The 63,129-nt window shown below is 40.3% G+C and overlaps 2 protein-coding genes across 2 annotated transcripts in view; both read left to right on the top strand.

Annotated features, from left to right (window-relative positions):
- The window catches only part of LOC133121132 (uncharacterized), an 8,900-nt gene extending 3,471 nt beyond the window's left edge, over positions 1 to 5,429 (top strand). Inside the window, exon 5 of the mRNA XM_061230391.1 lies at positions 1,177 to 5,429. Coding sequence (XP_061086375.1) covers positions 1,177 to 1,260 — 84 coding nt within the window. The 3' untranslated portion in view covers positions 1,261 to 5,429. The remainder of the gene's footprint in view (positions 1 to 1,176) is intronic.
- Positions 5,430 to 44,766: 39,337 nt separating this feature from the next.
- On the top strand, positions 44,767 to 61,250 carry LOC133121116 (melanopsin-A-like). The gene is made up of 9 exons (XM_061230390.1): positions 44,767 to 44,900; positions 46,297 to 46,430; positions 52,721 to 52,924; positions 53,546 to 53,717; positions 54,098 to 54,259; positions 56,389 to 56,496; positions 57,304 to 57,484; positions 57,947 to 58,111; positions 61,026 to 61,250. The coding sequence occupies exons 1-9, from the start codon at positions 44,767 to 44,769 to the stop codon at positions 61,248 to 61,250; spliced, it is 1,485 nt and encodes a 494-aa protein (XP_061086374.1).
- The last annotated feature ends 1,879 nt before the right edge of the window (positions 61,251 to 63,129 follow it).

The raw sequence follows: 63,129 nt of genomic DNA, 5'->3' as shown, positions 1-63,129 counted from the left end.
CTCATCATCTGTCTGTCACTCACTGCCCTTTCTCAATGAATCATATCGCCATCTAATGTCCTCTTGATACGACTAACGCACCCGGTTTGGTCTTTGATTAAACCACACGTTACCACAATCCCGAGGTGAAAAATCCAGGTTCGGAAAGTTAAATTCCTCCCCAGTATTTTGTTCAGGTCATCTGTATTTTCTAATTAGCACAATTGTTTAGCCAGGAAGTAGAACTAATTAGTCAAATTAGCTGGAAGAAACACATTGCAGGACTTTTACTTTCTGTTCCCTGGACTTTCCACCTCTGCCGTAATCCCACTAAACTAGGCCTGTTTTACTAAACCTTCAATCGTGCGCTCGCTCTGGTTTGACTTTAGCCTGATTCAGGCGGAGTTCTGGGATTTCATGTTGTATAGGTCATGTTACATGTTCCCTGTGAGCATCGTTATCTACCATTACAGTATGTTAAATTCCTGCGAAGTCATTTTGGTTTCTGGAGTTCAGATTGTAACATTGGACCCCTCGGACCCCGCCACCCTGTTTCACCTTCATTGCGTGCGTCTCTCACGCTCATGTACTCTTGTCTCTCTCAACGAAGTGCGCCAACACCAGAGTTATGGGCCGCGCCCATCTTCTCCCCCACCTCACATCCTCCCACAATCTTCCTGTGCTGGCTTCCGATCCCCAGCACCACCACCACCACCTTCACCTACATCACCACCCTGTCCTGCCACCATCTCTGCCTCTGCAGTAGGCCTGGGCTGCCGGGCGGTGGGCTTCCCGGGCACCCCCAGGTAACCGGCCCCTTTCACCCCCTCCTAAAAACGGCATTGGGCGTGGAGTGGAGGCAGTTCAGGCCTAAAAGTATTTCCATAAAAGTCTGTTTCTGTTCCAATACCCCATCCACAGTTCTGTTTGTGAGTCCACATTCTGTGTTTTTTGCCTCAGACTCATTTCTACAGTGTAGTGACCTTGTTTAGTCGGTCTCATTGACCTGTGACGTAACAAGCTCAGCTCTATGTTCCTTGAAGAGAGGCATTTTCCTCCGGAATATTCCAGGCTCCCTGAGTTATGTTGTTTATTTTGGTTCTGTTTGGTACAGAAGCCTTTTCTCTTTTCACACATATTTAATCCTCCCTTACTCTTTTGACCCTTCCTCTTTCCCTCCCTCCCTCTCTTCTGCAGGAGGTGACCAGAAGGCCTCCAAGCTTTTGGCTGTGTCTGACGGGGGTAAAGCTCTCTCCAGCGAAAAGCTCCATGTTTGAGTGAGCGACCAGGTGCTCAGGACACCTCACTGGGCTGCAGTGAGGTCCTCACCACCCCTCCCCCCGTCCCAGGACTGGCTGAGGTGCTCCGTCCTTCCGTCTCTTGTTCCGTCCCCCCCGTGACAGCGGGTATCTCGGACTTGTGGAGCCACCCCGACGCTGTCTTCACAAGCCCTCCTTCCGTCCAGTATCCCTGTATGCCCCACGAGGACAACTGCAGGGAAAGTGGCTGCAGGGTGGGCCTGGCTGATCCCCAAAGCCAGCCAGGCCCCTCCAGCATGCCTGCCCCTGCCCCAGCCAGCCTCGGCCCTGTGTTCTGTAACCAGATAACCCTCCTCTTCTCTTCTCTGTAGCCTGTTCTTCTCCTTTCTCTGTTCCTCATCCTCTCTTCCTCTCTGCTCTTCTGTCCATCTCATCCATCCTCTTATTTCCCAGCCTCCCCCAACAAATTCCCAACCTCTGTGACTGTTCTTACTCCTAGTCTTCCTTACACTCTCCCTTTCTCCCTTCCTTTCTTCATACACTATCACCCGTTCTGTTCATCTGTCTCAGCCTCTCCATGTACACCTCCGAGTATCTCTTTCCCATCTTTGCTTTCTTCTCCCTTTCTCTGTATCACTGTCCTCCTCTCTCATTCTCTTCTCTTCCTCTTCTCCATTCTCCCTCTCTCTCATACTGCTCCCCCGCTCTCTCTCACCATTAGGAGTGGCTTCATCCCCACACAGGTCACATGGTGCACGACCCACAGCAGGAATAATCCATACAGGAGTCATAATCAATATTCAGCCCACAGGGCACTGCCACAATACTCCGGCACCAGAAGGGGGTTTATGCCTGCTGTGAGCTGTTTAGACAAGTCCCCTTCCTCCCAAACAAAGGAAAACACAGATACAAACTCACCTTTGTGTCAAAATGAAGGAACATTTTAGCCACCGATGTGGTTAGCAAGGAATGCTAATGAAGCCCCCTGCCATGTTCCTCACCCTGCCCTTGCCACAGTTGGCTGGGCGGCAGGACAGGCTGTAAGCTCTATGCCGAACCGTGCCCGCCTGTGGCGCTACTCTGAATTGGGTGTAACGTCCATGTGGCGCGTGGGCACTGCGAAACGATGAAGCTAACAGCAGGACAAGAGGCACAGAGAAGCCACCTCTGAAGGTTATGACTGAGGACAGAAAGGCGGCAGCTTTGACATCTGGAAATTCCACCGGGAGGGGGCCGTAGCAGTGTTTCCCCGGCAGGGGGGTGGTTTTTGAGGTGCCGGACGTGCCGTGATTCACGTACGGAAATGGACAGGGAGCCGTGATCCCCACTCAGGTGCTCCATCCATTCACTCCATGTCTAATCAACCATGTTCCCGTCCGGCCTGTTTTTCCCTGGAGAAATCTCTCCCTTTATACATCGTCAGTATATCTATATTCTTTATTACTTTAAGGATTTTTTTTTTTTTTACTTTTTTTTTAGGATATGGGTCAGTAGAGTAGAGATTGTATTAATTGATTAGCCTTATACTTATATGCCCTGTAATAGTAAAAAAACAAAAAAAAACAAGATAAACTGCTGTCATTTTATATATCTTTAATCACCACTCTTGTGATATTATAAGGAGTGGGCATGTGCATTTTAATCTTTCACTTGGGGACTGTCTGCAAAGGACTATACCTTTTTTCTAGGTGGACGTTTCCTGTCTCAGACACTTTCTACAGTCAGTGTTACAGGCAGAGAGTGCCTGCTTATTTAACTTAAAACAAGCATATATAAAGAAACCCATGGAACGTACGGCAGACTAAAGAATGGATAAACCTTATTTTAAGACGCTATGGAATGTTAACAATATTAGTAGTAAATTATTCTGCATTAACGACAAGTATAGTGCACTTCAGAAGTGTAAAAAGCTGGTCTGAAAACTGCTGTTTTAATTCCATTTGATGAGTTCTCCCTTTTTTTCAGGGAGATATTCCAACACACAGTTAGCTTGCTTTTTTTCCATTTTTGTGTTTTACTGAAGCTGTGATTGCTGCAGTATGAGGGTCAGTGAATCAGTGAATGTAAATGAGGTGGAGAAGGCTGCTCTTTCCCCCATCCCCCATAGCTTAGGGTAAATGGGCTGTTTATTGCATTATTCAATGTCACCCTGAAACCGGACTTTCAAACCTTCACACCTGAGGTTGGAAAATGAATTCCAGGCAGGTGAGCAGCTAGGAACAGGTGGCTGCACCCAGAATGGGCGAAAGGGGTGTATGCTGTAAAAAGAATGAATACAAATTTAAAATAAAGGAAGTAATACAGGCGTTCATGGGCAGACAGACAGGGACAGACATTCTCCAGTTCCTTTGACTCCATTTCAGAGATCAGCACTCTGGAGAGTGTGTGGTGTAAAGACTATAGATTCTGGAAACCCAAAACTATCGTTTTTTTGTTTAATGTTAAAGCAGACGATGTATAGTTAGTAGACAATAGAAATAAGAATTTCATAGTAAAGCTGTCTCATTCCATAAAATGCCTGGCCTATTGGTACGATAAACAAAGTAGAACAGCAGAACTTTGACCTTAACTGGAATAAGTTGAATTGAAAAGAGGTAAAGGCAGATGGCTGTAAATGAAGAGCTAATCATAAAGAACATCAACATAACATTAATTGTTTAGGCCCTGGCTCTTTCAGGCATACATACAAAAAATGGTGTCATTTTGCAACTGTGCCAAGATTAATCTACTGTAATAGTAAATTGTGTTTGTGTGCATATACATATATATATATTTTACACAGTATGTACTGTGTATATATATGGTATATGCACACATATTTATTCATTTATTTGTAGATTTGAATAATTATAATTAAGAGACTGTCTTGTTTTGAGAGGCAGTTATTAACCTGTATTGTTCTAATGACATGGTAGATCTGAGAACCTTACACCACATTCAGTGTTCGAGAGTTCTCGTAGCAAGCTTTGTAATGTTCACCTTTCAATAAGGCTGATGTAATTGTAATTTTATTTTTAAATAATAGCAAACAAACTTTTGTAGCACTGAAATGCAGCTAAAAACAGTATTTATTAACTGGTACTGCTGGGCTGAATGATCTCTTACTAAACGGAGAGCTGGATTATATGAAATTTGTTTTAAGAAGTTAAAAACGTCATTGTAAATATCCTTTTTCATGTCCCTGAAGCCCACAGTGTGGCTCTCAGAAGCTATTGTACATTTGGGTGATTCCAAAATGAAACCCGGTCAGATGAGATGTAGCAGACCAGACGGAACGTGGTCGCTGCTGATTTTTACTCCAAATATTTTAACTACTGTACGTAAACAGAGCTCTGGGGTCTGAATCTGTGGATTAAAAAATTCAAACAAAGTGCGTGACCTTAGATAATGTAGAATTGTCCCTGCCCATATGAAACTAATATGTGAGGAAACGAGGAGGATGGAATTATAACAGAACCTAGCATATATTGCAAGATATATTGATTTAACATTTCCATATATGCCATTTTATGCATAATACTATACAATAGATTTTACAATATACTGTATGTAGCTTTACACTGTATTCTACACATATGCAATGTATGTAATTATAAATGTGAAAATGGTAGTAATTAATATGTTTTCTAATATATGCTGCTCAAACAAACTTACCCTGTCGGTTAAATTTTATATTTTAACGTTATTTCATTGTAAGAGAGAGTAAGCTGCGTCAGCATATGAACAACTCAAGTCACTAAACAAAACTGGATCTTTGCCCAAATTTTGTAAGATAACCAAAGATTGCCCTGACAAAGAGTAATTAGCTTCCCAAGAGTTTTTATTTGTTTTAAATGAGTGAGGTGTCGCTAACAGGACTTTGCGAGTATGCTATGCAACACATTGCACCCTATGAATAACCAGCAGAAATGCAGATTGCAGATTTGTCCACTTTTATTTTCTATTTATTTTTTTTAAACCAAAAAATAACGAAGAGATTTATTGCAACTGTAGGTTTGTGTATAATAAAGGTGTGTACAGTTGATGATGAGAGCTTATTGAAATGAGGGGGTATTTCTTGACATAGTGGAAGGCCTTCAGATGGATTTCCATTTTGAAACCTGTTTGTAAAAGATGTGCTGACAGAAGGAACATGTATTTTTGCAATAAAGTTTGATTCTAAAGTGCTCTCCCAGGAGCACGGCACAATGACCCTGTCTGCTGTTTCCAAAATGGCTGCTTTCTCTCCGAAGGGGGAGGGTCTGAGCTGTTACTACTCAGTGTTTACACACAGCACAGTGTGATAGTGATTGTGCTGTTAGGAGGTGCACTTTTTGGGTTCCAGTCTTTTCTGTGCTTGCTTATATCTGAATGACTAGACATTACAATTCAACTGACAAGTCCTTTGACTTGATCAGTATTCCTTACTAGTTAGATTTTATTAAGCCAAAATGAGTGCAGCTATCATGCCACTCACTGGATGTTTTTCACACCGTTCTTTGTAAACCCTAGAGACTGTTGTGTGTGAAAATCACAGCGATCAGTCTGGCACCAACAATCTTTCCGCGGTCAAAGTCACATTTCTTCCCCATTCTAATGTTTGGTCTGAACAACACCTGAACCTCTTGACCACGTCTGCATGCTTTTATGCATTCATTTGCTGCCACATGATTGGCTGATTAGATATTTGCATTGTACAGGTCTGCCTAATAAAGTGGTCACTGAATGTACTTCAGTCCACTTGCAAAAAACATCTTTACTGTGTCTTCATTAAGGCCTTGAATACTCTATTGAATATTCAGTACGAATTCAGTATTCAGTATGAATATTGGAGTCTTGGGGTGCACCACTACAAATTTCTCTACCAATCATTCTGCCTCCAACAACTGATCTAACATCATCTTTATCAAACCTAGTCCTAACCCTAACCACAATGTGTAAAAACGTGTTCTTGTCAGCACTTGGTCTCAGAATCTATATGCACATGTAAGTGGAAAAATGAAGCTGCGTGGAAACGTATGGGAAAAAATGGCGAGGAGAGTAGATTCTCATCAAGAATTTCACCGCCAGTATTTCCCCACATTCAGTATGAGCACACACTCACTGTATGATGTTGGACATCTGCCTATCTCCAAGCAGTTTCATAAGCTTCACATGCAAACTGAAATTTCCACACTCACACACACACACACACACATGTTTGTGCGAGGAAATTAAATTGGTCTTTTACTTCATAAGCAAAATATAAGCAGGTTCGTAGGATGGGGATGGGATGGGAGCCAAATTGCCAGGTCCCGGTTTAGCCCCACTGACACCCACCTATAGTGCTATACAGAAGTCAGAGACCACCCTTTCCTTTATTCAATTTCTAGTCAAATCATCCATTCAATCAACATCAGATCTGTATTTGTCCCTTCATTCGGTTTTGTGCACAACTTTAACCCCCCGAGACATTATGTTAGAACCTTTCCATAGTGACTCTAACATTCAAACAAATGTCAAGCTCACATTAGCTGCCTTGTCGATTTCTTTGTCATGTGCACCTAAAATAAATAAGAGAAATTTCTGATGAGATTTGATGTAATTCATCTGCACAAGGAAGGTGAAATTCAAAGGAAAATAAATGAGAAAACAGGACTTTCATAAACTGGAATTCAAATGATTATTGGAAGATACAGAGAAAATGGGACTGCTAACAACCATGCAAGAACTGGTAGACCACAGAAACCATTTAAAAGATGCCAATGACTCATTCAGCCATATGCATTCAACTGCATTAAAGGAGAGAATATAAGCAGCAGTTGTTATTTATACAACACAAATAACACATTTCTCTTCATAGACATATGTGCGAACTTGCAGCCATAATTCAGCAAATAATTTAATTATATAATCAAGATCTGAGGGTGGAATAAAAACCAATGTACACACGACTATCCATGGCACTGAGTTTGAGACTACTGCTCTAGAGAGTTGTGCATGAAAATCCCCAGAGATGAGTCTCATACTCAAACCATCCTGACTGGCACTGACAATCATTCCACGGTCAAAGTCACTTAGATCCCATTTATTACCTATTCTGATTTTTGGTCTAAACAACAACTGAACCGCTTGACTATGTCTGCATGCTTTTATGCATTGAGTTGCTGCCACTTGATTGGCTGATTAGACATTTACATTAGCAATTTGGTTTAGAGGTCAACCTAATGCTGAGTGTGTTTGTTACATTTATTCATATGGACCAAAATTACTTCAGTGATCCACTAGGTGTCAGTAAAGATGCATAGTAAAATATGTATGACACACAGGGTATCCAGAGGAGGTGAATAGGACTTTTTTGCCCTATGTAGGTCATACATTTACGTGTTGCAAAATAAATCAATAATAATCAAATAGGCCCTAGTCCGTATCTTTGTTGTACAGGTAGCAGTTGAAATTGTACTTCCCTCTAGGGTCTTTCAGCGCACTTATCCCTGGTTATGGGTATGCACTTTGCACTTTGTTGTACGTCGCTCCAGGTAAGAGCGTCTGCCAAATGCCATTAATGTAATGTAATGTTATATACTGCAATTGCAATTTTAAAATTTAGAAATTACAAGCACAATTCCATTTTCAGCTCAGAACATGCACACACACATCCACACACATACACACACACACACATCCACACATACAAACATACTCATACATACACAGAGACAGACACACACATCCACACATACATACATACATACATACATACATAGAGACAGACACACACAGACACACTCTCACACATCTACACATACAAACATACTCATACATACACAAAGACAGACACATACAATCATGAGCTTGAGGGTTTAAATCCTTATACCAAAAGAGACAGGAAAAAGCTGACATGAAGTGCGAGACGCTAAATTAGATATTGTGAGAGGGGGGTGAAGATCTGTCAGTATGAGTTAAGTTTAAATAGCAAAAGCAATTAATGGGAAATGATTTTTCTGTTAATTGCTATGAGGTCTGTTCTTTCATAAACAAGTCACCTTATTTAGAGTTGAGGGTGCTGTAGTCTAGCATTTCCTTACATATCAATGTGTGTACACTCAGTGAGAACTTTATTGGTACTCATCTTTTAGACTTATTAAGTCTTCTGGTGCTGTCACCTACCCACAGGTTTGATGCATTGTGTGTTCAGAGATGTTCTTCTGCATACCACTGTTGTGATGTGTGATTATTTGCATTACTGTCACATTCCTGTCAGCTTTGACCGGTCTGGCCCTTCTCTTTTGACAGAACAGAACCACAGAACTGCTGCTCACTGGATGGTTTTTGTTTTTAGCACCATTCTCTGCAAGCTCTAGAGACTGTTATGCGTGAAAATCCCAGGAGATCAGCAGTTTCTGGAATGCTCAAACCACCCTGTCTGGCACCAACAATCATTCTGCAATTTAAGTCACTTAGATCACATTTTTCCCCCATTCTGATGGTTGATGTGAACATTAACTGAAGCTCCTGACCTGTATCTGCATGATTGTATGCATTGCACTGCTGCCACACTTGCCTGATTAGATAATCGCATGAATAAGTCGGTGTACATACAGTAAATCCTCAAATTGTGTCCGGGATTCTATTTGAAGCCGGGCCTCAGATAATAGTGGAAAAATGTGGGCACCTGCAGTCAAAAAGCCTTTTACAATTAATATCTAAGGGAACAGAAGCGAACCTGACCTCTAAATGGTACAACGTTAAACGTGACACATTTCTTCAAATTTTAAAGCAAGATTACATTTTATTATAATTTTTTTGTTTCAAAATAAATAAAAAAAATGGAAAAGGCCCAGTGCAAAAGTTTAGGAACCCTGTCAGTACTTTGTAACTCCTCTTCGGGCAACAGCTTGTAAATGCTTCCTGTAGCCAGGAATTGAATTTTTCCCAAATCTTTCCCCATTGTTCCTGGCAGAAAACCTCTATCTCAGAAATGTTCTTCGGCCTCCTTGCATGTATGGGATGTTTCAGATCTCTGCACAGATTAGCTTGGTTAGTTTCTTCACGTTTTGGGATAAACCCAATATTATTGGTTTCTCAAAGGGAGTACACAATTAGGCCTTTTATAACCACAGAAAACCTACTACTATCGGCTTGTCACAGTTTAACAAACTAACGGCTTCCTGGATGGATGACGACAACTTTCAACAACTGGCGGCACTCGATTCTTCTCATCTGTTGTCAACGCCTTACTTGCCCTTGAACATAGAGTTTGATGCTGATCATGTGAAAGCAGCGTAAGGCTTTGATGTCCCTGTGATATGGATGATCAGCCCTCAGGTCACTGATCAGACACTCATCATGAGAGTACATGGACCACAATGAGAGCTGCACACACAAGCATGCACTCACACGAGCCTGCACACACATTTGTATTTGTACACTATACGTATATAGACAAGCCTGTGCTTACACATGGACTCGCAAAAGCATGTACATACAAGGACACACATACACACAGACACTCAAACAGGCCTGCATACACATATTATTGCACAAACATTGAGATTCACACTTGCACAAGCACGCACACTGTAGACACACTCTCTCAAGCATACACACAGGTGCATAAAGGGATACCCTGCTGTAAAATCCAGCTATGCCAGCTTGACCATCTTGAAAATGTAGCTGGTTAAGCAGGTCATAAGCTGGTCTAGCTGGGTATGAGCTGGTCAACCAGTTATGCAGCTAGCTTGTCTGAGCTGGTAGCTTCAAAACATAGCTTGAGCTGGTCAAACTATGTCAAGCTGGGAGCTGGTCTGAGCTGCTCAACCAGTTACCAGCTGTTTTAAAACGTAGCTTGAGTTGTTTTTTCAGCAGGGTATAAAATCAAAGAGAAAAAGAAGTACACATGCACTACAGCAACTATCCATTTCCCAGTTATGAACCCTTCAGTTAACTTGCTGACATCCTTCTCTGCAGTGAACATGTGTAGGCAATGATATCAGCAGTAATTGGCAATACTGTGTCTGAATAACCTCCTTTGAAAGATCGATATCTGGGCCCACTGGGTCTCTCCAATCCCTGACTGCCCTCGTCTGAAAGCCCTCCCACAGAACTTTCCCCACCTACCCACTGCGCTAACCAGCAAAGCATTGTGTGTCAATGTAGAATCAACACACCCAACACACCCCTCTCCCCCACACACAAAATGATCAGCCCCAGGCTAGTTATAGTTTATCAATGAAGGACACCTCTCTCTGTAAATAATTAGGCTGAAAAGGATCAATGGGACAAAGTAGTGCTCAGAGTCTGTAAAGACACCAAAGTTTGCTGTTCAAATCTGTTCAAATTTTACTGAGGGAAAACATTTGGTTGAACATACGTAATACTTCCCTGAATCACAGAACCAAACACTACCAGGGTCTAATTTGCATTTGCATGGGAAGTATCGCTTAAAATGAATATCCAGCCGTGATAAGATCGAAATGCTGAAGTGTAATAGCATGTCAAATGGCTGCCAGACATCCCACCTCTCCCAGAAGATCCGGGAGTCTCCTGGAATTCAGCACCTGCTCCCTGACACCCGCGAGCGGGCGGACTTCTCCCGCAAATCAGCGATGTGCACCAAAGGCATATTTCTGTCACGGAGTGACGAACAATCGTGAATTAAGGAACTGAAAAGTGGTAATTAAGCACCCCCCCAGGTCACACACCGAGCAGCACCCATCCCCCGTCCCCCACACACACATAATTCTGAATGCACAATATATGTATCAGCAGTTTGAGTGCCACCCTCTTACTCGTTGTAAAGCCTTTTAATTTGGTCAAACTTTTTTTGCATTTCAAAATAGCATGTTTACAATTAAAACCTCATCAAAAAGCCAGAGAGCATGGAGTCAACAGAAGGTGGAAAAAGAACTAAGTAAAATTAAATTATTTCCATTTCTTGGGAAAGAAATGCATGAGATGAGCAGGTCAGCCCTATCGATACTGATACAGCAACCACCGGCCCCGTTTTGCCAATTTGTTCTTTTATTTACTTTTTTTTTTTTAGAAATGCCCCTGGGCTTTTTAATACAGTCAAAATATAGCCGCCATCATAGAATAGCAGCTGAAATTTCCGTTTCTGACTCGGCTCCTAAGCCATCGATAAAAATACACACACATTTCTATTTTGTCCTCTTCCAAGTTCCTCTGTCTCTCTCCCGCCCCTGCTGTGAGCTATCTTTAGCTGCACGGGCGCGTTTCATTCAAGGAGACGCTCCTGGAGTCTGAGGGAGGGGGGCACACGTGCCGTGGTCGCACGTGGCCTCGCGCCGACGCCGCGGCTCAGACCTGCCCGGAGACGGGAAGGACTCGTCGGGAGCCGCACGCCCACTGTACAGACGCTGTCTGCGGCTTTGAGCCCTTTCAAAAAAAAGAAAAAAAAAAAGACCTTTCCATTATTTACTGAAGGAAATAATTAAACGGTTCTTCTTCCCACAGAAATAAGTAATAGTCAAACGTACTATTTTGCAAATGCTGGGTCACAGGAACGGGTTATGTGGAATCCGTGCAACTTCTAAAATGCCCTTACGGATGCTAGCTAGCTAAGTTATTCCTGAAGCACAATTCAGAAAATTGGCTTAGAATGTCATCCTATAAGTTTTGTTATAGTTCCCATTAAAAAATAAGCTTCTGTGACAAAGTGTGCTTCTGTACATCAAGCTGACAAAGAACAGAATTAATGGATAGAATTCAAAGGTATATGGAAGAGGGTATGGAAACAGGTCACCATGGCAACAGCATAGCACTGCAAAGCCCCTCCAATGGACATGAAAAAGAAGAAATTAGTCCTCACCGAGGACTGAGAAACCAAATAAAGATGACAGTGGGATCATTCCAATGCATTATTTTTCTCCTCCTTTTACCTTTATTTTCTCCTTGTCTTGCCCCTAGCTCCGCTCATCGGGAAAGGCTTGGCGAAGCTGAAAGGAAAAGAAGTAAAGACTGGGAAATCCAGAAGCTGGATTTGAAGCCAGGTCAGTTGCAGACATGCAAAAATACATTCACAAAGGAGGCACAGATGTTTTCTTGCTCAAATTAATGATTGGAAGTTCATAACTTCTACTTCTAGCTCCTAAAAGGATAATTTAAGGGTTTGGAATGTCCTTAAAGATTGCAATGTCCTCGATTTCTGTGTCAGGAGCAAGTAAGAGACAAAAATAAGATCAAAAAAAACTTTCCTTGCTCCAAGCCCCACCCTTCAGAGGATGCAAGGAAAGGAAATGAGGAAAGGAGGCGAGGAAGTAGGAGTCAAAAAAAAAAGTATTAGGAAAATGGATGTATCTTTAAAGTGTCAGTTTGAAGCCGCATCAATTACAGATGTGGCAAATGGGGAGAGGTGGATCCACGCGATGTCACACGTTTAAAATAAATACTTCCGCAAGTGCTTGTGTTTCCTTTCTCAAGAATCCTGTGGGAGCCTCCAAGTTTCTTGCTCCTAGCTCCTAGCTCCTTGCTCCTAATGTTAATGGCATTTGGCAGATGCTCTTATCCAGAGCAACATACAGTTGATTAAACTAAGCAGGAGACAATCCTCCCCTGGAGCAATGGAGGGTTAAGGGCCCAACTGCTGTGCGGATCTTATTGTGGCTACACCGGGGATCGAGCCACCGACCTTGCGGGTCCCAGTCATATACCTTAACCACTACGCCACAGCAAGGCATTTTTCTCTACAGATGCCCTTAACCAGGAGTGACCTAAGCTGGGAAAGTCACTGTGCATAATATGTTCATATGGCCATAAATTCCACTTTACTCAACAAAGGGCAACAGCAATGTCATTTGGGGCATTAAAACAATATCAATTTATAAACCCTGTTCTGCACCCTAATTATACTGCAAAATACTGTTCATATTTTCTACAGTATACATGAAATTACACTTACAGTGGGCTCCAGAATTATTGGCACCCTTGATAAATATGCATATATTTTTGACCATTCCTCCACGCAGCCTATCCAGCAATTTATTTATTTGTATTTATTACACAACTCTATGCATGCTAGGATGTTATAATACAGTAATTCTGAACAAAGCAAAAATTCAACTGGCAGATGAAAACAGTACTCATACTCTGCCTCTTGCTTGGCCAATTCTCTTTCTATGTAAAGGCCCAATTCTCTTACTGCTTCCAGGCAATACCTCCATACTGATTCTTAGGAGAGTGAAATGGAATCAGAGGAAGGGAAGCTAAATGCCATGATATATAACTCCCAAGCCAAAGTTAGCCTGTAGCTATCCATTGCTGACAACTCTGTGTGTAGCTCAAATGACTTCACAGAATGTCAGAACTTTGGTTGGGGGGCATATAATGGGGCAATTGCATGAGATGGTGTACATGGTCTTGTGGAAGACAACAAACAAATTAAATATTGTGATTTATTCTATTTAAAATGTGGAATGTGGATTATTATTTAAGGGGGGCATAACTCTACAAACAAACAAATAACTCTACAAACAAATTAAATATTGTGATTTATTCTATTTAAAATGTGGAATGTGGATTATTATTTAAGGGGGGCATAACTCTACTAGTCTTAGTCTTATCTATTTATTTTTATTTATCTATCTATTTATATAATTTATATTATTATCTCTTATCATTTCTACTAGGGGACAACATTGGCTCAGGATATAAGAGCAGTCGTCTGGCTGTCGGAGGGTTGCCAGTTGGTTGGTGCCTTGCATGGCAGCCGATCACCATTGGTGTGTGAGTGTGTGTGAACCAGTGAAATAGAAGCATCAATTGTACAGAGCTTTGGTTAAAAGCGCTATATAAATGCAAACCATTTACGATAACTTTCTCTACATAAGCAAGAACGGCTCATAAATAAAACATATGACCTATAGAGATTTACAGGACAATCAATATTCCCATGTCCATAGGAACTGGATTAACACATAAAATCATACAATCGACTGCAGAATTTATTAGACAAAACTGATGATGACTGAGGATACTGTTAAGACAGGCATGATTATATTCAGGCACAAAATTTAAACCTTACATTTTAATTTCCCCCAGTGTCTCCCAAGGCTCTGTACAAGGCTCCCTTCTTATTTTCCCTTTATACTGTATATAGTTTCTTGCATCAGAAACTAAATACAGTATATAATTTTTTTCTTACCATTTTTATGCTCTTCCACTCTCTCCCTCCATCTGACACTCAGGTCTCATTTTGTATCTGAGCTTGCCTGACGGAGAGCTTATGCTTAATGGCTGACCATCATATGAAAAATTATGTTTATAATTGCGATAATCTGATGCTAATAATAATAATAATAATAATAATAATAATAATAATACATTATAATAATGAAAACTATGTTTTCACCCCTCTTATTGTTTTTGCAATAAAATTAGATTTGTATTGATTTCTCTGCAGAGCTGAATAATCCAATATAATCAATGTAATATCATTGTTCAACCTTTGTTGTAATCTATATGTCATTAACAGGTCGTTGATCTGGATACATCTGAAATAAATTGTCTTCACCAACACTGACGTGTGATAATAAATTGTTAAATAGCGTCCAGTAAACGTCCAGTTTCCAAGACCACACATAATGAAAAAGGTGAAAAGCAATTTAACAAACAGCCATTAACACTCCAATCATGGTGTATTCATCTTGTTTGGTCCACTGAGTTTACCATCAGTGTGGCTTACCTTGGCCTATATCCAGGTCTTAAATTATGGTTGGGCGACAGATATTACCCTTGTAAAGCGAAACTGTAAAAGCTTATTACTGTAAGGATCTGTAAAATTAATTGCATTGATTCACATAAAAAGGGCATGTTGAACCTTAACAAAGCATGTTCAATCTTTGTCCATTCCTTTCCCCAACACCATTCAATAAATATGTGGACTAACATATGCAACTGGCTTGCAGTATTCAGGTCATACTTTACTTGGGAAATTTAGCAACTGGCAAGAATAAGTGTGCTTCAACCATAGAGGGCAGTGGATTGCAGTCTTAGAGGGCACTGCGAATGCACACTTTGGAGGATTAAGTTAATAAACAACTGTGTGAATGGGTCATTTATTTACTTTTAGCTACCTTGTATGACAATATTCCTGCTTAGGAAATTAAAAAATTTTATATAATAGAAGATGAGAGCTTTCTGATTACACAGCCTATTGAAAAAATAAGGTACAGAAGACTTCTCCAGCAAACCAGCAATTTCCACCATAGGCAAAACTGAAGTTTAGAAACAGGCATCATCCCGGCATGAACTCATGAACCATTGCAAATTGAGGGATCACAAAGTGCAGGGGAATCCCCAGTCTCATAATGTGCATGCTGGGGGACCCCCACTCCCCAGTCACATAATTTGCAGGAGGACCAACAACTCCCCGAAACATTTTTGCCAGGGTGAAATGTCTGAAACCGGCAGTAATGTTATCTTTCAAAATATCACTAACGTCATCCGTTCTTTTCAAGAGAAGGGACCTACCATAAAACTGTTATGACACAATGGTCACGCATACCAAGCCTCCTTTATTCACTGTGGTCTCTGTTCTTCAGGACCCGGAGAGCCGCAGCCTTTGTTTGGCTGACGCAAGCTGGTGACTGCGCAAGGCAGTTCTGCCCCCCATTATCAGGAAGCGTGATGTCATCCTAACATCCTTCAGTGTCAAATGACCATAACCTTGCGGGGGTGAGTCCCAACATCTGGCCCTAGCAGGCTTGTGCAAACTGGAACACTGACAATGACCTGAATAAATGTATTGCTATATTACATCGTTCACCAGTGTTTCAGCAAGATTATTATTTGTACTCCAGAGATGAAGCTGGCATTTACAGTACCTCTGAATGTACACATAATCATCAGAATTGAGATTTTATCTGCAAAGAAATTGTGGTCCCAGATGTCTCAGCATTAGCACAAAAACCAACCATGGATGAATAGGATATACAAAAATATTATTATTATTATTATTTTTATTCAGCAGGGAACACGTAATCCTTTAATTGCATGTTAATGTTATTCCTGTCGGGAAAGTTAACGCTATTTAATTGACCAGCGAAAAAGAAAGAAAGCTTTTTTTAAATAGAGTACCTAAAGTACACTGTGATTTCATTAATGCACAGAAGCTTAAAGATCGTCATACCTTTCTTAAGAACCCAAAGATTTTAGACATTAGTGAAGGTACATTTTTTTTTTTCTACTCCTCAGTCAGAAAATGAAAAACCTTTTGTTCATAAGCCAATCATGAATGTTTTTCATGGTCAGGGCCTTGCATGGATCAACAGTAGTACTTAACTGTAATTTCCCTATATATATATATATATATATATATATATATATATATATATATATATATATATATATATATATATATATATATATTTATTTTTTGTCAGTAAACACTTTCTTGTTTTAAAATAGGTTCCCTCAAGTTACTATAAAAAATAATTTTTAAAAATGACATACTGTACACTGACAAAAACCATAACAGTACAATAATTCATATGTAATGCTTTGGTCTGCTTGCTTTTGGGAAAAACATCCAAAATGCGTAAATTATTATCACTACTTGGAAATAGTTATTATGCAACAAAATAGCTATTATTTACATGAATACATACAGAATATACATGAAAATGCCTGCTGTTGTAGGCATATGAAATAATCCCGTTCTTTGGCCTTTTAACTAAAAAAGCCCTTGGAGGATAACAGCATGCATGTCGATGGGCCTGGCTGCTGCTGTCTATGGTCCTGAACACACTCTGGGCTTTTGACAGAAACCAAAGAGGCGGAGACTCCTGGTAATGCAAAACAGAGTTTAGAAATTTGGGGTACTAAACATCAGAGACCTGTTCCACAAAGTTGAATTACTGAGTTAGCTGGATAACCACACAAAGTAAAACCCAGAACTGAATTTCTACCATGCTCGAGATTCGGGCAGGATACGGATTTTACTCCATGCATTTATCCAGAAAACTCATTCATGAAACAGGCTCAGATGTGCAAAAGTTCTTTATGTCTAAATATCTGAAGCAAAGCATAGTTGAAATTAAATTGTTTAAGATAATCTTCATTGCAAAAACCCACTTAAATGCTTTTTATGTAATTTGCAACACTCATACATTTGATTTTCTCAACAATTATTTCCCTGTATATATACATAAAAAATGTGTTTTACATCAATGGCAGTGTCAAGGGCTTTGTCAGGTGTGATTAAGCATGTTGCTTTTATACTACAGTGTTAACAACTCTTCATTGTCCCTTGCCTGGGCTTACAATGCCAAGACATTGCATATGTAATGCACTTCTTGCCATTGCCATAGTGACTTACTGAACCATCAGCATAAACCTTCACTACACATATCACCGGCACTGCAAAAACGTCTTCTTCATTCTTCATTCTTTGAATTTACATTTAGACATTAGTGTTCAACAGAAACACATGCAGAACATCAACATCAGCCAAACAGGAACAAACAAAAAGCCTAAATGATGAGTAGTTGTGAGACAAAGAAACAAAAACCGCACAACTAAAGATTGCTAAAGCTGGCTGATGAAAAGCCTGTTTCTAACTCCAAAACTATGAAATCCAGGGAAGTTCCCAAGAGGCATAATAACTGAGCATTCCCAGAATATGTCCATGAATCCACCGGCTGCATTCACGAGCATCCACCTCAAGTTTTATCCGCAGTTATCTTCATTCGGAAGCAGTGATACATACATGAAGCCCTGTCTGAAAATTAAAAAATGGCTGCCTTTTCCGAAACAATGCTCCAATCGAAATTCCATCGAATGTAAGCATAGCACTCCTCATACCAAACAATTATAAGCCCTTTCAATTCTCTCTCATTTATTGCAGGATTCATTCTTCAAAAGCTCTTGTATTTTTTATCAACTACGGTATAACGCATTTCCATAAAAAGACTGTCTTGCCATAAAATGATAAAACGAACATTAGTGAGATCTGGGCAGCTCCACATACACCTTTGAGTCCAGATGCCTGCTCCACAAAAGAGGATTTTGCTGGATAACTGCACAAATTAAAGCCCAAAATTGCTATTTTTACCTCTGTCCATGTTCCAGATTTTGGTGTGGTCTGGGTTATACTCAGAAATCCTGCTTTGTGGAACAGACCTCAGGTATGCATCCAAGCCTCTCAAATGTGTAACACTGAAAAGCAGCAGAATGTAGATCACAGGTTTTCCCAGCATCCAACACAGCCTGTTCTCAGAATGTTTAAATACAAGCTTCCCAGATTTCCCAGACGGAGACAATTCTCAGAACTTGGGACTCTGTTCTGTTTCTGTTTGCAGAATCTTTCTCGACTGTTCTCAGAATTCCAATCAGATCATTCAGGCTTTCAGGCCTGATGAACACGCACCTTAATTTATCTTGGACTTGGAAGCCAATTACTGGGGAAAGGAAACTTAAAACAATCCAATCTCTGCTGTAATTCCCTTCCTGCTGAGAGAACTCACATCTTACAGTCCTGGAGAGGTTAACTCTGGTCATATAAGCTCTATATTCATGCTAATATGCTATTATGCTATTACACATGCTGCTTTAAAGGAGAGTTATTAGAAATAGGACACTGTCACCACTGGATGCCTTCTTATATTTATTCCAATATATGTTTTCACTCTAAAATTCAATCACTGTGCTACTGATTCATCTAGTAGGTATGCATTTGATGTGTATTGCTCTTATGACATTTTAATTATCTATGTAAATAGATGCTCGTACTAATAATGAAGTGAGCAATGAAAATGAAATAGGCACAGAATCAGAACAAATGGGCTTGTTGCTCAAGACTGTCATGAACACTCTACTAAAATTACTGTAGATGTTAAACCAACTGATTAATTGCTGCATTCCAGCCAAGTGTAACAGATACACAACTGTCTCAGTACATGGAACACAGGTAAAAAACCCTTTACGTTTTTATTTTATACTGATTTTTATTACATGACTCCCATTTATGACTTGCATGTTATCCTCAACAGGGAAGATTCAAGGATTCATATGTGATGGCTCCATGTTTGATTCCCAAGTGCAGCACTGCTGAGGCATCAACCACAAAAGACTTTCCTGAACAAATGCAGATATACTCATGGGTCAATCCAAAAGAAAGATAACCTATTGGTTTCTCAATTACAATGGCCCTCTAGTGGTGGATTGAAATACCTACGCCTATTCAGTGGCAACCAACCCTGTTTCTAGAGCCATCCTGTAGATTTTCAATCATAATCTGGCACACCTGACTTTACTAAATAGCAGGTCAACGCATATCTTTTGTAGCATCCCCACCGATAAATGGTCAAGACTTAAACTGATGGTTTTCTTGTTTTATTGAACTCCTTCCGTTGTCAACCAATAAACCACCGTAAGAGCTATAGGCAGAGCACAAACACAATGCATTAACTACCTAGCCAGTGTCATGAATTAACCTAGCATAACATTCGGTACCATTATGTGGTTTATGAACTTAGCACATGTAAGAAAGTTCTTATTACAGTCCAAAATCATTTTCAAAGACATTAACACACGTTAACCGTGTATTATTTCATGAACACTGACCTTGTGCCTCTTCGGCGGGTGCTAAAACAATTTAATATTTAACTTTAACTTTATCGCTATCTTTCTGTCTTTGTTAACATTACTGTTGCGTTCTCTTCTTCTCCTTTGTACGCGCTAGGAACTCGCTGGAGTAGGACACATTATTTGAACATAAAAGTCCTTCAAATAAGGCAGAATATAAGTCAATATAAATTCACCAAAAATAAAGGCAATAATTATAGCTCCTGACTTCTCAATAGTGCTGTGTTTTCTTTAGAACTAATTCAGAAATTGGGTCCTTTACATCTTTAGTTGAGGTTTGATATGTGTTTTGTCAGGTTTGGAGGAAAGCTACAAAGATAGGCAACAATTCTGGTGAGGAATATTTGTTAGTGAATTGTCTACAGCTAGAATACAGTAAATCAGAATTTGTGGAAATAAGTATATACTTTAGTACTTTATATATATAATTATATATATATTTTGGTGTAAACAACTGCATCATTGCGTCACCCAGGAAAGGAAAAAGAAACTTGCAACTTGCAAACTTGCAAATACCAACATCTCGCTAAAAAATTGCAATAAAAGGTCTGGGAATATTTCAGCTAGATCTGCATTTGGTTGTGCTATAATATTAATACGAGAACTATTTTATTGTTCCCTCATCAACCATCAACAAAAAAAGAAATTTTGAACTGGAGCATTTAACTTAATGGCATTCTAAGGCTATTTCTGAAATGTTTTTTATGTTAAAAGTAATGTTCAGGGGACTTGCAGGAATATAAACAAATAGGGTCTGTTTTCACTGTTAATTTTCCAGGAATGTTGTGGGAACTAAGAATTAGCTGGGAATGGGAAGAGAAAAAATATCAAGCACATACAGAAACTTCTCATAACATCAGGAGACTCCAGAGAATTTCCCTCTTGGACTGGATACAGGCATCTCCACAGCATCCAGCTGTCTTCCACTTCCTGTACCTTCCCACAGCTTGCCATTCTAATAGATCTGACATTTTAGGCATCTGGATGAATTCAACATCATTGTTTCTTTATATTTTAACCATAGACATTGAATGAATTGAACCGTAGGGGCACACAGCAGTTTCATAATTAAATCATTCTGAACAATCAGAGTTCAATGACTAACTTATATTATGTACCATTCGTATGTATTTCTTATGCATTGAGGATCATAATAATGACTAGCTGTAATTATAACAATAACAGTAATATATTCATTAATAAATAATGTGTTTTATTATACATTGGATATATTTTTATGCAGCTTTCAGTCAGTGACTTTCAGTTCCAATTTGGAGGAAAAATGATTTAAACATGTAAAGAATTTGGAGGAAAATGATTGAAATATGTAAAGAATTACAAATACCCTAGGTTGTATTTGGATGAACATATGGGCTTTATGAAGGGCAGTCCTCTAAGAGCCGGTCAGGAGAGCTTTCGGAGGAGTCATTGTTAAAACAAAATCTTAATGGATTCTCCACTTATTTTTAAGTTATGGGCATGTCCCATTCTAAATTCTGTCAACCTTGTGTATGCCAAATTTTGGACTATGCTTCTGATGTGCCCGGGTATAAGAAATATCCTGCTTGAGAAATATCTTGTCTGTGAAATTAGATATTTTATTTAGGTACATAAGTTTGTTCTGACTCTGTCTGAAATTAGTGACATCGGGTGAGAGCCCTGTGAATTGAACTGGAGCTGGTGTGTATACAAGAATCTGTTAATGGAGAAGGCTGGTACCTATGAATTCATATTTTCATATAAAATTCATATAATATTCATATAAATGAACTCTATATATTTAATATATATTTTTGAATACAGGTTGCAATGACGTTGGAATGAAAATGTTAAATTTGTTTTATGTAACGCTGAAGAAGAAATGGCCTTCTGATATTTGGAGTAAGCTAGTACATTCAACTGTTTGTTTGATTAAGAATGAATACCAAAAATTATCTGATGTTTATATTAATTATTTAAATAAAAGATCATTGTGTGCCCAAACAATTTATTTTCAATTTTGGATGGTGACGATATACACTCAGCGACAACTTTATTAGGTAGACTTGTACACCAGCTTCTTAATGCAAATATTTAATCAGCCAATCATGTGGCAGCAACTAAATGCATAAAAACATGTAGACGTGGTCAAAAGGTTCAGCTGTTGATGATGCAAAAAACAAAAAACCTCCAGTGAGCAGAAGCACTGTTGGTAAAAATGCCTTGTTAATAAGAAAGGTCAGAGCAAAAGAGCCAGACTGGTTGAACCTGACAGGAAGGTGACAGTAATGCAAACAACAGTGCATTACAACAGTGGTGTGCAGAACAGCATCTCTGAACACACAACGCATCAAACCTGGAGTGGATAGGCTACAGTGGCAGAAGACCAAGTCTAAAAAATCAAGTAATCTACTAATCAATTTATTTGACCAAGTCTAATAAATATCTAATAAAGTGCTCCCTAAGTGTATATCACCATATATGTTTTTTCGCCTCCTAATTTCAACAGAAAATGCTTTAATACAAGGCTGAGTTAACCAGCCAAGTAAGCTTTGTGAAGCACGGCCCAGAGCTTTTTTCATCAGCGTTCTACTTGCCCGAATAGGCTGGTATTTCCACTGAGCCAGCTGCCAAAAGAAATATAAACCTCTTTTCAGGAGATTATACAGACTGTGCCAAATTCATATTTCTCTTATTTACATATTATTTGCATGTTTTCAATTGAATACATTTTGTGTGTGTTGTAGCCAATCATTTGGTCTATTCTGTTAAACACGTGCACCATTTATCACCATTGATATCATTATTTATAAAAGATGATCATGATCACATAATTTATAAATGATATCATGTGATATCATTTATCACATGAGATCATGTGAAATACATTTCTTGGCAGTTTAACGGTTTTAAGCGGTGATGCCTTGGAACAGCAATGAATGTATCACACTTGGTCTTACAGTGTAAATCAACAATGAAGACATAATCTTGGCCCTTTCATCACTGAGAATATTACATTTACGCTGCAAATACCAGTCACAACAAATATTTTAGTATTTTATTTCAACTTATTTTTTAAGTTATTTCAACTTATAACTTTTTTGCTAAAAAGATAAATACATTGGCAATAAGGTGAGAGTTTTACTAATTTCAAGATTTGTTAGTGGGTTAAGTGAATTTCACAAACAGCGACCTAAAACACGGTAATATTTTTTCTTCAGAGAAAAAATTCAGACGCATCAAACGTTGTGACTATGTATATGTGATATTAGAGTGCCAATATTTAAGATTTTAGTTTTACTGACATCTGTGTTGGTTATTAATAATTACAGCAGAATTGCACACTGCAAATCCCATGTCCCCTTTCCAATATTAACAGTGTTACCTGCATTGTGATGCAATTCAATAATGATGTGATAGTTGCTAGGGACTGATGTTTAAACTTTTGACTTGCTAGAGGGTACAGGGCTGACAACTTTTGACGGCTATAAAGCAAGACAAGTAACATGTAAGTTAGAAATTGTCAGTAACGGGCCCAAAACATTAACTTGCCATACATATATACCCAAAAAGTGTTTGGACATAGAGTAGGCTATTAAACTTGTAGTTGCACATGCAGTTGACTTTTATTCGGGGAAATTCAATTTGGTTCTCTGCAAAACCAAAGGTATTTGGTTCACACATGCACCCGACCAGCAGCAATATGCAGATAAAACATCTCACATGACTATCTAAACTCAAGCGGCAATACATTACATTGCAGGCATTTAGCAGACGCTCTTATTCAGAGAGATGTACAACAAACAATGGATCCACTTCAAGTTTGAAGACAGCAAGCTAACTATATACACTATAAATATGAAAAACTCTACTGAAAGGTAATGTGCTAACTTTCCTCTACCTGAATCTACATTTGCATATGTTCTTCTGTTCCTCCACCAATGTCTGATTTTACTTCTGTTCCACCAAAGACAACTTTCCATTTAGGCAGACTTGCATTCAGATAATTTAGTTGGTTTACTTCTTTTAGCGACCTGAGCCAAGGTTGAAGGATCCAGGGAGTTTCACAATGCTGGATTAGTGAGTTATAACTCAGAACAGCTCTTTTTGCTGCCCATTGTACCTCCCTCAGTGACAGCTGGAAGGCAACTGCTGCCTCCAAGACTGCAAACAGCAGGTCAGTCACCGGGTTAAGGTCTGCCAACCACAGATGATGTGCACATACTTCTTCTCAGGCAGTCTTTCCTCAATGTATTTTTGATCAAATCTATCTGTAGGTATGTTACTGGACTAGCTAGTTTGCTAATCTGTCGCTATTAGTTCTCTAGATCTGCCTTCCAGGCATCACTGAGGGAAGGAAAGTACTTGGGCTCTTTTTACTTCGGTCCATGTTCCAGATTTTGTTCCTGGGTTTACTCTGTCTACACCCGTCTTTCTTTCAGTAGCACAGTTGTAATCAATCTTCAACTTTTTCTTTCCCAAACAATTCTTCACCAAACTTGAGTAGGCAAGTAATTTTCTAAAGTCTGCAATCTATATTCCATATTAGTGCTGCCAGAGATACTCTGATAGCATTACGCTTGTAGCTTGTAGAAATGAATGGAAGCAGCTAAGAAACCTTATATTCAATGTGAATGGACCTGCTTTTGGTGGTTCATAGGTATCTCTGGTGCTGTGCTGAATATGTACCACATCACTTCATGTGTGCAGGGTCAGTCTGGGCAGGAGTTTCGTGCCCGACACTGGCCTGTGTACAGACTGAGAATGGCTAATGCAGAGATATTTTCGATGTAATTATACATTTACTCTCTATTGCTTAAAAAGTGCAAAAAGGTATAAAAAGAAAATGTTCTCATGAGACATCCCATACAGTCTTCCTTCTTCTACCCTTCTTTGCTCTTTGCCTACGAATTGCTTTCGCATGACATCAGAAATGCACTCGTTGCCGTTTCACTTAATACCCTTGTGCTGTCTTCAAAGTCCATAGTGTCAGTCCCAAGTGTCATTCTACTAATGTTCAGCATGTTATTTTACCAAATAAATAGCAGCATAGCATAATTTCTGAAGGAAACATCTGGTATCATTTAGTTTTCCAGTGCAGCTCACCTATCTATAGAGAGCCCAACTAACACTTTCTGTTTCATGTATTAATATGTCCCTTTGTTTACCAAAGGGAAATGCTGCTATCTAACATGTGTTTGTACTTGGATGCTTTGGGACCAGATTACAGCAGGATTAACATTTGATTCTAAAAACCCTACCTCTCTGTCTAATAGTAATCCTCCCATCCCACAAAATCCTTATAACGAGAAATAATCTGCAGCCTCAGTCCATTGGCCAGGCTGGACTGGACCTAATGTGTGAGAGCTTCTCCTTGTGCAGATGCTTGGTCCTAAATCCTCACTTTCATCATATCCCTTAAGAAAATAGCCCATGCAGAAACCCCAATCACATTTCCTTGGAAATGGAATCAGGAACTTCTTGACACTGATTGGTTTTTTCCAGGAATCTGTCAGGAATTAACCCTTAAAAACGTGTTGACTCTGAGGTATTTCAAGCCATACGGAGACTAGTCTCCAACACAGCGCACCCATTTTGGTATGAATTACACATGTGGGCGCTCTGCCCCTTTATGACGCTGCAAAGACATCTGGAAAGTTCAGCACAGATTTCATTCATGAACAGAAATGAAAGTGTTGAATCACTAGGAATATATATTTGCGCTCAGTAGCGCGCATAGAGATAAAAAATCACAATTACAGGGGAATATGCATTATACAGACAGTTACAGGGGCAAATGTAGTATACAGACAGACACAGGGGCATATGTATGTTATAGTCACAGGGGCATATGTATGTTATAGTCACAGTGGCATATGCAGTATACAGACAGACACAGGGGCATATGTATGTTATAGTCACAGGGGCATATGTATGTTATAGTCACAGGGGCATATGTATGTTATAGTCACAGGGGCATATGTATGTTATAGTCACAGTGGCATATGTATGTTATAGTCACAGTGGCATATGCAGTATACAGACAGACACAGGGGTATATGTAGTACACAGGCACTCACAGGGGCATATGTAGTATATAGTCACAGGGACATATGTACAGACACAGAGGCATTTGTATAGAGAGAGAGCCTAAGGTGAATGAGTAGAAAGTAAGTGGAAGCAGTTACGAAATGAGTATTGATTGGTTGAACTAGCAGGGAAATAACCAATGGTTAATTCCAAAGTTGATTTATTCATCTGCCATTAAAATCCTCTCAAATCGAGTTTAATGTCCGTCAGACCCATGGGAAAGCCTCTTGTTGCTGTAAAATGTGGAGTAAGGAATTCATATGTAGAGAGGGGGGTCATGTGAAAGTGTTTATGTCTGTGCGCACTGTACAGTATTTCCAGAACGCAGAGTTGTTGTTTTTTTTGCAATATGGCTTCTGTTTAAATGACTTTTTGTATTTGTTTATTTGTTGCCATCATAATGTGTACCTCCTCCTGCGAAGCTGTAGTCAGTCTGTTGGCATACAAATGGTAAATGTCTGCATTCATATAACTCCTTTATCCAAATGCACTGTACAATTGAGGCTTCTCATTCACCCATTCACACACACACATACACTTATGGCGATTGGCTGCCATGCAAGGCACCAATATGCAGGAGCAGGAGCAATTGGGGGTTAGGCGTCTTTATATTACATTACATTATTGGCATTTGGCAGACGCTCTTATCCAGAGCGACGTACAACAAAGTGCATACCCATAACCGGGGATAAGTTCGCTGAAAGACCCTAGAAGGAAGTACAATTTCAACTGCTACCTGTACAACAAAGATAAGGACGAGGGCCAATTTTTTTTTTTTGAACAAAGAAACAAACAACAGAGCAAAAGTGACCAAAGTTCACTATCCAAACACTGCTTAGCTAGCTAACTAAAAATACCGATACACAAAGCAAGTCACAGAGACAACAATTAAGGTTCACAGGGAGGTAGGGGTAGGATGGGGAGAGGTGCTGCTTGAAGAGGTGTGTCTTGCTGAGGGATGGATCACACCCAGGGTGGGATCGAACAGGCAACCCTCCGATGGACAGACGACTGCGCTTACCTCTTGAGCCAATGTCGCCCCAAGCCAATGTCAATCCAAATGAATTGCATGGTAGCATGTGTATATCAGACAGCTTTGATATGAAATACAGCCTGACTGTGATTGAAACACTTGCAGGGTAGTGCGCAGTTGACCATACTATTGCCCTGGGAGGCAGGATTGTCTGTGGACCAGCCAGGGTAATTGTAGGCATAATTACATTCATGTCACAGTTCTGAAATCTAAATCCAGGTAAAAACTTGTTTAGAGACAGATTTATTACTTTTCTGTTTTTTATGCTTTAGAACAAGAAAGACAAACTGAGTGAAATTCACTGCGAAATGTGCACTGCGAAATGCAAAAAACCAGTATAAAAATATTTAGACTTCCCCACTTTATATCAGTTCCATGTTTCCCCAGTGAACTTGATTGTCCTACTCAGCCATACTTACTAAAACACAACAGGCATTAGGATTAACAATGGCCCTTTCACAAATGAGAAAATGTAAGGTTCCGGCCTTTATAAGTTTGGTTGTAATCGTTTAAGTCCAATAAGAATAACAAATAGAAGCATTGTTAGAGCGCTTAAGCATACAGGGCCATACCCCAGAAAAATTCTAATGAATAAACAAAGACTTTGTCCTGAGGATTCTTATTACGAAATGCCATTGACATAATCACCTCACGGACCAATGGCGTCTCAGGATTTGTCTTAAGGAATGGGTCACAACGGGAGAGGCAGGAAGTAAAAATCTGCAACATAAAAATCACTTCCGCTGCCCACTATGTCAAATACATTTCAATTTAGTTTCATGTTGATTTATTGGCATGATATGAGACTGCGTGGCCAAAGAAAATGTGCAACAAGGAAAAGCAAGTAATAACAGGCTTAAGCTTTGCATTAAAATACATTATAATTCATTGTAAGGACATGTTCTTATGTGACAAGCTAGCTGTTACACAGGAATAGTAATGATGTTGCTACATGTTTGATCTCTCTGTGATGTAATTTCTCTCTCACACACACAGAAACACACACGCATGCACACACACATGCACGCACGCACGCACACAAACACACAGAGACAACACACACATACACTTTTCCCTCTCTACACATGAATCTGTGGAGACCCATTGATCCAGTTCAATACCTGAAATGTCACTCAGAGAGGACACTCCCTCATCTGGGGTAGCCCTGTGAGATCCTCTTCCGGATTGGGGGCATATACACTGTAGTGCTCAGGTAATGGTTTGCCGTGAGTGGATGTGCCCCATGGACTAATATCAACACTGTGTCAGTGACACACAAATGAACACATAATAAATGGCTGGTCCCAATATCACCCTCTACTGACCGGTTTATAGTTCAACAGTGTATCACATTTGATAGTTGGTCGCAAGGACTTTTAGTTTATAGTAGAACCACACACAATTGTCATGGCAACCTATACCCATATATATATATATATATATATATATATATAACCCATATAGAATGGTCTCATCTGTAATTAAGTGTCATCAACTAGATTCCATGTCTTGAGCTCGCAATGACTCCACTTCACCGATGCAATCTTAATTTATACTTTTTATGAGCAACAGAGTTCAAAATCTAAGTTAAGCAATAATGGAATATTGGTGACAATGTAGCAATATCCATTGGCCATACATCACCTAACCATGAACTAGCCTTAAGGGTAAAGTCTGATGTTTTTTTATCCTGTGATTAAAAACTCAAAACTCAAAAAAGCAACAAAATTATATAGCATACTCACAAAATCATCTGATTGGTAAACTGATCACATCTCAGCTTACCCTGAATCACCCCGAGTAGTAATTTAATGGCAGTTATGATAAATTACATTATCATATTTTTCCATTAAAGTGAACTTGATTAAAAACAATAAATAAAGAGTAATTTTTGGTTAACAGTTAGAAATGAATTGCAAACAGCACCAGTGGTTTTGTGGGTTTTATTTAAGCATTTAACCCATTCCTCTCCCCGGCTAAGTCATTAGTAAAAGGCACTTAGTCTGAACAAATGATGGTTCTCACCTCTAGTCCTGGCTCACAGCTTTGCATGCTGGGTATTGCTCCAACCACAGGTGTAACCCCCTAACTGAATAGTACTGAGGAGCTGTATGTTTTCGTCTTAAAACATATAACCAATTCAGACTCAAGTAACCAGTTATGGTGAGGCCACTGTGAAATAAACTGCTTTCATTTAACAATTAAGTGACAAGTGCCTTACTACAGGGGCGTCAAACTAAATTCCCAGTGGCTCCGCAGGTTTTTGTGATTTCCTTTCATTCGGCTCCCAAGGACGGCCTTGACAACACGGTGTGTGGATTCGTCAGCCAAACAGTGACTTTACTGAACCACCGGTGCTGAGAACACCTGGGAAACTAGCAGACACTGTGGCATTCCAGGGATAAAATTTTTCACCTGTGCTTTATTGACTTCAACAGAGGCAGTAGGAATTAACAGTAAACAATAATTCCTGATAGGGGAAGGTATAGTCCCAAGAGACTACTTTCCTGTTGGGCAGCAATAGATTCGGAAATGGTTCTGTGGATAATGTTCGCTCCCCGGGTCCGTAAGTTCTCTGGCGAGGAAGGCACAGTCAGGTATCAGGAATGACAGTCTCAGGTGCAGGCTATTCTCAAGGACGCACCGAGGAGCAGAGGATGGACTTCGCTTTGAGGGCTCTGGATAGGCAGGCCCGCCGGGAGGAGCTGTTGTTGCGGTCAGAGCAGCGTACAGTATCTCGATCTCCCTGCTGTCGTCAGTGCTGGAGACGCTGTTCACTCACCCTAACCCCCATTGGCAATAGTCCACCAGAGTTTCTTCCAGTGCAGGCAGCAGTATAGAAGTATGAAGGTGTATCTCCTTCAGTCACAGGAGGCATACGCTAAGTGGCAAGCTCAGGAGCAAGGGGTGGTGGGGGGGGGGGTGAGTTATTGCCTATCCACTTCCTGCTTGGTCTGCAGGGCCCTGAAACAAGAGTTACAGCAGCAGGTGAGACAGCAGCCATAACTCAGGAGAGGCTGAGAGACTCAATTACCCTATTGAACATTAAACTGATTGTCCAAATAGAGTCATACAAACAAGAACAACACTAGAACACAACAATGAGCAGTAAAGTGAAATAAATGAGCAGCAGAAAATAGTTATTGGAAAGGGTTTGGGTGGAGTAGCTGAGGTGCTGTCTGAAGAAGTGAGTCAGAAGATGGCTGACGTCACTGCTGTTCTAACTACCGACAGACATGACCAAGAAGTACAGGCCCAGTGAAGGGGAGGAGCGAGACATCCCAAGGCTGACTGATGTTTTATGGTCTGATGATTGTATGAGGACGCCAGCCATGATGCGCCCATTCCTACATGCCCCTTCAGATTTGGCCAGATTCCAGATTTTGTTTTTTTCTGAATATGTACAGAACATATAAACTCACTAAGCACTTGATTAGGTAGACCTGTACACCAAGTTGTTAATGCAAATATTTAATCATGTGGCAGCAACTAAATGCATAAAAGCATGCAGATGTGGTCAAGTGGTTTCAGACGGTTTCAGACCAAATGTCAGAAAGCGGAAGAAATGTAATCTAAGTAACTTTGAACGTGGAGTGATTGTTGGTGCCAGACAGGGCGGTTTGAGTATCTCAGAAACTGCTGATCTGGAATTTTCACAGTCTCTAAAGTTTGTAGAGAATGGTGCAACAAAACCCAAAAACCCATCAAGTGAGCAGCCGTTCGGCGGGCAAAAAAACCTTGTTAATGAGAGATAAGATAACTTTACAAGATGTATACAAATCCAACTGGTAGTGAATTAAATAGTTGCGACTTGAGATGTGAAATGTTGCATTTCTTCACTCCATGTAAATATATTTATTGAACATGAACATGAAGACTAAATATGATAGATTTGTAGAAAGATTTTGGATGTGGTAACTAAATCTACAACTAAATCTGGGTGCCTTGCATGAATGAAGTAGCTTCATCTACTTCTCATTATATTATCCAGGCATGCAGTTAGCCAGCTAGCTAACATTGTAATTCTTTGTTTTGAGTCACCCAAGTCAAAATAACATTTGCTACAACACAGTTAGGGGGCTATGTAAATGCACAAAAACATCCAGACCCAGTAAAATTAATGCCAATATTTTATATTGTGGCTTACATATTCTGTACCCCGCAGTTATCTCAGGCGCATATCACCTCTGGACAATGCAGTCCCTGGTCCTCATATTGGTCCTTATTGTCTGAGTAAGTATGCTAGTTATTACAAAAATGACTTACAGGTATAAATTAACCATTTTGTTAAACTGGAGGAATGTAATGTCATAGTAATTAGGCTGGAAAATATATCAGACTGATTGTCAGCGTCTTTAAGTACACATTTTACAGTATAAACAGTGAACGTATGGAATTATTTGGCGGGAAAAAATGCATGGTGAAATAACTGTACTTTCACTCAAATTCAGCGCGAGGGGCAGATTTCTTCCACCCAGAGCAACTGGACAGTCCCTGGGACATGTCCCTCACTCAAAAGTGCAAAGGCAGTGTCTCTCCAAACCTTTACACCAAAAAGGTTACAGGGTCAGCTCTTCATCTGCAACATTGCTCAGCAATTGCGTGTTTTATTATCAGGACAATGAGCTCACGTATGTGATTTGTTTTTGCCCTTATTTCTTTCTGATTATTTCAGAGGTCAGGGTCTCATGTGCACAGTAAGCCTTTGACTCCGCTGGTTTCTGTACAGCACTTAGTCAGCACATTGGCCAGGCAGTCTCATGACACCTAAAAGCTAAATTAATAAAACTAAATAAGCACGGGGTAAGAAGATCAAATTTAGAGCGCATTGCTCTTCATATATCATTAGATGAGTAAAAGACAAAAGTACAAATAACACGGTAAAGTCGCTTTGTGTCTGTGTTAGTCCCTTTCTCAAATTTTATATGTAAACTTACAGACAATACAAAGCTTCTCTGTCCTCATAACCTACTCTATTTCCAAACGTCCTGTATTCCTCTGACCGCAACCCCTCCCAAACGCTATATAATTTCACAAGGTGGACTAACCCATAGCTGCTGAGCCACTACCCCACATTTAATGCATATACGGCGTCTTTTATTCCTTTTTTCAATTTAATGAAAGGATTACTTCATCCGATTCTAAACACTCAAGACATTATGCACTCTTGACACATACAGCTACCAGCAAGCTAATAAGGAAATATGGCCAAGATCCATTCTAAAGGCACATATACACCCACATCACTGGAAGGCTATGAATTCTTATGAAAGCAATGCACGCACACACACACACACACACACACACACACATTACCAGTATGCTATGCGCGGGTGTATTTCTGTTAATTAAAGCTGAAAAAAACTGTGTGCGTCTGTGTGGGGCAGAGTGGCAAAGGAAAATGAGAGTAAATGTGAGAGGTATGGAGAATGCAGGGAGAAAGAGAGTCAGGAAGAGCATGAGAGATGGGGTGGGGGGTTTAGGCACCGAGCATGAGTAGGAGGTCCTCTGTATATATCGCACACCAGTGGGATGAATGACTTAGTGGAGTGCAGATGGTCTGTGGACAGGCTCTGAGAGGCTGTTTGATCAAGGTGCACCGCAGTTGTGAAATATACACCTACATGCACACATATCTACACACATAAACACACACATGCACGCATTCACACAAGCATGCTTGCAGGAAGCAGATAACTTTTCATCACTTACCAGAGGAAGAGATCTCCCTCTCTCCTGCTATTATCATTTCCTCTCAAACTATGGATTAAAAAACAGAATAACAGCAACATCAACAAGAACGCTGACTTCATCCTGTTTTTTATACTATTCATTTGTTTTCTTAGACACGTCCACTGCATGAGGATGGACGCTCTGCAAAGCTTCAGAAGGGAGTCCCCTCGGGACCTAAACGACACCGCTGGCATTGTGGACACGGTGGCCCCCTGGAACAACAGCGATGTCAACGCCTACAAGCTGGTGGACCACCCGCCGTTTGCCACCACAGTGAGTGCCGGATGTTTTGGAACGTCTCTCTCCTGTCGCTACGACTTTCTCCGTGTGTCCCCCTGCTTGGCTGCAGCTTGGGGCTGAGTGCACTTCATTGGAGTGTGCGGCGATAAGATTGCTGTAGCCTAGCACCCATCCCGTAGTTTGAAGTTTGGATTTGTGCAAAGATCCCATCGGCTGTTGTCACACGCAGCGTTCGATGAGAGCCACCGGCTTAAGCTTGTAGACACGAAACAGTCTTGCCTATTCATTAATTTCCGCGCGTTTGTCAGAGTCTGCGTCTGTCAAGCGCTTCTCGGTCGAGATTCTCTGAAGCGCAGTGGTGCGCGCGCTCAATCCTGTACCGGGATGATGGAATGCAAGAAGAAATTTATGCAGGCTATTGTCGGAGTTTAGAATTACATGTGCATTCTGACTGTTTGTGACATAGTTGTAAGGAAAGCACCTCATATTGTCATGTTATAGTTTCATAGTTTCATGTTAGCCTACGTTGGCTGCTGCTCGGCATTTTTAATCACATAGTTGTGTTTACGTTCTTTTCGTCACTTGCGGCTTATACCTTTCGTTAAGCGTAGATGTGCAAGTGCATCGTGTGAATCAGTGATCTTTAGACCAGCAGAATTAGACTTTGGACTTTAGATCTTGAAGCAATATGTAGGATGCAGTGGTTTCATGTGCAAGAGAGAGCCGGCGATACTCGGTCCAGCTCGGTGCTTATGTTTGGCAACTCAAATAATGCCTTGTACCTGTTCGCATAGCATGCACTGTTTCAGTGAAACAAGCTGAAGTTACCTAGAACTAGCTATTATGGGGTTAAGCAGTCTTTACAACTGCTGTGAATCATAAGCGAACGACCAGTTCCTAATAAGGAAGTTGGGTAGGCTTGCACTTTAATAATTGCAGGTGGCGTGGCATTTCAGCCGCCACATTTTACTGATGAACGATATGAAACATGCTATGGCTCAACAATGAATTGCATAAATATGAATTGTGGAAGAAAAAATACATCCACTGTGGGAAAGTATATTATTTCTATGAATCTTAACAAATATTCTTCTTCATTAATATGTTATATGTTCTTCATGGCTGGCTATATTCTATATTTGTATTGTATGTTTGCACTGTGTGTAATTTATGTAATTAGTGTTTTTTTTCCTGACTGAATTATGCTGGTAGTATATGCCCAAATCATTCTGCTTTGAAATGTCTGTTATTTGAGACATTAAGAATAGTCTCATGGCACCTCCCATCCATTGGTACAGAAGCAGAGACAGCTTCCGACAGGGAGTAAATCAATCTAAAGAATACACTTAGAGGAAGTCAGGGGACATAATGTGCTGTTTCACTAACAGGGTTACTGTGTCAAGCATCCTCCTTTGTACAATTGAATGAGCATTTGTCACAATGGCTGTGTGATTATTTCAATGCACTTTTGCAGTTGCCCCTATCACAGCTTACAGTATACAGTATGGCCCTATAAAGTAGCCAGCATAGCATAATGCAATGCACTTCTTTAAATAAGATATCTGAGCTTCCAATGAAACATCTTTCCACTAGGACATGTGTGTACAGATAGTTTATTAAGTAAAACACACTCTCATACAGTATATTATATATAGAAATAAATAGGTAGATAGATAGATAGATAAATAGAGAGATTGAGTCCAGTCCATAAGTATTTGGATAGTGGTACAACTTATTTTCCAGTATATTGGATTTGAAATAAAACAATGAATGTGAGGATGATCCGTGTAAGAATTTTTTTTACGGCATACTGTAAAAAGTGTATTATAATACTTCTCTTATAAATCCAGAAGGGAAAGAGAAAATGGTTTAATTTCAGAATAAAAAGTCAAAAGAACCCTAAAAAGTAGTATTTTAGCAGTCTCATAAGAAGTCTGATTTAATTAGATTATATGGTATTCTCCACTTGAGCTTTATCGCTTATGATGTAATGAATTTATACGTATGTATTTTTAAAAGCTAGGCCTCTCTCTGTTGTGAGAGAAGTGTCATGATTTGTATTCCCCAAACAATACAAAATGACTGCTAATGACAGTTAGTCATTCCCATTTCTCAATGAGTAACACACACACACGCAGGCACACAAGCGGGCACACACAGCATATCATTTCTTTCATCGGCCATTATATTTAAGGCAGAGTTTACACAACTTGTGCCAGAAATAGGTAATTTATTTGTGGTGCTAAGGCACCAGCTGGTTTACACAGTATACATTCTCAAAATGAACAAAACAAATGTTGGATACAACACAAGACAGAAGGCAAAATGACGATGGCATGTGGAATGGCCTGCTCTCATCATTAAACTGTGTGCTGTTGCTCTGTACATCTCCCTAACAGATAACCATTGGGAACACATATGTCCTACAGCACATCATCCCCATATATGGCTGAATGTTATAGTTATGAAAGGCTCGTTCCTTACATTTGGAAGGGATTATTCTGCAACATCAAATGCAACATGGTTTGGGAGAGTGACTAAGCAGAAATGATTGAATCGCATAATGAACCCAGTGTAGTTTCAGGCTGTTTGCCCCCAAATCTTATGCTTCTGTACACAACTTCAGAGATGTTTGTGTGTGTGTGTTTGTGTGTGTGTGTGTGTGTGTGTGTGTGTGTGTGTGTGTGTGTGTATTTGTGTGTGTGTGCATGCGAAAAGTATGGAACAAATTCAGGATAATATAAAATGTCAGCTGACACCGAGCAAATTCCTTTTCTTTCAACACTTCATCATGCTTCAGTGCCTATTTGCTATAGTCCTAATATCTTTGGGCACATTTTGTTCTTGTTCTGATTACTTAATGCACTGCATAATGGCATATTGGCTTGTTAGAGAGTGTCGTGCTGCTATTTACAGTACTATTTACGACTACTCCTATACGACTGGGTATTATGGTAAAGAAACACCTTTAACATTTAAGCCACACGTGATGTTGAGCTTGACACTGTGTATGCCAGTGAGATTTTGTGAATCACCAAATGTATTAGTCATAAATAAATGTAAAAAGTTTACGTTTGCTTAGTAGTTCACCAATTAAGAAAAGCGAATCACAGCTAACATCCTGCTATATTTTAAATGCCGCATACACCTAGAGGAAATTTATAAACAATAAACAATCATTCATATGGTGTACATGCTCCATTTGCTTTTTCAGAAAGAACAACATAACTTGGTGGGTGTCTTAGCAAAAGTTCACTTCATTCAGTAATATTACAGCTTTGTTCACCCTAGAGCGTGCAATACAGAGGAAATGTTCTGGAATACCAACTCCCATTCACACCTGACGCTTAAATCTTAAGGTTCCTGAAGAATACTGGGCCAAATTTTTAAAAAGGATTTGTAAGTCCTCATCCCTCACAGCTGATGACTTTGTCACCTTCTTTGAAAAGAAGGTAGATGACATCCGCAATTCCTTCGCCCCACCCTCTCCCCCTGCCGACCTTCCTTCCTTTCCCAACTTTCTATTTTATGTTCCTTGTTACATCCTCCTCCCACACAGCCACGAATCTTGGGGTGGCTCTTGATGACCATCTAACCCTCGCTCCACACATATCCTCCACTGCCAGAACCTGCATGTTCTTCTCCCATAACATATGCCATATCCATCATCTCCTGACAGAGAAAGCCACCCAGCTCCTAGTCCAGGCGCTCGTAATCTCCTGAGTGGATTACTACAACTCCCTCCTGGCTGGTCTCCCAGCTTGTGCCATCAAGCCCTTGCAGGTGGTCCAGAATGCTGCAGCCTGCCTGACCATCAGTCAGCCCAGGTTGGCTCATGTCACTCCATTTTTCATCCTCCTCCACTGGCTGCCTATTGCTGCACGCATCCACTTCAAGGCGCTAGTGCTGGCATTCTAGGCTGCCCCACTGTACAGACTTGAATTGCTCCCTACACCCCAGCACGACCACTCAGGTCTGCTACCTATGGTCACCTTGTGGTCCCCTCATTACGAGCACCAGATGGTCTAGCTTCATGATCACGCCTGTTTTCTGTTCTGGTTCCTGGTGGTGGAATGACCTGCCTACCACTGTCAGAGCACCAGAATCCACCCCCATATTTTGATGCACCCCCCTCCCCAAACATCCATCTTGTACACCCTATATTAACCCTCCTATGTTAAGAGTTTGTGACCGCTTTTATGTTTTGGGTCAAATGCAGCCCAACAGTTTAAATAAACACAAAATTATTGCAAAAGAAAAAATGTGACACATGAAACATCTCATTTTAGAGCCTGTGGTACAGAAAGTGAAAGTTTGGCACCTGTATCGGAAAGTGCCACCAGAATCGTCCACCAATAAATCTGAGATAAAAAATATATATATTTTCTGACATTTTGTACAGTTACAGAGGGTCAAAATAAGCCCATACAACACATGCAAAGTTGATACATAACAAAGCATTATGTTTATTCCATGTTTACAATTTAATCCCACTAAAATAGAACATTTAAAAAATCATGCAGTATTTTAAGAGATGTCAAACACTAAATGGGGTCAAATTGACCCAAAACATAATAGAAAACATAATTTAAAAAAAACTTGCACTTACAGTAACTACTCTACATGCATGTTTTTATGCTTTTCACTTGTTGAAGAACTTATGAACTTGTAAATCGCTTTAGCATCTGCTAAATGACTAAAATGTAAATGTAAGTGTGCATGAGTGCATTTTGTGTGAGTGACTGTGTGTTTTCCCCTTTAACAGACAATATTCAATAAGTCCAATATAAGGTTATATAAATTACACTTCCATACACAGCAAGCTTGCGATTGTGCTTTCTCAGATACAACTGGCCATCATAGATTCAAAACTGCAGTCATTTAGTTCCTCAACCCATGGGTTTCCAAACTAAAAATAATATCCTCAAGCCAAGGGCATACCCTTTCATAAACAAGCCCTGGCTCATTTGATCTGAAAGTACAAACTATGTCATTTTATAAATACCGAGATATAAGCAAAATATATTCCATACCTCCTGGGAGTCCCTCGCACAGCCCAGTTTAGGAACTGCTGTCACCTCAATCCAGGACTGCATTTTTGACTTAGGTCATAGCCAATGTGTTCTAATTCCTTGAGAACTCTGTTGAACACAGTTGAACTCGGGCGAGCAAATTATTCAAAGTGAAATTCTTGCTATTTCGCCCATATTGTTGTACATTCCCTGGGCCTCTCCGGACTTAGCAGAAGAGCAGATTTCGTTATTTGTCATAATACTCCATATAAGGGCTTCCATCTCTTAAGCAATAACCCTGATAGAAGCTCAGTGAACCTTATGTAATGTCACCTATTAAAAAAAAATCTGTATTTTGTGTTCCAGCGTTTAGAGAGGAGCAGAGGAATCTCCAGTGGCCTAAAATAGGTAACTATGGGTCATGGCCTGGTTTGAAAGTTTTGAAAGTTTGCCCCATGATTGCCATTTGAAGGCCAGTCCTACTGATGAAGTTTCCTGGTCTAGTATATGCATTAGACTAGGGCTGCCCAACTTAATTTACTAAATAGCAGCTGAACAAGATCTCTATTTGTTGAGTAAGGTGTGCTTCATTAAGGTTGGATTGAAAACCTACAGGTTGGTAGATCTCCAAGAACAGGGTTGGGCAGCTCTGTATTAGACTGTTATTGATTTAAAATCTGACATTGAACCTTTATGGCAATCAGAGGATTCAAGTGCACCCTCCAGGGGCCCAGTCTTTAGGATCATGGGACAGAGACTGATATCACTGATGATATTTCCTCCAAGAGAGACCACAGAGCACAGTTATCATGATTGAATGATCTAATAATTTAACAATGTGCTTTATTTGCTTAAGCTATGTGAATTGTGTAATGCACAATATTTAGAATTGATATGCTGGATGAATTAGTGAAATTAATTCAGTTATAATGCGGATTCAGAAGCCAAGGGAATTTGGTATTAGAGTTTGAGGTGGAGGTTAGACTTGTGGTGAGGCCACATTTTTGGCTGAACTCAGGGATAGGAGGGGAAAAGAGGTTAAAATCAGGGGACCGGAAAATTGTGTTGGGGGTTAGATTACCGCTTGCATGGGAACCTCCCGAAATCAACCTCCATTCTTCAGAACCACAATCTTTTCCTAACGTGGGCTCAATTATTTGACAGTCTGTTAGTTTTTGGCCATATTTAAAATAACATGCCTTTATGTGGTACTTCTAAATACATTTAAAAAAATGAAATGAAAATGGTAACAATAGACAAATACTGCTATTTAAGACAGCCATAAAATCTATAAATAGATTGTACCACATATCTCCACTTTGGTGTTGAATGAATCATAGCCTGTGGCATGAATAGAAAGGATTGAATGAAACAGAGCATTATATGACTTTAATAATACCTTGCATTCACAAGCATTTATTCTCTAGTTAAAGTGACAGAAGCGCCTTTGGACACATGAAATGTCTGCACTACATGTGATCCTTCTTGTGGTCTTTCGTCTGCACGCAATTCAGTATTGATGTTTAGCAGGCCATTTAATGCTTAATACTATTGTCCCTCTGCCACCATTGTCAGCTTAGCCCAACATGGGGTTCCATGGTGCAATGGTTAGCACTCTGAACATAAATAGTCAATGGCTTCTAGCTAGCTTTGTGATACTTTTATACAGGGAAAGAGACTGACTTTCAGCTCACCAGATTGATTTGGAACCGAAACCCTGATCACAGAAGTTTTGATAACATAATTTAGAATGCTTAAAAGATTTAGCACTTCAGAATGAATATGATTTTTTTTTTTTTTATCACAAATGTTATTACCGCCCTTGTTGATGCTTGGAATTTTTGTCAGGGTTGATGGATCATTTCTAGTTATAAAAGGACAGTTTTAGCTGGTGCTCCATGTATATCTGCTCCTCTTAAACATCATTTGACAAATTAAAGATTCCTTTACCATTGCTTAGTTTCCAGTGTGTTCTGCTTATAGCCATTTCACCAGACAATCAGACAAGTGGTCCCTCTCTTCAGTCATACACTTGTTTTATTTTCTCTTCTTTTTATACTCACGCACACACACACACACACACACACACACACACACACACACAAAAGATTGGTCTTTCTCCTCATCAAAGGGTTGGTCTTATCATATTCCCTTACATTTACAGTACTAGTGCATATTTTCTATCAACATAACACACAGAATAAATATCTCTTATGCAACTGTAATGCAGAGGCAGTGGGTAATTTGCGCCTGTGGACAGTCAAAATTCCAGTGGTGGATATTACATTTAGATTAGAGATTGCATTTAAATGGTAGAAATGGAAATGTGGCCACGCTCAGTTCTCTTCATGCTATCCATTTGCCCCTGACAGCCTGCCAGTGTGTGTGACCATCACAGCTTCTGTGTGGGAGCCCAAATTCTACTATGTATTGATGAAGAAAGAAGACACTCCGGCAGTGAGAACTTATCTGTGTGTCCCAGGGCAGCTGCCTTGACTTCCTGTCAGGTGCCCCAGTCAAAACCAGTCTGAACCAGTCTCATTGAGAGATGACCCTTTCGTCTTCCATACAGGTCACTAGATGACAGCCTGGGTTATAAACTGAGGTGTTCCACAAACAAGTGCTAAGAGGCATGTGTGGCAACTTGAGAGTGTGTGTGTGTGTGCGTGTGCGTGTGCGTGTGTGTTTGTGGGTGTGTGTGTGTTTGTGGGTGTGTGCGTTTGCGGGCCGGATGGTGGTACTGAGTGTTGAGCCAATGAGAGATGCAGCCCCATATATATGTGTGTGTGTCTATACACTGTTAAGTATTGATGTTTGCGTGTGTGCATTGTATGCGCGTATGCATTAACAATGTACCGTATGGACAGAAATACAGTACAGCTTTGTCCAATTTTGACAGATTGTGTAGGCTGGTTGGCAGGGCCCTTGGGCCATCCTTTGTGCCTTATCCATCCACAGGAAAGAATAAATGACCCCTGCTCACCTCTTTATTCATCTCCAGGGTGAATGTTTCAAGCCATGGGCATGTGCTGCAAACCATTACAATACATCTGCTGTAAGCCCTCCTGCATGAAGGATATTTACCTCTTTTCCACCCTACTTGTAGCCATCAGAAAAATCTCTCATGCTCTTTTATGTTTGAATGATTGTATGTTAGTACAATTTTTTTACTTTTACTGTGCAAAAAGCATACCTCGTTGACCTTTAGGCTGCCTGTACTTCCTGATCTGTAAATTGTAGTTTTAAGTACTTTTTATTCCATAACTCCATTCCCATTTTATGATGTTTCCTACTGAAAAATTAGAAAACCTAATGTGAACATGATTTTAGCTGGACGGAGAGCAAACTGGAACCTCAAAGTTGCTTGAAAACGGAATGGTTTATGTAGCCTTGACCACCTGCCGTCATGTGTGCATTGCAGTATATCAAGACTCGATATAACCAACATTAACACGGGGCATAATATATGTACTGATAATAAAATAACCTGTAATTAAATAAGTGATAATACTTTTAATTATTTTTGTTGAGAGTAAGCACTGTGCATTATGCATTATATTGGAAAATCTGAAATCCATAATTGTAAAATGTACTTTTTATCATTGGCCGAAATATATATTTTTTTCCCTGGGAACACATTTCATAGAGAAGACCTCTACATAATCTGAGACAACAGCTTCTGGGTGGATTTGCACTGCCTGTCACTGCCCTATCAAAAACAGTCATCTGCAGGATAGCCTCTGGTATAGTGCAGCGAAGCTCTCTTAGTTAGCTCTGTACCCACCAATCTCTGAAACAGATGACCATCTTTTAATGCCATTTCATTTTGAACTCTTATTTCTATTTCAGGCAAGGCTGGGACACATTGTGCAGCTGGAATGAGATTATACTGCATCTCATCTGTAAATATACCACCACTATTTTTCAATCTGGTCTTACTTGTATATTTAAGGCTATACACATTCTTTACCTCAATTTTGAAAACAACTACCACATGACGTACAAAGGTTCTGGGCTTCAAATTATCTTTAATCTTCTGAGGAGGTATTTGATGATCGGCAATTTGTGCCATAAAAGTCCATTGTTTTTCAGCAATATCCAGTTTTTTTGTCATAAAACCAGGTACATGCAGATTGCCACTGTTTGAAGGTACTTTATTGAATTCTAATATTATGTGTCTGCTGTGGATGTACATTATAGCCTCTAACAAAGTGAGACCCACAGCCAGTATTGACCTGCCATGTATTGACCAGGTTCTGTTTTTTAGATTCTCCATTAAGCTGTTCAGTTGCATTGGTCCTTGTGCTTGCAGTTGCTTTTGTCACATAGCCTTGGCAATAGGCGGTCTTTTTGGCACTAAGAGCACATTTGGCTGATCTTAGGCTATGTTAGAGATGCAGAAGAGTTTGCTGAAATTCAGACTTCTGCAATACAGAAAATGGCTACCGGGAATGTATGCATATAAAAACACCATTGCCAGGCGTTCACTTATGGCTTTAACGTATTAATGTTTTTTTGTTATATTTTCATGGATATTGTGCCAAATTAATTCAACATTTGAGAGCTAACACTCTCACAGTGGTTCCCCAAGCCTCTCCATGGAAACGGATTCATGTGTGCAATGTCTTCCACCTCAACCAATCAAAGGCTTGATTCATTTTATTAGGTGTGCTTGTGGTAGAACACATGGAATGCTATCACTATGCTTGTGGAAGGTGCTATGCACTATGTTATTGTGTTATATTTAGCATTGGTGCTAAATCTGTGAACTTAACAAGGGCTGGGTATCAGGAGTATGTGAAACTTTTAAAATTACAGTGGAGTTGGGAGAGAAAGCCATCAATAAATTGACTTCTGTGGATGACCCTAAAATGCAGCACCAATAACTGCTCTGTTGGGAAACATGGATTATAACCATTAATTTCCTATTGCCTTTATGTATAATCAGTTCAGAAGAATGTTTGAACTCAATTGGAATTTATTGAAAGGAGCCAGTTATGTAAACGAGGTGACTTTGGCCTTTAAGCATTATGTAGTCATGCATGCAAGCAATGCACAGAACACCAGTGTATACGTGGAATTAGGTCAGGGGTTTAAACCTATCAGAGAATGTGCATTATGTTATCTGGGTCACATATAGACTTCACATCCTGTAAACTGTAACAACTAACCGCTTGTATGGACTGCACCATTTGTTGCGTGCCGCAATGCATCAAATCTTTAAAAATCGTGACCCACTGGTGATTTCAAATTCCTGTTTGATTTTACCTGTCGAATGAGGAATGACAAATAACTTTGGTCGGGAAATGTCCTGGTAATGAACTTGCTAGGGATAAGGTATGCACAGGTGAACCATACTGTATTTTATAATATGAACAATGTGAACTCATTGAATAGTATATGCAGAGAATCTCAGCTCAGAGGAATAGTATACAGCTGAGAGTCTACCCAAGTAGGAGTGGAAACCATGTCCATGTAAATATTTTTTAAGATACCCTCTGCCTCCCATTGATTAGTATTTAAATGCTCAAATGGCTATTTGCTTTAGAGGCCAGCCAATGTGTCTGAAGTTTAGTTTCAATCTAGATCTAATTCATGTGAAATATTACTAGCAACATACAATAAACAACAAAAAAGTATAGTTTATACCAATGGACAGGACACTTGTGAGTTGTAACAAATGTCCTCTTTTTTTGTGGTGAACAATACCCCATTAAACCCCCCTCCGAAATGCCCTGGTGATTTGCGTGCATTGCTGCCACACCTCAAACAACGAAGTACCTTGTGCATTATGGGGGGTGGGGAGACTCACAGCAGGGCTCTGCGGTGCTTTGGAAGTAATGCCTTATCTGCGCTACCAAGGGTCTGCAGTAGGTCACAGTCTTAAATGTGAAAAGAAAGCTCAGTGGCATCTTTCCACCTTTTCACCAACCCCTCTGTGGCACTGCTAAAAGCGTTATCTGTGCATCACAGCTTGTAAAAGCCCCCCTCGGACCCCATCCTACTGCCATTAAGTGCCCATGCCCCCCACATCCTTTCCTATGGAGGGAACACTAAGGCATTTCCTGGCTAACATTCTGATATGTCATTTTTTATTAATTTTGACATTGTAAGGTTTATTTTACTTTCAATATACGGGACTTTCATATAAAGTTGTATTGGGTGCTATGTTACTTCATATCGATTTCTATATCAAAGTGTTGTGCGGGCTTTCACAAAATAAGGTAGCTTCCCAACTAGCATGTTTCACTTTAAGGAACATTCTAGTTTGACTTCCATTTTGTTGTTGGGTAAGGTTAAGATGAGTATTTATTTACAGTAACCATGCTGTTTCACAGAAGAATGTTCCAGGCATGCTGCATTAAAATATACTTCTGCATTTTTGTGATAGATATTAGTAATTAATAACTTGTTAAATAACACATTATTAACATTTAGGAGTGTTTCCAATATACACACATATATATAACACATTTCCAGTGGTAGGAAGTCCAGGGATCAGAAAATTGTCTTGTGTTTCCTCCACCCATGCACTCAGCCAGCTGATTTCACTAATTAGTTCTACTTCTAAGCTCCCAGATAAAATGAGCAGTGGTTGTCCTCTATTAAAACTTAATAACATTTCAAATTTATTTCTGCACTGTTTCTTCCGACTTAATCATTAAGGAACATTAAGGAACATTAAGGAACATTGTGGAAACATTTACATTAAATTTTATGAATTTAGCAAACACTTTTAATCCAAAGCGATGAATGACAAATGACACACTACAAACTTTACCCTACCATTGTTGGAATGTATTGGGAGCCAAAAATTGTTAGCTGGGTCAGTTCTGTCAACATGTCTCATGCAATTCCACTTGCTTACCTGCAGGTGGCGATGGTGCAGTCCCGCCACCCATTCCCCACTGCGGATGTGCCAGACCATGCCCACTACATCATCGGGTCAGTCATTCTGGCTGTCGGCATCACTGGAATGGTGGGAAACTTCCTGGTCATGTATGCCTTCTGCAGGTACGGCAATGTCCATCTGATAGCCTCAGGCCTAATCCTGTGCAACAAATAAAGAGATCACATGACATTAATCTCCTCTATTGTCCAATTGAAAAAGAGCTTGTGTTGCATTGGGACCTGAGTAGGTGTGCACTGTGAGCAGATTTTGGACTCAAAAAGACAGAAAAAACTGCCTAAAAAGGTAAAAATGCATGTCGCTGGGGTAGTACCCTATTGGTACATAAAATTGTACCCCTAGCCAGCAATATAAAATTAATTTCTACCTTTTTTTTGCAAGGAAAACATTTCTACCCAGCAAGAACATTACTGTACTTTAAGGGTACATTTGGGAAATTTGATCCTTGAAGAACAAAAATGTACTTCCACTGGCACTTTACTTCTGAGAGTGCAGGGGTAAAATATTTAGGCCTACCACACATTTCCACAAAATGGCATGCCAGGTGTCCACAACCTACTAGTAATCAGCTGGAGATACATGTCTATTTCTCCTCCAATCTTGAATCTTTTTTAGAACCATGTGGATCATAGAAATTAAAAACTTAAAAAAAACTTTTATAAAAAACGGTTGATGGGGAAATACACTGCACATATTTCAGCTGCAGTGCTCCTCCTGCATGTGTTCAGGTGGCTGTGTAGAAATGAGGTAGATAAACTAGAAGCTAGTTCAGGGTGACTGAATGCTCCATGCAGAAGAATTACTCCTGATTAGCTAAGCCTTTAGCTCGCTTATGGTCCTCCATAGCTTATATGTTTGCTCACTGTTCAGTTATATGAATGGATATTAATAGCACTGGAGTGGTTTAGGTTAAGTAATGTGGCCAGGCAGTGCCTGACAGCACTTCTTTGGGGAGATACTAACGGCAGGACCAAAATCTCTGTAGTCTCATCTATACAGTAGTTTATTCTCAGGCACAAAAGCTTTCTATCACCTCCAATTCCCTGATACCCCCGATGACTCAGTGGCCTCCGTGCAGAGACTGTGAGACAATCTGCACAAGGACATCTGCAGATCAAAAACAAAGTGAAAAAGTCTGAAAACACATTTTAAGAGCATTGTGTAAAGTTCAGACAATCTAAACTTGGACAACTTAGACAATTAACTGCATAGACTCTTGTGTGTTATCAGAAATGTTACCATTAAGCTACAGTTGAAAAGTGACATCAATGAAAAAGTGCACAGCTTCACAACAGCAGCAGTGTTCATGGCGGCACAACTGACCCAGTGCAGCTTCACCTCTTTTTAGTGAAAGGTGAACGTAACCATTAAAATGAATGAGCCAAACTAAACAGATGGCATTCTTCACAGTCCTTCAGGATTAATTTCTTACCAATGAGGTAGCCTGATAGCTGTCTCTCCCTCTCATTTTGTAATGTGCGTGTGCATGTGCATCTACAGGAGCCGAAGTCTTAGGACACCCGCTAACATGTTCATCATTAATCTGGCTGTCACGGACTTCCTCATGTGCATCACCCAGACACCCATTTTCTTCATCACCAGCATGCACAAAAGGTGGATCTTCAGTGAGAAAGGTACATTATTTATTTATTTAATTATTTCAATGTACTTAATATGACCAATTTGGGGGCTATATGTGACAAAACAAAGTCAAATTTTATACATTTAGCCACATGATTGGAAATTCATGAAGTGGAAAGAACTACAAGATCAAGATCAGTCACATCTAGGGAAGCTGGCAGGAATGACAGAAACCAGAAGAGCAACAAAAATCTTTTTCATGTTAATGAGTCAGGACTGCACATTCACAGTGAACAAAATAAATCAGTGCATCCATGAGTTATGGGTTTCAAAACTCTCAAAAACTTTCTTTAGGGTAGTTGAAGTAAAGCTGTTAACAAGCTAACTGGAAACAGTCCATCACATTTCTAACAGAATTTTGTATATAACTCTTCTAGCAAACTAATTTATTTTCTCCCTGAAGTGGTAAAAAATGGATAGTGCAAGCTGTGAGCCCTTTCACATCATGAGAAAAATATGCCCTTTTAACACCTTTCAAATTTATCAGAGCACCCTTTTCACATCCAGTGCTTAGAACTCCTTAAATGGGATTACCAGATAACTTGAGGGAAGGCTGAACGATAAGGACCTGATGCAGGCCTTTCTTCTAAACACTTGTTGGTAATGGAGAGAATGCTGTGGCTGGAGATTAATGACAGCATTAACGCAAGTGCCGCATCACTTCAAAGACCTCCTCCTCTCTCGCTGGCTTTTACCCTGGGGCTAACGGACACGTCTTCCTTTCCCCTGTCTGGGCGCAGAAGGAGGATCTGCAATTCCGCTTCTTAAGCCTGAAACGTGTGCCATTGATCTCCTGTCTTAACACTCCCTAGAGCCCCCGAGGAGCTCCGCTACGCTAAAAGTGAAAAGGAGGGGAAAGGAGACAACTGAGGGTTCTTGATGGCAATGTTGTGGGAGTCAGGGGCAGTTAATTTCCCATTCTTCCTTAGCTCTGGAGACTGCCTGTTTAGTTTGTGAGCACTATTATATAAAGTGTACTCAATAACTAATGGAAGATGGAGTGACTGACCTTAGAACCTGCCATTAAAAACAAGGGTGCAGGGCCTTCAGAAAAGACCTCATAGAAAAATAGAATGTGACGCTTAGCTTGTCAGGTTGTATGTGGCTGTATATTGTATATGCCTCACAGACGGACAGTGTTGCCTGCCTATGAGATGGGGATTACTAATGCCTACCATTGCTTAATGGGAAAATATGACCCTCAGGATGGGTTCATGAACCAATGTGAATGTGAAAGTGGTACAAGAGGTGGTAAAGGGTGTTTCCAGTACAAAGATAAAAGTCAAATTGGATATTTGGCATTGCATGACACATAGCAAGAGTGCAGGGGGCTTGTTAAAGGAGTACATTTAGGGGTAAAATAAAACATTTTTAAATGATTTGATTTGATGGTTTGATAATTGAGAACTCTTAAGCTTAAGCCTTTTCACTCAACCAGCTTTGGGTGAAACTTTGGCCCCTTTGCCTTCCTCATTTGCTTGAGTGACGAAAAAGCCTTTGATCATCGCTACGCTGCTATTTTAAACAAATACCCTAAATGTGTTAGTTGCAGGTCAAAAACTGCAGAAGCTTTTTTGGGGTTTTTTTCAGTTCTGGGTCACTTGCTCCCTAACACCTTGCAATCCCTCTGCAGATTGTAATTCCACATTATTAAAAACACACCTCCTGATAGCATTTTTTTTTCTTATTGCTCTGGAACGAGTCTGTTGGTTGGATGACCCACATGCGTTTCACTTTTCCCGATTACATGCCCTCACCCGGGCACCAAATCCCAGTATTTGAAGTGATTATGAATTAGTTAAGGTGTAAAAAAAGAAAAGACCCTCTCCCATTTCTGATATGCATGGCAGAATGCGGTCATGTGGCCAAAAGTCGAGTTATCAAAGCGTATTATGCTTCGAACATAATGTACTGTTCATTCAGGGCACATAAAAGACCTCAGTGGTAAACACCAATAAAGTAGGCTACACTTACCACTTAAACTGTACTTTAGAGTTAAATAAAACTTCCATAGTTGATTTATCTCTCAGTACTTTGTTGTAAGTACAGTAAGGGAAGGACAGATATGTAGGACTACTTGATAAGAATAGTTGGAAACAAAAATGGATAAATGCAATTAAATATTCAGAACAAATAAACATTGAGTGCATTTTAACTGTTAGATTAGAGTAAAACAGTACATTATTACTCCTAATGCAGAGTCTGATTTCAGAAAGATACCTGATTGCATGATCATTGGACCATACCATCTCCAAAAAATCCCAGTGTGCCAGTGCAGAGCAAACTGTTGCAAGCGTGTGTGTGTGTGTGTGTGTGTGTGTGAGTGCGTGTGTGTGTGTATCTTCGACAGGTGGATCCAGCAGAGAATAGTTGTGAAATCTAATCTAACCACACCAGAAGGGGTTAGATGCAATTGATGAAGCGCTTCTGCCTTTGCAGAACAATATTTGTTTCATATCTGGTAGATGAAATAAAGATATTCTTTGATTTGGGTTGGCTACATGCTCATCTTGCAACGTCGTCAGAGTATGAAATCCCTTTGTCAGTGCATGCTTTCAGTTTCCTTACAGCCTTATTTGTTGCCCTGAAATTAGGAGGCTGTCAGTTGCTGTTGAACCAGAGGCATCTATGTTTTTATGTTACACATTAATTGGGTTTGTAGGGGATATCACATGGCTTTTCAGCTCATATCATGGAACTAGCTGTCTTACAGTTTGTCTGCAGGTTGTATGAAATATTAACATGATCGTGTCCTGGCTTTCCACTGGATGTGCTGTTTTGTTGCTTGGCCAATCAGTGAAATGGGATTCACTAAAGCTTATGATAATAGTAACGATCTGTTCGGGGATCTCTGATTTAAGCCATTTGTGAGCAGAAGTTACAGGGATTTGATTTGTCCTGTTATGCCTTAGTTGTACAGCTGTTCACAAATTATTTTTATTTTGATTCTCAAGTGTTGGTGATGTCTTCTGTATGGCAAACCCTGGGCCTTTTCAACAAATCTGAATTTTACCTAAATATGAAATTTCATACAGGTATCTACGTTATAGAGTGGGCTCCAGAATTATTGGCACCCTTGATAAATAAGCACAAAAAAAAAAAAAAAAAATAGCATAGTTATTCCAACATGATTGCACAAGGCGTGATTTATTAAGAATTCAATGGAATCAAACCATTTTTCAAATAAAAATAATATTTTACAATTATTGGCACCCCTGGTTTAATACTTTGTGCAAACAGTCCAGGCAAGAAAAGCCATGAGTCTTTTCCTATAATTTGTGATAAGGTTAGAGAACACATTTGGAGGGATTTTTAACCAATGTAGAACCTTCAGGTACCTTTGGGATACCCCCATCTTCAGTTCTGACCACAGGTTTTCCATGGGATTTAACTCTGGAGAGACTCAGATGGCTGTTGCAGAATATGGTCATTGTTTTTACTTAACCATGTCTGTGTGGATTTTAGTGTATGTTTGGAGTCTCAGCTTCCTGGAGAGGCAACCAGATTTTTGCCAAGATTTACTGGTATTTTGTTGTAATTAATTGTGCCATTGCTCTTAATGCCCCTGGAACACTGGCAGCAAAACATCTCCAAAACATCAATGACCCACTGCTATATATTACAGTAGGCATGAGGTGCTTCTCCTTGTATGCATTCCACTTTGCCCCTAAACATGTCCTTGGTGTGTATGGCCAAAACATTCAATTTTGGTCTCATCTGACCATAGCACTGTTATGAGGTGACATTACAATGCTCCTGCAAAGTGAGCCACTGTCACTGCTTCTGTTATGTCAATTCAATCCAGAGGTGACCACTCTTCCGGTCATAATTCATAATAATGAGGTTTGACAAACTCAAGATGCTCGGTTTTGTTTATTGTGCTCAGTAAGGGCTGTCTTTGTGTCACCCTTCCAAAGACTTTGCTGGTATTGCGGTGCCATTTCCTTTTAGACTTGGTGACCCCAAAGCGCAACCAATCACTGCAATAGATTCTGAGAGTAAATGTTTTGAAATAAAAGTACAAGTAAGTTATTTATGAATATATAGTGGTGTGAAAAAGTGTTTGCCCCCTTCCTGATTTCTTATTTTTTTGCATGTTTGTCACACTTAAATGTTTCAGATCATCAAACAAATTTAAATATTAGTCAAAGACAACACAAATAAACACAAAATGCAGTTTTTAAATGAAGGTTTTTATTATTAAGGGAGAAAAAAACCTACATGGCCCTGTGTGAAAAAGTGATTGCCCCCTAAACCTAATAACTGGTTGGGCCACCCTTAGCAGCAACAACTGCAATCAAGCGTTTGCGATAACTTGCAATGAGTCTCTGTGGAGGAATTTTGGCCCACTCATCTTTGCAGAATTGTTGTAATTCAGCCACATTGGAGGGTTTTTCGAGCATGAACCGCCTTTTTAAGGTCATGCCACAGCATCTCAATAGGATTCAGGTCAGGACTTTGACTAGGCCACTCCAAAGTCTTCATTTTGTTTTTCTTCAGCCATTCAGAGGTGGACTTGCTGGTGTGTTTTGGATCATTGTCCTGCTGCAGAACCCAAGTTCGTTTCAGCTTGAGGTCACGAACAGATGGCCGGACATTCTCCTTCAAGATTTTTGGGTAGACAGCAGAATTCATGGTTCCATTTATCACAGCAAGTGTTCCAGGTCCTGAAGCAGCAAAACAGCCCCAGACCATCACACTACTACCACCATATTTTACTGTTGGTATGATGTTCTTTTTCTGAAATGCGGTGTTACTTTTACGCCAGATGTAATGGGACACACACCTTCCAAAAAGTTAAACTTTTATCTCGTCAGACCACAGAGTATTTTCCCAAAAGTCTTGGGGAACATCAAGATGTTTTCTGGCAAAATTGAGACGAGCCTTAATGTTCTTTTTGCTCAGCAGTGGTTTTCGTCTTGGAACTCTGCCATGCAGGCCATTTTTGCCCAGTCTCTTTCTTATGGTGGAGTCATGAACACTGACCTTAACTGAGGCAAGTGAGGCCTGCAGTTCTTTGGATGTTGTTGTGGGGTCCTTTGTGACCTCTTGGATTTGTCGTCGCTGCGCTCTTGGGGTAATTTTGGTCGGCCGGCCACTCCTGGGAAGGTTCACCACTGTTCCATGTTTTCGCCATTTGTGGATAATGGCTCTCACTGTGGTTCGCTGGAGTCCCAAAGCTTTAGAAATGGCTTTATAACCTTTTCCAGACTGATAGATCTCAATTACATTCTTTCTCATTTGTTCCTGAATTTCTTTAGATTGCGGCATGATGTCTAGCTTTTGAGGATCATTTGATCTACTTCACTTTGTCAGGCAGGTCCTATTTAAATGATTTCTTGATTGAGAACAGGTGTGGCAGTAATCAGGCCTGGGTGTGGCTAGAGAAATTGAACTCAGGTTTGATAAATCACAGTTAAGTTATGTTTTAACAGGGGGGGCAATCACTTTTTCACACAGGGCCATGTAGGTTTGGATTTTTTTTCTCCCTTAATAATAAAAACAGCATTTTGTGTTTACTTGTGTTGTCTTTGACTAATATTTAAATTAGTTTGATGATCTGAAACATTTAAGTGCGACAAACATGCAAAAAATAAGAAATTCACACCACTGTAAGTAATTATCCATGTTGTTTATTATATGCAGCCTTTTTTCTCCATTCTTATAAGGGTGCCAATAATTCTGGAGCCCATTGTATATGTATACTTCATAAAGTATACATAAATGAAACTGGGTCTCTAATAATTGTTATTATTTCTGAGATAGAGAACACTATTTAACATCTAAATTATATATTTTACAGGACTTTCTAATGACATTTGACTCTTATCTCTAACTGGAGTGTACAATCTTTAAATTTTATCTGGGGTAAATTTGCTAACATAATGATACCCCTGCTGTAAAATCTAGCTATGCCAGTTTGAGAATTACATTTTTCAAGCAGGTCATAAGCTGGTCTAGCTGGATATGGGTCAAACAGCTCAAATAGAACTCTAAACTTGATTGAGGTTGTCTGGGATTACCTGGAGAGCTAGAAGCAAGTGAAACAAGTCTGCAGAAGTTCGCTCCAATATCCTTACAACAGGTGAAAAGGTCTTCACAACAAATATCGATTTGATTTCAGTTTTAACTGTTTATTGCTCTTTATCAGAAATTTTTTGATATTTAGAAACTCTTCATCTCATTATTTTTTAAAGCACGTTTGCAATCCAGAATTTTTTTTAAAGGCGTTTGCACAGTACTGTACATATGAACTGCGTGCTGTCCTGTCCTGTCTCGGCAGGTTGTGAGCTGTACGCGTTCTGCGGCGCCCTTTTCGGGATCTGCTCCATGATCACGCTCACGGTCATCGCCCTGGACCGGTACTTCGTGATCACGCGCCCGCTGGCCTCTATCGGGGTGATGTCACGGAAACGCGCGGTGCTCATCCTGGCCGCTGCTTGGCTGTACTCCATGGGGTGGAGCCTGCCCCCCTTCTTCGGCTGGAGTGAGTGACAGCACGGAGAGGGGCGGTGGACAGGGCCGGCATGGTGGCGCAGCGGATAGCACTGTCGCCTCACAGCAAGAAGGTCCTGGTTTAAAATCCCGGCCTGGCCCTTTCTGTTGGCAGGATGCATGTTCTACCTGTGTCTGTGTGGGTTTACTCCCACTGCCCAAAGACATGTGCAAACACTTCCTTGCTTTTGGTCCAAACCTCTGCTACTCATTTTCTAACCAGACCCAAAATTTTTACCAGTTTACTACCATAAACAAAATGATACATTTTAATCATACATAACCATATTGCAAATGAGCTTTATATCTAATTGGGAAAATGAAGAAAACAAAGTTTTACAAACATGGGCTTAAGGGGCTGTCCAGGGTCTTTGTCCTGCTAAAGCATTGTGTTTTCAGGAACATCAGGTGTCGGTTCACTTCCATGCATCTGTTAAGGCAGCCATTTTGGATAAACGGCTGGAACACTTGTTGAAGTGTAGTGTTGTCCTGCAGGCAGGTGGAGTGAAGGACACACGAGCCAATGGGGAGACGGGTCACCAGAAAGTAAGAAATCCTTATTGGTTGGTAACAAATTAAGGGGTCTCTGAGTGTCGTGCCTTGTCTCCCACAGGTGCCTATGTCCCGGAGGGCATGCTCACCTCCTGCTCCTGGGACTACATGACCTTCAGCCCCTCGGTGCGCGCCTACACCATGCTGCTCTTCATCTTTGTGTTCTTCATCCCCCTTTTTATCATCATCTACTGCTACGTCTTCATCTTCCGCGCCATCGGCGACACAAACATGTGAGCTGCCACCCCCTTTTTTATGGCCACTTATGGTTTGTCCCTGGTGTTAACTCCAGCTATCGCCAGCTTGATATTACCAGCTACGAGCTGGTCAAACTGTGTTGAGTATGGAGCTGGTCTGAACTGGTCTACCAGCTACCAGCTGTTTCAAAACGAAGCTTGAACTGGTTTTTTCAGCAGGGATTGACAATATTTGCGCACATTTATTAATATTAGTTTGTTAAAGTCTCTTAGTGTGTACTTAGTGTGTGTGTGTTTGCATTTATGTATGTGTGTGTCTCTTTATCTATCTGTGGTTATGTTTGTATGTTTGTGTGCATGTCTGTGTGTGTCTGTCTCTTTGTGCATGTGCGTTTATGTGCATGTGTTTATTGCAGGGCGGTGGGTAAGATTACAGGGGACAACACCAAAGACTCAATTAAGAGATTCCACCGCATGAAGAGCGAGTGGAAAATGGCAAAGATCGCCCTCATCATCATCCTGCTCTACGTCATCTCCTGGTCCCCTTACTCCTGCGTTGCCCTGACAGCTTTCGCAGGGTAATGATTTGTCATGTTTCTATGGTAACACTGTTGATGTCACCGCCATAGTAGCACAGTGTTATTGGCATTTGTCACAGACTCTCACCACAGTAGTATTGTAAGGCCATATCTCAATGTATGAGTTATTCTCTCACAGACAATGCAGACATCCCACCTCTCTCAAAAGGTCAGAGAGTCTTGGGGAATTTGTCACTTGCTCCCTGATATTTGCGGAAATATCCCACAAATCAGCAATCTGAACCACAGGTGGAAGTAAAGCGTAGAATCTTGCATTGTCCCATTGTGAATTGAAGAACAGTCGCAGATTGACTTAGTGCAAAGTGGGGTTCTCATTGCCACATTAACGTTTTTCTCACAGATTGAGTTTACAGTTATCTAGTCTAGTATAAAACTAGATCAACTGCATCAGCGCAGTAACACTGCATCACATTGACAGTGTATCCCTGTCCCTCTCACTCCTGGAATTACACAGTATCTCTAAGCTCTTGTAATATATATATATTTTTTTCTAAAATAATTGGCATCTCCAATCCCACCCAAATCTCTAATGTCCATTTTGCGAACTATGTACAAACGTGCTTGTATGCGTCCCCTGCTGCCGTCTCACAAATAGTTCTCACGATTCTGTAAACTTGTTTTATTGCTAGCATTGTGTTTCTATACACAGTTGTATTGCTTTTATTGATTTTGTTTGTCTTTCTCATCAGAGTAAACTACAAGGCCCAAGTTCTTGTCTTTGTGGATATCCTAGCACTTGGAACTGTACTTTCCTCTAGGGTCTTTCAGCGCACTTGTCCCTGGTTAATGGGAATACACTTTGTTGTACGTCGCTCTGGATAAGAGCGTCTGCGAAATGCCTGTAATGTAATGTCTCAGGAGAGTGAAAACAACACACGCCTGTCAGCCCCTGCTTCTAATCACACAGCACACAGAACAAGGGCGGAGAAAACTCATTCATGTGATTGCTCAGAGAGCAATCCACGGGCATCCGGTCGCAGTCACTCGAGCAACTCTATCTCTACCGACTGCATCCTATATCCCTGAGAAGCATGAAGCAAATTATGCACTGCTCCTATGGGGCTGCTGGCAATAGTCGGCCCTGGCAAGGACCCAACTGTGGTGCTCACTCATGCACCACGAGTGCTGCTTCTTCTATGTTATGCTATGCTATGCTATGCAATGCTTCTTGGACACAAGCCGGAACCTGATCAATCCCTCTTGGGTCGCCTCCGCGAGAGCATTTGACATTGTGAGACTCCTCAATGATGATGTGTCCATGTGCATCACTAGGATTATCTTAAGCCAGTTTTACAAATGTCTTACAAATGGGCTGCTGTATACTTTTATTTGATTAATCTTGCATCAATCATTTGTTGTATGTATATTTTCCAGCATGTTACCTTGGAGCAAAGTACTGCAGTAGACAAAGATTGATAGACAAACTGGGTCAATGCAAACAATTCCAAATCATCAGTGGTTACATAGCAATAGCATGTTGAGATGGTGTAAAGAAAATTTCCTCATTTGCAGATTGTAGCTTTCAGTAAACCGTATCTACTGCAGAAGGCATACAGCATTTGCAAATGCATATGGTATTCTGTTATGTATGAGGTTAATAGCGGACCTGATTTATCTGTAGGCTCATCACCATTAAGGGGTAATCGTTTACATTTCACCCATTGCTCTCAGCAGTTTAATCTGTACAATCCTGATCCTGTACTTCCTGATTTCCTCTAAGCACACATACACTTTCAGCCTCGCCGCTAAGAACCAGAGGTTAATTCTGCTACTGCTCCCTATAGTATGTGGCACACACATGCACACACACAAAAGGGGGTGTGTACATGTGTCTGTTATGAGGTTGCATGTAACAAGTATTCCATTTTATCATTATAAAATGCTTTCCAGTCAATTAAGTGAGAAAGTCATGAATAAACTGCAGTTACATTATGTGTAGCTTTTACTAGTATTGTATAGTATGATAATGTGCATTGAGGTCAGAGCTAGAGAGCACAAAGGAATAAAATGCTTCCTGTTTTCTGTAAACCTTTCCACCTCAATGTACTTTGTTTGTTAATGTAAATAACCTCCCCATCTGTTGTTCTTCCTGTCCTTCTCTCCCACAGATATGCTGATATGCTCACCCCTTACATGAACTCTGTCCCAGCAGTCATAGCCAAGGCCTCAGCCATCCACAACCCCATAATCTACGCCATCACACACCCCAAATACAGGTAATGCGCACAGGATAGTCACGCTAAACAGGACAGCCTGATAAAAAAGGGAAATGCATTCCAGCTGAAATGCGAGCAATGTAATGACATATACCTATCCACGTAGAGGTTTGATGTGTTGTGTGTTCAGAGATGCTCTTCTGCATACCACTGTTTTAATGAGTGGTTATTTCTGTTACCGTCATCTTCCTGTCAGCTTTGACCAGTCTGGCCCTTCTCCTCAGACCTCTCTCATTAACAACATCTGTCTGCAGAACTGCTGTTCACTGGATTTTTTGTTTTTTTGCACCATTCTTTGCAAACACTAGAGACTAGTGTGTGTGAAACTCTAGAGACTAGTGTGTGTGAAATCATTCTAACGGTTGATGTGAACATTAACTGAAGCTCCTGACCCGTATCTACATACGGCATTGCACTGCTGCCACACAATTGGCTGATTAGATAATTGCAGTAAATGTAATAAAGTAAAAATGTTCCTAATAAAGTGCTCTTGAGTGAGTGTATACTTTGCACTGAATGCTTCCCTAAATACAGACATGTTATGAGGTGACATTACAATGCTCCTGCAAAGTGAGCCACTGACTGTCATGTCAATGCTTCTGTTATGTCAATTCAATCCAGAGGTGACCACTTTGTCCCACAAAACATTTTCTAGCTCCAAGCTAATTTCCATTCTGGTAAGTGCTGTACAGACAGCCTGGCCTCATTGCCCAGCCACCAAAATGTTCTGGGTTAATGCGGGTGCCACGATGATTGTTTTATAGCGGGCCGTTTGGCTGTAACAGTCCCTCCCTGTCCTTCTCCCAGGTCGGCCATTGCTAAGTACATCCCGTGTCTGGGCGTGATCCTGTGTGTGCCGACCAGGGACCGCTTCGCCAGCAGCAGCTTCATGTCTACGCGGCGCTTCACCGTCACCAGCCAGTCCTCGGACCACAGCAACCAGCGCAGCATCAAGCCCCGCCTCTCCTCCGTCTCCGACAGCGAGTCTGTACGTGTGCGTGCCTATCCGTCTATATTCCTTATTGTGTCACCTTGGGTAAACCGGTCTAGCCTCGCAAGAAATACAGGCATGTACAATTAGTGCAATACAAACACAGGAATACCCTGCCATAAAAAACAGCTCAGGTTTTGAAACAGCTGGAAGCTGGTTGACTAGTTCAGACGAGCTCAATATGGTTTAGCTGGTTGACCAGTTCAGACGTTCTCTCTTAACGTTCTCTCTTAACAATTAATGTGTTGTACTAATAAGTGCAGCAGGATTGTGATGGGTCTATAGATAGATTGGTATGATTTAAATTATTTAATAAAGGTGTTTAGTGTGACCAAAAATAGTAGACCAAAAGTGTGATGTGTAGCAAGAACATAAAATGTCACTTGAACAGAACAACTGGATTTAATGCAGGCCACAGCGATTCCTCTGGTTGATCTTGACCCTAGATCTCTGTTTCAGGGCTGGACGGACACAGAGGCTGACCATTCCAGCATGGGATCGCATCCCGCCAGCCGGCAGGTCTCCAACGACACCCGGATGGACACACAGGAGGCGCCACAGCACAGGGCCTCCAACTCTTTCAGAGCCAAGATGAAGGGCCGCGAGCTGGGCATCTGCGAGACGGTAACAGGCCTGACCTCCTTCCACCTCCCAGTATGGAATGGAAACAGCTGGAATTGTGGCACAGAGGCTGATTCATTCATATATTTTACCATTTCAATCCACACTCTCTTGAATGTTAGATATGAATTGAATTGATCCCCCCCCAAAAAAAAAAAGAAAATTGCCTGGGTGGTTAGCAGTAACTGTGCATCGCTCTTGCACTGCCAGATATAACGAATGCCAGAATCCAGTTTTTTTCATCTATTTGGAAGGCAATAGCACTAAATCACACAAGCTAGCATAATTCATCTTAATGAAAACTTCTTCCTTTTAATAATATATTAGTTAATAATATATTAACATGAACATGTCTTGGACGTGTTACAGCAGGAATTATAAAAAAAAATACTTAATGTCTCTTTATCTAAATAGTAGAGGACTTTTTGCAGCCATCAAGGAGACATCAAACAATGATATCTGTTCCAAGCTCCTGTGTAGAGGCACTTTTTTAACATATTTAACCTGTATTGACTCAATAGAAAGTGTCCTACATTCTTTGTGGTTGACATGCAAAAATATACGCTGCCCTAGTTGAGCGCATATGCTAAACATTGATAATAACAATGACTGTGGGGAATATTTTTCCATTCCACAACAAATCTTTCTTAGTCATGCTTGCCACATACTAATCTGGCAAATCACTGCTCCCCAAGAGATTCCACTTCCTGCTTTGATCTAGCAACCTGGAAGACGAGCGTGATTCTATCAACAAGGCTCATTGATAGAACCTTCACGCACTCTCTTTACGCTGCGGCTACAAAGCCGGTGGGGAGAGAACGTGTGCGTGGTTTAAATCAGGATACTGTTTGGCAGCATTATCACTAGAGCAATCCAAGGCACTGGACTACTGCTCCCAATCCATATAATTAGATCCTTCTGAATTATTTCCAACGTCATCATCAATTCCCCTTGCAGTAAGAAATAAATATAAAATATATCCCTGATAAAATGTTGCTTCCATGCGTGCAAGGGTAGCTAGGCTGTTAATTATTTTTGCACGGTGCTGAACATCTTACGTGGGAAGCCATCAGCACGGTAACGTTATCGGTTTATTTCCTTATCTTGGTTCTGGAAAGTTCTGTAACTTCTTATGCCATCCAATTGTGTTCCGTTTGCCACGGCTCTGTTGATGAATACGCCTCTTGTGTCAGAAGTATTTAAGGCTAGCCTAGTGACTGTGGCCGGCTCATGCCGATATCGCGGTGTGATCATGAGACGTATCACAAGGCAAAATAACCCGTCCACTTGGCACTAGCCAAACAGCTGTGGGTATTTTATTTATGATTAGGAACAAAATGTTATGTGTTGCAGGCTCGTCAACCCCCCTCCATCACCAATAAGTAGATTCCAGGTCATTATGGGAGGGGGGTTACAAGAGGGACAGGGGAGGGAGGGAGAAAGAGAGAAGAGAGACTCCATTATTGTGCGATTATAGTGTGGTTTAATTCTTTTCTGGAGTAATCTGGTATGGTCTTTGAGATAATCCCTTTCACTGCATGATTGTGCTGGTGGCCACTCCCAAGTACCGGTGATCTACCCCGCAATCCTGTGTGCACCATGTACACGTCTGGGGAATCTCACTGCTTCTTCTCAAACATACTGCCTCATCAACAAACAGTATGAATGGAGAAGAAACACTTCCCGGAGTATTTCCCCTTACTTTATTTTCAGGGAGATGACCAGACGTTAAGGCAATGTGCAGGGTTTATGTTCTGATGTTTCTGTCAGCCATCTAGTGGTGAAACAGGGTACTATCCTCCACCATCTTCCACTCAGTCCCAGTGAGAGGTGGTGACCAAGTTAATCCGTTTGTAAGAAGTTGCACACTGTAAATATGAGTATATTTGAAATATAAATGTCAATTAAATATAACTAAGTGTTAAATGTAAATATATGTTAATAATAATAATAATAATAATAATAATAATAATAATATGTTAAATATGTTAAATATTAAATATAAAATTAAATATTTTCAATGTTAAGGTATAATGTAGAAACAAAAGGTTTGGAATATGTTGTCAGCTGCCTCAAAATGGCTGCTAGTCCAGGTAAAGTAACTTAAATCATTGAATCTTTGCAGCTGGGGTAAGAGTTGGAACCAGATCAAAAAATACACTTTAAAATCACATTTGTCTCTGTCCCTGTTATTAGTTTTCATGGTAGTTTGGCAGAAAACTGAACCCAGCTATAGAGGAGGAGTCCATCCTCTGGTCAGCCTGGCGTAATAGTTAAAATAGATCCCTAATTTTGTAGATAAATACCATGCATTCTGACAGAGCAAGTGTAGTGACCCTGACAGATTCAGGGCAAATATAGGCATTAAAGTTTCAGGGCAGCAATATTCATGACTGAGCAGAGCAAAGGCTCTTTCTTCTGCCCTTCAATACTCAGGTTCACCTTTATTTGACATTTCACTTCTATCACAATCAGAATTCTTTGCAGTGCTGAAGTGATTCATTTTCCTGTGTTAAAGTTTTGGCTCCTGAGATTAAAAAATGTTCAGAACAACGGGTCTCATGCAAGAAAATTTTCATATTTTAATCTTAAATTTCTCTTACTTTTTCCGTACGAAGGGCTTGTATAACTTCCAAAATGAAAATGTCCATATACAGCTTATACACTACTGTTGATGTGTTCTATTGGATAGATGGCCAATGGGATTGACAAGAACAAAGGACATCTCAAGTAGTCGGTACCTGATTGGGTAGACTACTTTCATTGTTTTTTTTGGCAAACCATAATAATATGGCTGATGAACTTTTTCTTATTCCTCCAGAACAGTCCACTACAATTCATCGGGTATGATATTGTAAGGATGCTGGACCACTCTGTTTTTTGATTGGGTTTTTTCTTCTTCTCTGGCTTTGGACAGGCTGGTGAAGAGGTGGGGCTTAAGGCCATCAGTGGACAGATTCCCTGCATCGTCGTCACTGCAGAATCCAGCCCGGCCGTCTTGCCACCTCACAGATCAAGCGGTCGTGGTTCCCGCTCCAAAATAACCAATGGGGAACTGGGGGCAAGGCCAGTCGCCGTGGAGACGCTGGGGGCCCAGCAGGGTTCACAGATCCCTTCTGTGGGTCAGGAAGACAGCTTCTGAACAGCCCATCTCGCGTTTTTTAACTAATTCGGAACAACGATACAACGATACTTTAAATATATGATTGTTCAAAGTTGTTAGGGGGTGGTGACCAGCGTACACCTCTTGGCTGACTCCAGGGGCCACTTGTGTTGTGTCTTGTTGTGCTTTCCCTGGTCAATGGAAGACTGAAAAACATTTGCACATAAAAAAAAAGAAAAAAGAAAAGGTGTGTTGCTAACCCCCGTAGAGAAGCAACCGACAGGGTGGCATTGCATGTAGCGCTGGTCCTTGCTGGACATTGTGCATTTCGGAGGGTCAGATGGCAGGCATGCAAACACCAGAGAGAGAGAGTGTGTGCAGTACCTGTGTGTGAGAGACAGAGTGAGACAGAGAGTATGTGCAGTATGTGTGTGTGAGAGAGAGTGAGAGAGAGAATGTGAGAGGGAGGGATAATGTGACAGTTTAACTATCTGTTACATTGCAGAGGAGTCGAGTAAAACTGCTCTCTCTGTACCTGACCTCCGGGTATAGATTTAGATAAGAAGGTAACGGGGTACTGCTTGAGAGTTAACAGTAGCTAGAGGCATGGTAGCCACTATAAGCTTGAGTTTGCTTGGCAAAAAATGAATAATAGTATTAACATAAAAACATAGAAACACCAGCTATGGGCAACAAAGAGGCAGCCTTTAAGCTTCTTGACCAAAAATAATAAATTGATGTATTATTTATACTCCAGTACAGCCATATTTGCATATTTTGTATATGCACAAACACCTTTGCACGCATCACATTTTAAAAGGACGTCTCATGGTAAGAGATTTGGCACAAGGGCTGTATAACGTATACAGAGTTGCTATCAGGTCCGCCATTACTATCCTGCAGGGGGGTAGAGATAGACAGGCATGGCCTATTCCATTCAGTTAATGCCTGTGAGCCAGGGATTGACCCATGAATTTAGAAGTGGAAATTTCAAGCTCATTGTAACTATGCTGGTGCAGTGTCACCCCTCACATTTCATATTGAAGGACCTTCTCAGGAGGGAGCTAAAACATTTGGACTATTGCAAATTCAGATACTATAGCTGATATCTGACTCGCCCGAAAACCATTGGGCTTAACTAGATGCTGCTGCTGTTTGTACATACCCTAATGCACACTTTTACCTGAAACAGTTGTTGTTTACCTATAAAATAGGTTACCAAGGTTGTTTTATTCTGGGGAAGTTTATTTTAATATTTAAATTTTAAATGTTTTATTTTTCTACAGTCAGTTTTCTTTTGATTGTGCCCACGTGTGCGTGTGAGTGTGAGTGTGCGTTTTTACATTATTTATATAATTTTGTAGTTTATCCATGTGTAAATGTCCAGTTTTGGTTTTGGTGCAGTTTTTTTCCTATATAATACCATAAATATTGAAACTGAATTGAATATAACATCGGCCTTCTTACAGTGCTATAGTACAGTACAGTTAACTTGGCCAATATGAACATGGTGATGGAAATTGCATATGTTTTTGTACCTTATGTTTTTTAACTTAAAGTTAGAAGCTTGTCTCTTTTGTGTTGTATGTGTGTGTAGAATTCTTTTTGGAGTACTTTGATTTCTGTCTACAATTGTTATGTTTTTTGGAGTAAAAGAACATGGAATAAAAGAACATGGAATATGATGGAGAAAGTCGCTACGAAATGTGCTTAGTGTTACACGTTGTCAGCTCTATGTATTTCAGCTTCTAAGAGGAATGATTAAAAGCAGGTCTTGGAGGAGAACAGCTTGAATTGTTTTATTCAGCTTCTGTATTGTTATCATGTAATACGGTTCTGTACACTCACTGAGCACTTAATATTAGGTAGGCCTGTACACTGGCTTGTTAATGCAATTATTTAGTCAGCCAATCATGTG

Source organism: Conger conger, chromosome 2 (genome assembly GCF_963514075.1).
Source record: "Conger conger chromosome 2, fConCon1.1, whole genome shotgun sequence".
Classification (NCBI taxonomy): domain Eukaryota; kingdom Metazoa; phylum Chordata; class Actinopteri; order Anguilliformes; family Congridae; genus Conger; species Conger conger.
This window is presented reverse-complemented; position numbering and strand designations above follow the sequence as displayed.

Bases quoted from the DNA above. Each gene is read 5' to 3' on its own strand.
- LOC133121116 (XM_061230390.1), top strand. From the start codon at position 44,767: ATGGTGCAGTCCCGCCACCCATTCCCCACTGCGGATGTGCCAGACCAT. The intron at 46,431-52,720 runs GTACATTATTTA...CTGTCTCGGCAG, and splicing joins GTGGATCTTCAGTGAGAAAG to GTTGTGAGCTGTACGCGTTC. The intron at 52,925-53,545 runs GTGAGTGACAGC...TGTCTCCCACAG, and splicing joins GCCCCCCTTCTTCGGCTGGA to GTGCCTATGTCCCGGAGGGC.